Here is a 60948-nt window from a genome sequence, read left to right as displayed (position 1 = left end):
TTCATATGGCGAAAGATGTATTCATTTATTATTATCGAATTGTAGTCGAACCAAGTAAGGACCGATTAAAGGTGTGAACGATTAACAAACCGTACATGACTCGGCTAAAATTTGATTATAATAACGGAACCGCTGATAACAAGCATTGCGTGGTAAGGTTGAGGAAACGACGGAACGTGCAACCACAAAACTCGCACTGTGCAACTAATTCACTGTGTGTACCGAATTTGAAAAAAGATTGGGAGTTTTGCGATAAAACACGATCCGTGTGTTGGGATTGTTATCGGAATTCAAGTATGATTGTGCTAGTTATATAACCGGTTTTGCCCTTTGCCATAAGTAGTAGGTTTTTAATGTAGTTCGTGAAGCGAAGTTCTGCAGACGTCATGTCGGGGGATCGTCGAGCCCTGCTGATGATGGTAACATTACTATCTGGTTGTCTCGTTTTGGCTGACGATGGTTTTGAAATCGGAGGTGAGTGACAATAAACCGGCACTCGGAGGAAAAGTGATACGATAAATCTAAGTAAGCAAATGATGCTTTTATTCGAATTTTTACGTCGCGATTCTCGCATTATGGGCGTTGGTTTCATGCTTTATTCGAACATCCCAACAAGGATGAAAAATTCCCATCGAGCGATTTTCTGAAACATTCTAACAACCACGCTACAAACTTGTTGAATATGTTTATAAGAAGATAAGAAGTAATCCGAATTTTTGCACAAAGCAGAAAATTTTTCGAAAATAACACTTTTCACAACTATTGATAGGATCGGAACTGAATATTTCCTCAGGCAACCAGAAAAACACTTGTGTTAGAATGATCAATGGTTCGAGATTTTCTACAAGAATTCATCAGACATACATAATCAATATTAAGTACATAATTATGAAATACAAATTACAAATTTCAACCGTTGCGCATCAAACTTCACCTTCAAATAATTCACCGAGAGAAAAGATTTACAACGTTTCACCAGAATTCCGGAAAACATTACCATTCTGAAAGTTCCGAAACGCGGTAAACGTTGGCACACGCGAGTCCTGAACCCTCAGATAATGCTAATAGTGCGCTACTTTGTTTTGAAAATATGAGAAGTTACGGAAATTAATATTTGAGAATAGGCGAAACAGACATCGAGGTCTGAGAAATGTTCCTGGATTAAATCGTACGACTCTTACAATTAAATGGTCGACCGAACATCCAAATTATATTACGAATCTCGTTTTCGAGATTACATCGTAGTACCGTCTACTTCACGTTAGTGTCACGAATATTCAGAGCTTATAAAAAAAAAGAGAGCGCCTGGCCCCCTGGCGCTGCGGTTGTTCCTTCTCCAAGTCATAACGTTTTTCGTGCGTAAAAGTGTAGCACGTTTAGAGCATTGTTCCAGTTTATTAATCAAGAAAAATCATGGGAAAATCACACAAGAGGAAGAAGAATAAGGAGAATAAGAGCGAGAAGTTCTTTAAAAAGTTGAAGAAGATAGTTGATGCGATGCCTGATAGCTCTTCAGATACGACCTTGAGTAGCCCGAGACGCGAGGTTATGCACACGAGCGTGCCCACCTCGGGTAGAGCTGCAAAGAAAACAATTGCTGGCAATCAGGAGGCATCGACAAGTCGTCAAGGTATTTTCTTCTGTTTTTCTTTCGTTATTTCCGTAGACAGGGCGGCTTTGCCGTACGGAGACAAGTTCACAGAAATTGTCTCGGGTCGAACAAAACCTAAAAAGGTTTGAGCGGGTGTCGCTCGCGGAAATAGCGGGCCACAGACTCGGCGGTTTTGTCCGTACGAAGGCAGACTCTCAGAGTTCTGCCTTGAGTCGATTGTGAATGTAATTCGCAAAAATGAATGATTATTGCATATTCCGCATTTATCATGGCCACATGACTCGGCGGCCCAGGCCGTACGAAGGAAATCTCTCAGAGTATTTTCTTAGAGTCGAACTGTACGATTCCCCTGTATGGAGGAATCGGCAGATGGCCCAAGGTTACGGTCGCGTAACTCGACGGCATTAGCCGAACAAAGATAGAGTAATTTTGTCAATCACGAGGCTGTTGCGAAATGAGACTCGTTTGCGTAACAAATACGAGAGGCTGTCTTTATCGCAGGTTAATCCATTGCAGGCTTGTCACCAACGAACGACAACAATGGGGGAAATATTCTCCCCGTCGCATCGGTTGATCCATCGCGAGATACCGAAGGACAAACTCCAGCGGATGCTGAGAGTCAGGCTACAGAGGACGCAGCACAGGCTTTCGACGAAGAGACCCTGCGTATCCTGGGTGCCCTTGAAAAATCTGGTGCGCCAGAATTACAGCTAAACTCAACTTTGGCACAAAATTGGGAAAAATGGATAGCCGAAGGACTCAAGAAAGACGACCTAGAGGAGTTGTTGTCAAAGTATGCGCGAACAGGCAATTGTCGCTTGGAAGCGCCAGTGTCAAACGCAGAAGTAGCGTCATCGCTCTTCGAGTCGGCCACGAAACGAGACAAATACTTAAGAAATGCGCAAAATATTCGCGGTTCAGCTATGGCCGCATTGGGTGCTGGAATTTCGTTGCTGTTGACCCCCAAGGAAGACGGCATTGACGAGTATCAATTGTTGGAGTATCTTGCCGACGCGGGTCGACTGCTGGCACACGCTTCTCGTCTGGACTCGATTACACGAAGATCGTGCATTACGCCGTCTCTCGACAAGAAGATCAAGGGAATTCTGGACGAAACTAAGCCCGACGCTTTTTTATTCGGCGAGGATTTGCCCGGAAAAATAAAAACGGCAAAGTCGATCGAAAAGGTGGGCTTGGAGTTGAAGGCTCAACCATCGGTGCCCAAGGCGCCTCTTCGTAACTCGAATTCGGGAAACTGGAAAGGCCCGTCGTCCAACTCGTATCGAGAGGGATCTCGGGCGGGCGCGAACCAGAGAGGATCGAGGAAGACTGTCAAATTTGTCCCGAAGTCGAATCAGTCGTATCAACAGCGAGATCAACAACGAGCTTGGAGCCAGAGTCGCAAGCAGAGCTCGTACCAACGCTCGCGGGACAGGCCTTAGAGGTGAATAAAGCAGCGGGGCGGCTGCAAAAGTTTCTCCCCCAATGGGAAAAGATCACGCGGGATCGATTCATTTTAAACTGTGTAAGAGGGTACAAAATTGAATTTGACCAGTCAGTACACCAATCTCTTCCGCCTCCTCAGCAAAAATTCAATTCTGGGATTGATCTTGAACATATGAAACTGGCGATCGCCAAATTGTTAGATCTGGGCGCAGTCAGACCCTGCTTGCCATGCCCGGGACAATTTATTTCGTCGTATTTCTTAGTACCAAAATCAAACGGAAAAATGAGATTCGTGTTAAACTTGAAAAAGCTCAATAACTTTATAGTCACGCAGCATTTCAAGTTAGAGGACATTAGAACTGCGACGAAACTAATCTCGCGAGGTGATTTTATGTGTAACATAGATTTACAAGATGCGTATTTTTTGGTATCTATGCACGTGGAAAGCCGGAAATATTTGAGATTCATTTTCGGGGATATAATGTACGAATTTGTATGCCTCCCGTTCGGTCTATGCACAGCGCCGTATATTTTTACAAAAATCCTAAAACCGGTAGTGAATTATTTACGAGGGAAAGGATTCATCTCGACAATTTACTTAGACGATATCCTCTGCATCGGCTCGAATCTTAACGCGTGTCGCACAAACGTAGAAGTCACTATTAAAGAACTGCAGTCACTAGGGTTTATAGTGAATTATCAAAAAAGTAGCTTGATTCCCAAGAAAGATTGCACTTTTTTAGGATTCGTTATTAACTCTCGAAAAATGAGATTGGAGCTACCGGAAGTCAAGAGAAAGAAAATGGTAGCCGTGATCGACGACTTTAGCCATCGCAAGTTTTGTACAATTCGGGAATTCGCTCACCTCATGGGGAAGTTAGTCGACTGTTGTCGCGCAATTGAGTATGGATGGTTATACACCAAGAGATTCGAACGAGAAAAGTTCTTCGCCCTGTTAGTCAGCGGGGGGGATTACGATGCACAGCTCGAATTATCCGCAGGTTTGCAGATCGAATTCGATTGGTGGAAACAAAATATTACAACGTCATTTGGTCCGATAAGAAGTTTTCGATTTATTAAGGAGATTTACTCGGACGCGTCAAAAACGGGCTGGGGCGCGTATTGTTGTAATGAAGGCGCACACGGTTTTTGGAGTGACACCGAAAGGGGGCTGCACATTAACCAACTCGAACTAATTGCCGTCTTTATGGCCCTTAAATGTTTTGCAAGCGAATTGTACGATTGCGAAATTTTACTAAGAATCGATAATACGACAGCTATTGCATATGTGAATCGAATGGGAGGAGTTCAATATGCCGCACTTCACGGGATAGCAAAAGAGATTTGGCAATGGTGCGAGTGTAGGAAAATTTGGATTTTCGCATCTTACATAGCGTCCGAGGAAAACGTCGAGGCCGATAGGGAGTCGAGGATAAAGAATATAGACACGGAATGGGAACTGTCGAGTTGGGCATACGAGAAAGTAATTTCGGAATTTGGCAAACCAAAATTGGACCTGTTTGCATCCAGGATTAACGCGAAATGTCAAGCTTATTGTTCGTGGCACAGAGATCCTGATGCCTTAGCTATTGACGCGTTCACGATCAACTGGAAATCGGAGTATTTTTATGCATTTCCACCGTTCGCATTGGTACTCAGGTTCCTTCGAAAAGTTATCGCAGATCGCGCCTGTGGGATTGCGATAGTGCCGAATTGGCCTTCGCAACCATGGTTCCCTATATTTATGGACCTTCTCGTAGAGAAACCGATGATCTTCGCTCCCGCTAAATGGCTTTTATTGTCTCCTTGTAGGTCTCTCCAGCATCCATTACAGAAATCACTGGCTTTGATTGCCGGGAAATTGTCGGCGAATCTTACCGCCGCAAGAAATTCTCGGACTCAGTGATCGAGACGTTGTTGGCTTCTCTCGCCGAGAGTACATGGAAGCAGTACTCAGGACCTATTAAGCTATGGGCGAATTTCTGTCGAGAGACGGAAACAGACATTTACAAAGCGAGCGCGAACCGCATTCTCGAATTTCTGCAAATGAGATACGGTTCAGGAGCCTCCTATGGCACATTAAACGCGACGCGATCGGCGATCTCGTTAATATCGACGAACGACATGACTAACGATCGGATTATCAGTAGATTTTTTAAAGGGATTTTTCGGCTTAGACCAACGAAACCTCGATACGACGAAACATGGGACGTCGGCATCGTACTTACGTACATTGCGAACTTATATCCTCTCGAATCATTAAACAATCAACAATTGTCAGAGAGATTAGTTACGCTGTTAGCTTTAGGTACGGCTCATCGAGTGCAAACTTTCTCGCTCATGAGACTTGACAATATTTCTCACTCGGCACAGGGCTTCGAGATAAGGATCTCGGACATCATTAAAACGTCGAGACCAGGGGCTTTCCAGCCACTTTTGTTATTGCCGTACTTTCGCGAACAGCCTAGACTGTGCATAGCGAGCACGTTGAAGAGATATTTGGAAATAACAAAACCACTCAGAGGCGATTGCAGTAACGTACTGATCACTTCGAGAAAACCCTTCAAATCGGCGAGTACCCAGACAATAAGTCGTTGGATCCGGTTAGTGTTGGCAAAGAGCGGCATAGGACCTGAGTTCACGGCGCACAGTACAAGGCACGCGTCTACGTCGGCTGCCTTGGCAAAGGGGTTGGATATTAGCGCGATAAGAAATACCGCGGGCTGGTCAAAGGACTCGCAGGTATTTGCAAAGTATTATAATCGGCCGATTAAATCGGGCAGAAAAGACTTTGCAGCAACCGTGTTCTCATAATATTTATCAGTTATTGCATAAGATATCATTAATTACATTTTGTTAGAATCGAAGTAAGCGAATAAAAAACCGCTGATTCTTGTTCTCGAGAGACCACTGGTCTCGATAAAAGTTACGTTTTTTGTTGCCTGAGGCTGTTTAGAAAATAATAAAATAATTTTTTCTCTGAACATCTACGATGTAATCTCGAAAACGAGACTCGTAATATAATTAAACGATCAAACGAACTTACCTGTTGTGAAGTTCGATCGTAATTATATGTAGAGTCTCGTTTGAGATGATTACATCCCACCCATTGAACGTTTTATTTCCGTTCGTTTCTATCATTCCCTCCCCCTTTATTTATTGAAATGTGTTCGTTTTATTATTTTCAATCCTTATGGAGTACTTTAAACAATATGACTTGGAGAAGGAACAACCGCAGCGCCAGGGGGCCAGGCGCTCTCTTTTTTTTTATGAGCTCTGAATATTCGTGACACTAACGTGAAGTAGACGGTACTACGATGTAATCATCTCAAACGAGACTCCACATATAATTACGATCGAACTTCACAACAGGTAAGTTCGTTTGATCGTTTAATTAATCACGTGTTCTTGATCCCTTAGGACGAATCCCTGAGACAAATGACGAGGTGAATATCATCCTGCCCCACTAATTTAAGATTAGCGATACTGTGAGAATCCACAAGGATCCTGACCAGCAGATAATCATCTTTGACTGATGTTGAGTACGAAAACGACTTTTAGCCGTCTTTCAGGCGCTACGGGTCAGATATCAGCCAGAGATTAGCACGTAACAGAACGAACGGTAGTAACGATCACGCTTGTATTGCCCTGGCGCCAGATGCGCAGGATATTTCTCTCGAGTGAAATAATGTACAGTGGAGCCACAGAGCGCAATTGGCAGCGAAAGAGTAACAGGGATATTTCGCTTGAAATAAGTATTCATATCGACAACAATATAATACAGTTTGATGTGCGATAAGGGCGGAAAGTAGGCGATGCATGAACAAGTGGTGTTTGCGGCACGAGTCGAGGGCAAGTGATCCGAATGATCTTGAGAACTTCGTATTTTTAACGAGCATCTTCCGAATGTCGAACATCATTTTTTCATTCTTTGAGAGACATTTTCATTACTTCGGACGAATCGGAGAGCAAATAAATCAACGGATTAGACAGAAATTGTTCCTTGTACTTTATAACAGGAAAATAGAATCCTATTTATTTAACTCAACGTCGGAGTTAAAATCCTTATTGTTAGTCATGAGATTATTTACTGTTAAATTGTAGACTCTTGAGTCAATCTTCGTGTATTTTGTAAAGGTATATCGTATATCGTACATCCACTTTTGGGTCAACGTTTGTACGTGTTACACACGTTTATCGTGAATTTTTCATTACGTGAATCTTGTACATCGGCCACTTTCAAATCACAAATGATTCTCTTGCTGCTCTATCTTTGTTAAGTGTCACTGTGAATAATCGTCAACGACTAGCGTCGTTACACGCCAGACAAATATATAACAGTCGGATCTTGACAACAATTCGCAGGTACAATAAACTTGTATATTGCGTCCAATTCTTCTTTCTATACCCCTGGAAATTCAGATTCTCCCTTCTCTGGGTCCCCAAACGTACCTCCCTGTGATTATGGTCTAATTGTTATTCGTTTATTATTATTTATGAGCCGATTGAGCTTAATCATTATTTGGTTTTGTTAATTTCGATAATTAACTGGCGCCCTCTGCAATAATTTATTCTGAGCCTCGACGGGAACTGACCCAGGTTGCGTCGAGTGGAAGCGATTGAGAACTAAACAACGATTGACACAAGATTTATCGGATTAAGTTCGATAGTTAACACAAAAGCAAAGGGAGTAAGTCGCCTTTGTCTTGACTTATAACTCTGTGAGTTTGAATCAGTGAATACTTACTGTTGTGTATTTTCTGGTAGGGCCGGAATAAGGACGGGTTGAGAAATAAAATGTACACCGGACGTAATTGTTCAGTAAGTTTCATCTATTTATTCTAGAGGTAACCATGAACGTTCAGGGGGTTTGTACGGGTCCAGTGCCAAGGTTGAACTGACTGTTGATGTATTAATTTCTCCCTCGCCAGCTTATTACCAATATTAGTTTGACATGTACGCTTACATTGCTTTACAGTAGTGATCGCTTTTGAGTATATCATAACATTTACTGATTCCCGATTATGAGTATACCGCTGTCAAAGACCAATGCATATACGAGTACACCACTCGGTGACTTCTCACTAATTTTTTACTGATTTCCAGTCTATGTACACTGAATTCTTCGGTGGTGAATTTGTAATTGAGAATCTGTGAAATATCATTGATTTAAATTCAGTGTGTAGAAAAATGGTCAAGTTCTCATCCTATAGTTTTCTACGCCGCGTTTTTTTTCTTGTGGAAAACGATTCATAACGCAAAGAAGGCGTGCTCGTTTGCGATGATGTCTTTTTCAATCCAGAGTCGTGACCTATTGAAAATGAACAAGCGTGATATCTAATTTTACGTTTGGAAATTCATATCGAGAACATAGTCACGTGAATGTGAGATGAACATCAAAAATTTGATAATTAGGTCTTACCAACTAAAAACAAAGGTTTAAAGAAAAATCCAAAAAGTAAAAATTTCCGAGGGTCAGCCGCCAAAATATCAGTTAGTATGCGCAACCTTACAAAATCATTGTAATTTTTCCATATTTTTCGGCCAGGTCAAGTAATATGGGAAGCCAGAGATGTTTTGGCGAGTCCAGGGGAGCCAGCAGCTCTAACATGCGACCTGTCGGGATCTTTCGCTAACTTTGGGTGGCGAAAAATCGACGGGCCGCCGACTAGCGAAGAGAACTTGAGGAAACTCACCAAAACTTGGCGCTTCAACGAGACGTATTCAAGAATAGGTCTATATTTTAAAAACGTCTTGAAAGAAGACGACGGAATTTACGAATGCTGGGCAAAAAATCACAAATACTTGATTGAACATAGGCGTGGACTTTTTGTCGATCCCGTGGTATCATTATTCCAGACTTCTGCCGTTGCTTTGGATGCAAGTAGGATTTGTGTGAAATGGAATTTTCTAGGAGGTAGAATGAGTGGGTATTCGGCGCTTGGCGTACAAATCCAGAAAAACGGTTCACTCGAATGGCATCGAAAGTACAAAACGAGGACTAGCACCTCCAGTGGTGTCTTTGTTGCAACAGCGTGTGATCCAGACACAGCCTACTGGTTTCAATTTACTCTGACATCCGGACCAGGCATTGATATACATTATTTTTCGAGGTGGATAAAGACTTCTGAGAAAGGTATAAGTATAGCAGATTTTGTGTTATTGTAAACCTATACTCTGGGGTAAACTGCTCTCAGAAGCTGTGCTTATTTTTTGCATACGAAGTCGTATCAAAGATTTCCTATTGTTCCGTAAAAAAAAAGCAACGACTACAGCGAGTAAAAGTAATTGCTAGGCATGCGAAAAAAATATTGTGAGACCAGTGATTTTTTTGTATGAAAAAGTAGCACTTGATTCGGAAAATAACAGTGATCAGTTGAAAAAATTGCATTGTTGTATGAAACGCCGCATATTTCAAACAGCTAAGAAATACGCACGTCGAGTAGTTGATTTCTCCGAAGAGATGAATTTAGTGAATCTGGCATATTCTTTCTACGGGAATAATATAGAAGATGTCCATTAAATATGTATACAAATAAATGAAATATTCATTTCTTGTCACTTTATTTGTTTAAATATGTGCAAAACCCATTTTGTATTTATTTGAGGTGATTCGCTTAGAATGAGTCTTTTTGCAGATCCTATATACGTACCACTCGTCTGGGTTAAGGAAACGTCTGTCGATTCAATAACGATTGAATGGTCGAAGCCACCGAGGGAGTTTGAAAGTATTTTTAACTATTATCAAGTGACAATGTACGGAACAGGCATCAGTGGTGTAAAACAGTTTAAGAAGATATCATCGATGAGAGACAATTATTTGAAATTCGAGTATCTGACAACTTTGGTCTCTTACAAATTTCAGTTGGATGTGTGCTTCGGAAATGACTGTGATCCACAACTTTACCCCTCCATCTGGTTGGAAGATGTCGTGCCGAAAGACAGAGGTATTGATACTACATTAACGGATATGCATTTGTGAGGCAAGACATGATGAATCTTGGAATTTCCAGACCCGAAATTCATCCCGAATGTTTCGGTAATCGAAACGGGTGTCGCTTCAATAACGATTGCGTGGAATGCACCACCGACGGACTTGCAAGACCGCGTTTATTGCTATAAATTAGCGTGGAGCACTGAAAACTTGAGCAACAAATCACTATACGTGAACAAAACCGAGAATTCCCACAAATTCGAAGATCTTCTGCTGAACAAAACTCATCGATTCAAAGTAGCAGCCTGCAGCGATTACAAAACGCAATGCGGTAATTGGAGCGAGGAAAAAGAAGCTTTTACGTACATCACAAGTATGGGTAATGTGGAGAACTGATAGAATTTATATGGAAATATGAATAAGATTCGACCTCACTCGCTTCTTTTGATATTTGCCAATCACCGTGGTGTTTGTGTAACTAAACCTGCAAAATGAATAACATTTTTTCTATCTTTCGCTCATCCTAAGCTGCCAAGTTCCAATCGCAACTCGTTTACATCTGTGCGGAACGATAATTGCATTTTTCAGCGAATCCTATGCCCAAAGTTGGGGTGTATGAGAAAACTTATTCGCACGATGTGATACACGTATCATAGATTCAATAACGTTATCGCATTTCCAGATTCCAGAAGTGGGGTACAAGATGAAACATGGCTGATTACGGGAGCAATTGCTACTCTACTTGTCATCGTCGTTGTAACGATGGTGGCTTGGAACTTTCGCAAAAAGGTACTTATACCCTGATGAATTCAGTCTTGGCCTTCGTGCCACGGTGAACGGACTGATTAATCGACATGGGACATGTTGTTGCACAGGCGTTGAGACGAAAGTTGATCAAAGCAAGACTGGAGTACTTCAATTCCGGGGCCCCGATTCCTCTGGATCCAGAATTGGCTGTGAGCGATCAGGCCGAGTTACTGCCGTACAACAAGAAATGGGAATTCCCGCGGGATCTCTTGAAACTTGGTAACGCGCTACTTTATTTCTTCTCCGGTAGTGAATAGTAATAATCCGTTTCGACGAATCCTATCGAGATAGGCACCATTCAGCTTCCGATAATGAGATGAGCCGAATGAGCATGTCGAAAAGTATTTTTTGTATTGAATCCACATGACAAGGCCAATTATATTGTATCTGCCAGAAATCGTTTTATTCAGCGAATTACACTTTTTGCCAGAAGATTGGCGAACCGATTGCGGCCGCGAGTAAAATGTCTACTCTGTAAACTGCGCCGGGTCAAGGCGGTCGATGTTGCGAATTATATCATAAGCAAATTAGCATCTTGTCGTGAATATCTAGGATTTGACGAGTTGAATGAGTCAAAGAATAAGTGTTGAGAATCAGTAATCGCACCTCAAACTTTCCGCCTGTTGGATCCTCTCACATCACGTGTTCAATCGGCATTCGGGCACCTGGATTATCTTCAGTCCTCTCTGTTAATTGATAGAGTTTGATCCACTCTTACGATTAGCGGATCTTCAGATTTAGATTCATGTATTAACTTTTTGGATTTTGCCACCTCACCAGAACGTTTCTAAAGAACGGACCACCGTCGCAGGTTTATCTTGATTTCATTGCGAGTGACGGTAGCTCGTTGCTGCATGGTAAAAATGTTATTTAGGTATATGCCAATATTACAGACCAATGAACGTCATTAGTTTCTTGTGTCAAATCACGGGAAAAATGTAAAAGCGGAGTTAATATAATTTATCCGTTCTTATTTTTTGCGTACAAGCTTCCAATAGCGGAATCGCCACACTTGATCAACGCTTATTTCCTTGTGTACAATACCCGAGAACACTTGAAATTGGGCTCGATTCTCAACACCAAACACAATAAGTTTCGTCATCATGGGTGAGAATCGGTTTATAAGCTTCTCCAATTCCTGAGTGAATGAAGTAATATTTACCAATTATCGCACGTAAATTGCTTGCGATATTTACAAAACCTATGGATTACTCTCAGCGTCCTGGTGAGGAATTTTCATTGCTCTTCGCATTCCGTGTTACATTGATCACTGATATTGCTCAAAGAAATTGGCGCCCATCATTCATTGGTAAAACTCACAAGTGCACGATCGTTGCTGTGTCAGAATATGGCGCGTAGCCGTCTGTATTTTCATCTTCAGATTCACTGCACCACTAATTGAGTTGAACACTGTAAAAAAAATGGGGTGTCGACTTCCATAGAATGGTTTTGGCATCAACCTAACAATATCCGAGCTTCAAATCACAATCGTAATCAATCACAAAAATTGTTCTATAGTCGTCCACAGCGGACACTATTGGTCAACTTTAACATTGCTAATTTATTGCAGTGAATAAAATGCGGGATTATTCTTTTGACTTACACAAAAACGCGATTTAGTTGAAAAATCGAGGTTATATTACGTCCGGTTACGTCCTTTATCCATCTATTGCTTCACATTTCGTAGACGACTATATTCCAGAAGTCTTCAACTATTATGACATCGTCGATGCGTTGATAGATGTATCGATCAGTTTTCCAACGAAATGGAATAAAACTAATCAAAATCCGACCATTGACTGACTTGTAGTGAAAATCAAAACTTGGGTGGGGTGCCACGAACCCAGGCGTGGGAAGTTTAATGTCTCGACAAATCGAGTATGACCTCCGAGAATTACGTATGAATAGGCTCTACTGTTTCATTTAAAGGTTGGGGAAATTCTAGAAAATTACTGATTGGAAAACCTCCGGCAATGTTATTTACGCCAGCGATAGTGAATACAACCTTTTCGATATATAACAGAAACAAATCTGAGCAAATTCGAACATCCGATACTGGAATATAGGAAATTTCAGAAGAGATTTTTTGATTGCAGTGTTCCATACTAATAAAGTCTGTCTTTGATCCGATTCACACGTTCATATGCTAATATTGCTACCTGACTAGATCCCCGTAAGTTTTTTAAACAATAAAAAAATATTCAGTATTATAATATAATTAAAGCGTGTAAATGTAATTGTAGATGAACATCAGCTGTTACATCGTAGATAGAGAAATCTGTTTTCATCACATCTGAAAATCACTATAATTCGTAAAATTCTATCCATGTGATCTGAGGAGATCTCCGAGAGATCTTTACGGCTAACACAATAGACAGAAAAATATCAGTATTAAGTCAGGGGACACTTTTTTTCCTGACTTCAATTCATCGAGTTGATGTTTTTGCAAAAAAGTTTCATGTCATTTCGCCATGCTTATGCGATTCAGACTCTTTTTGCAAAACGCAACATGCTCCCTTGAAGTTTTTCCATGAATACCTAATCGGTGGATCGCATGCATGCTGTTAACCTTTCAGACGAAGTATTAGGAAGCGGTGCATTCGGCGTAGTGAGAAAGGCACAGGCAAAGACGATCTGCCCACGCGAAACAGTCACGACAGTTGCGGTCAAGACGGTCCGACCGACGGCCAACCTGAACTGCATGAAGGCCCTTCTTCGCGAACTCAGGATTCTCGTTTACTTGGGTCAACATCTGAACATTGTCAACCTTCTCGGCGCGTGCACAAAAAATATTGATTTGGGTGAGTCGATTTGCGTTATTTAAACTAAGTTCGTTCTCACACCATACGGCGTTATGGATATTGACACCCACGCATTCCGTTGGATGTCGATAGGCGAACTCTTGGTCATCGTCGAATACTGCCGGTACGGGAACTTACACGACTACTTGGTGCGACGCAGAGTCAACTTCATCGATCAATTGAACGAATTCGGAGAAAAACTATGCGATTCGGCTGCCCGTGAAGACGCGATCAAGGTCGATGACGTTGGGTAAGTCGCCCTGGCCTCCAATACTGACATGAATGTTGGTTACCTTCGGCCCATCTTTGTCACATCTCTGTGTGCTTTCTTATCCCATGTTATTATGGTGGTATTGGAATGAATCGTCGGATGATAGTCAAAACTAGAGTTTCAATTACTTGTGGTCGATTGATGTCACGAAAAGTATTGTAACTTGTCATAAGCTTATCAAGTTAGCACGCTGCAACCAATTCGCCGTTGATCTCTAAGAATTGGCCATCACCATCGAAACTACTACGCTCATGTGAATAGAATTTGCGAGAACAAGTGTATTAATTCTCGATCTAAGCTGTCCATTATTTTTATTGTGTTATGCTTGCAGTAAAAACACGGACAGCCGTTCCGATCGCAATTCGACAATAGTTAACTGCTCGAATAACGTTACTTCCAAGACTAGGGATGCGAGAGTGGACGACTGTTCCCCAAGTGTCAGTTTAATGGAACTCAACGCGCCGTTGAAGTATCCAGGTGATCGGACGAATTTCAACTCAAGGCCGACGTGCACGCACGACTTGGTGTGTTGGGCTTGGCAGGTTTCTTGTGGCATGCAGTATCTCGGCGCGAAAAAGGTAGGAAGATACTCACAAGTTTAATCTTCTTGCGTCAGTAATTCCCAATACTGACACAGCTTACTCGTGGTCTTTTTCGCTAGTCTTCTTCGGACACAAAATCAGTGATGTTAGTCGGCGTGTAGAATGGAGTTGAAACTGAATCGTGTTTCAGATCATACACGGTGACTTGGCAACGAGAAATATACTTCTCACCGATGACAACGTGGTAAAGATCTGTGACTTTGGTTTGTCAAAGTCTCTTCGGGAAGAAGAGAATCAGAAGAGCACGGAGAATGGTCCTCTCCCCGTCAAGTGGATGGCCATCGAGTCGCTCAGGGATCGAGTGTTTTCTACCAGATCGGACGTCTGGTCTTTCGGCGTCGTTTTGTGGGAACTGTTTTCTTTGGCGAGAACTCCTTATCCCCTGATAAGACCTGAGGATATGTGCCGAAAACTAGCCGAAGGTTATCGTATGGAGAAACCGCCGTACGCGCCGAGAAGCATGTGAGTGGCAAGCGTCGATTTCACCCGAATCGTCAACGAACGAACTCTTTAACACGTAGAGATGTTTTGAACCACCTTTTCTCACCTTCATTCTAGTTACCAAATGATGCTTCGTTGCTGGAAAGCGGAGCCGTCGGAACGACCGTCGTTCGAAAAGCTGACGATCAATATAGCCGTGCTGATTGAAGAGCACGTGAAAACGGTATGCTCAATATTTTGAAAAAGATTGATCATTCTCACGTATTCAAACGTGACTTAGACGCGGTCCATGAAATCACTGATTCAACTTCAGTCGCTCGTGAAATTTGCAAGTATATCATCCATCACCTGCATACATTGTAGAGATCAATATACATATATATGTATATATTAGGGTGTTTCTCATTCAAATAATATTTGATTAACCCAGGGACGCATGCAAAAAATGCTTGCTGCTGGTCTAAAGAGAAGCCGCAAAGAGGCTGAGCACCGTGGTTCCCGTTTTAGGGTGTCCAAATACAATTATTTTCAAAAAATGAAAAATGTAAGTTCCCAAATCTTTGACACGTATTGTACATTTCGAATTTTAGGAAGAAATGTCTTACCGCATTTTTTGCGAGCCTTGTATAACCACCATTTCTCACTTATGCGCTTCATATAATATTTTCGGGCTGTAATACACTTTTTTTGTGCAATAGAAAAAGTTAATACGTGTTAAAGGTTTGCTAATATCTGCTTTACACTTACTCTGAAAAATCATTTTCACATACCTCAATCAAAACTTGTGCTACTGTACTCATTTAAAGCTTCTTTTCGGATCAAAAGCAAGCATCATTTTTATGCGGCTCACAGTGGTCCGAAAGCCCGAATTCTTGGCCAAAACTAATAACTCAAATATTTCTCAGTGAAAATTGCTGGTATTACTATACCTATAGTTTTTTGGCCTGCTGGTTTCGAAAATGAATGCAAAAATGCGAAATTCAAAATGGCGGCCCCAAAATGGCGGATGTTTTTCGCGAAAAATGATACCAATTCGCTGAAATTCATACCAGTAATGTTTTTGGGGTCGCTGATTCCGAAAAAAAAAACAAAAATGCAAAATTCAAAATGGCGGCCCCAAAATGGCGGATGTTTTTCGCGAAAAATGATACCAATTCGCTGAAATTCATACTAGTAATGTTTTTGGGGTCGCTGATTCCGAAAAAAAAACAAAAATGCAAAATTCAAAATGGCGCCCCCAAAATGGCGGATTTTTTTCGCGAAAAATGATACCAATTCGCTGAAATTCATACTAGTAATGTTTTTGGGGTCGCTGATTCCGAAAAAAAAACAAAAATGCAAAATTCAAAATGGCGGCCCCAAAATGGCGGATGTTTTTCGCGAAAAATGATACCAATTCGCTGAAATTCATACTAGTAACGTTTTTGGGGTCGCTGATTCCGAAAACGAATGCAAAAATGCGAAATTAAAAATGGTGGACCGAAAATGGCGGGAATATTCCGTGAAAAATGATACAACTTTGTTAAAAGTGATATTTTGTAAATTAATTTCTTTAATTCTTACACATTTTTTTCGATGCGAAAAAAATGTGGTGCTTTATTGAGCAGTTATCAAACAGTTGCTGTCGTGTCCACTGCACAACCTCCATCTTGGATCCTATCATTGAAAATGCAAATATTTTACTTACTTTTAATAATTTATAAATTAGAATTATTCACTTTCGTGATAATATTCAGTAGTGCGAGTCCAATGAAATTCAAATTGGACACTATGTACATTACATCAGATACATTTGTAACAGTCCTCAGGTATATGTAAACAAAAGAAAAAGTCTGCATCGCCGCGCTACACTAATCCCACGAGGCGGGACACGAGGCTCCGACCGAGTCGACAAAACACTGCTTCAAAGAATGCTTATTTTTGACCAATGGAGCAAAAACGAGCAGGCGATGCCAACGGTTTCACATTCTCTATACTTTTTCACACTAGGAATCGTTGAGATCTCCGCAGGATCTCCGGGGATCATAACTAATTCTCTACAGATAGTAATGCAAATCAATGAAATAGGTTATTTTGCAGCACTCGTATTGCATCATTAATATCATCGCCATAAATTCCGAAACTTGGTTCTTTCACAAAATTTATCTAATTCACTTACCTTGAGGAATAATATCCATTTTGGTTGACTCAATTTTGATGCAAATTGAAAAAACTATAGCCTTTTTTATCCCGCGCTCGAAAGCGTGCACACACCACAGTCCCGCGCGAGTCTTGACAAAGGTCACTTTCGAGGGTTTACCACAGGCCATAGAATGAATATAAACATCTGTCCTTTTGGATTTCAAAGCTCTAATGCCATCTATTGACAAATATGTGAAGCTTTACCTCGGATGATAACTTTCGGTTTTGGGGGTTTTGGCCAGGAATTCGGGCTTTCGGACCACTGTGGCGGCTGTAGTAAAGTTGGAAATTTTTGAAATGTGAAACATCGCAACATGTGCATTAGGGTGATTCAAAAAAAAACAAAAATTTTTTTTTTTCTCGCAAACAGGCTTAAAAGTTTCCTTTTGGCTTAAAAAAGTGCCAGTTAAAATTTGAGCTCTTAATATTAATATTAAAGTTGTCCTCATCGCGCTTTTCTATTTCCCATAAGAATAACATGGGAAAATTTTTTTTTGCACCTTCTGATTTTTGGTGCTAGCCTATCGTGTGTCATAAAAAAAAAACCATCACTTAATCTTGTAGAAAATTGAACGCTCTACAAAAAAGGTCTCTTATGATTTGTTGCGGAAACTAATAGTTCAAAAGTTATTCGAGGTCAAAGTTCAAGTTATCGCAAATTTTACCGTTTTTAATGCATTACAGCGAATTTCATGGCTTGATTAAAAAAATTTATCAGAAAATTTGTGTTTATCTTGAACTTAGTCTTTAGGAGACATAAGTTTGTCAACAATTTTTTGCAATAATTTATAAGTACAAGTAAAATAAATAAATTTCTTTTCTTAACAAAACCAATCGTCACTAAATTTATACCTCATGTAAGTATTTTAAATGACTGAAAGAAAATTTATTGCACTTAGATTAAACAAAAAGGAAACAAACTATGATTTTAAGGCTCACTGACGCTAAAAATTTTCTTAACGAGTATCACTGGCCTCACTATACCAAAAAACTATTGACAAACTTATTTTTCCTTAAGACTAAGTTCAAGATAAACACAAATTTTCTGTTAAATTTTTTTAATCAAACCATGAAAATTGCTGTAATGCATTAAAAACGGTAAAATTTGCGATAACTTGGATTTTGACCTCGAATAACTTTTGAACTATTAGTTTCCGCAACAAATCATAAGAGACCTTTTTTGTAGAGCGTTCAATTTTCTACAAGATTAAGTGATGGTTTTTTTTTTATGACACACGATAGGCTAGCAACAAAAATCAGAAGGTGCAAAAAAAATTTTTCCCATGTTATTCTTATGGGAAATAGAAAAGCGCGATGAGGACAACTTTAATATTAATATTAAGGGCTCAAATTTTAACTGGCACTTTTTTACGCCAAAAGGAAACTTTTAAGCCTGTTTGCGAGAAAAAAAAAAATTTTTGTTTTTTTTTGAATCACCCTAATGTGCATATAAAACAGTAATATGTGCATTACAGAATGATTTTGTTTTTACGTTGCATGATATTTCGCCGCGACGTTGACATGAAAACACATTTCAGTTTTACCTGGAGTTGGGTAATCCGTACACCAAGATTTACGCTGATATCTGGAAACGCGAGAGAGAGACTGCGATAAGCGCGGAAGAATCGGGCACCATCGGAGAAGATTTACAATGAAATGAGTACGATCCACCTATCGGATGTCGATTTATGGTTACTTGCCCGGGCATATCACGATGCTCAGCGCGCAAAGATACAATTCTGTCGAAGCGACAGTTGCGCGTAACAATGAACTCGATACGCGGAGCTTACTTTTAATATTTGCAAACTGTTTTGATATCTCACTAACTCGTTTTTTTTCAAGCTGCAAGTTTCTTCTTTATTCAGTAGTTACCAAATGTAAGTCTAGTGTTTGGAAATACACCGTAAAAAAGCACATTAGTCAAATCACGTGATACATCGTGAATTACATGATTTTCATTAGGAGAGTTTACAAAAGTGAGCCACGAATTGGTATTGTGTACAATGAAAAACATTGGAACAATCACGATGACAAAGTTTGTTAGCAATGAAAAAAGACATACAAAAAGCAGACATCTCTTAATTATCATTTTGATCGAACGATCTTCGAATTGCAGTCGATTTACTTGAAATGAACGTGGATTTTCCTTCTCTTGGTGAAGCTTGTATTGACAGGAACTGAGCCTTTGTAGTAAAAGAGTGTCGCATTCAACTTTCGTTGATCTTGATGATTCGGGATGTGGAAGCGAATCGAACTACTTGCTAAAGTCTTTTCTGATAGAATGTCGTCAAAACAATGGACGATAATCAGGGGCTTGTTAATTAATTGGACTCGATTTTCAAATTAAATACAAGGTCAAAGGGTTTATTCAAAATAAATGGATCAGAACACAGTAACTAAAGTTAGTTCAGAATATATGATCAGAAACAAAAGTCAAAGGTAGTTATTTTGAAATGCATTAATTGACAAAAGACAAAGTTGGTAATTACCGGTATAAAATTATTTCATTTACGCACTTTGAGTTTCCAAGTGAGAAATGCTTCACTAAGAAGTCAAGATTTAGAACTTTTCTTGTAAGAAGATTCGAAATAAGGATTCATAGTATCTCGTAGAGTTGATCAACTGTTGCACAAGTAGATTTTTCCGAACTATTCTGGTAGATAGATCTCTTCGAAGAGACTCATTCTATTTGAGCACAATGTTCCTATTGGCGTTTGGTTTGTGATTTAAAGAATCTACCGACTCACTGATTGGCTCTGCTCAATTTCAAGGAAGTTGGGCCAACTAGGAAATTGCACAAGTGTAAAAGAAATATTTTGGTCCTCTGTATTCCTGCCTCGTGGGCCTGGGAATAGTGGATCAGTATCGCCCAACCCAACTCTGCGATGAAATCTGAGCTAACTTTGTTTCCCGGAGTTTTGACTCCTTCGCTCTTACGTTATAATAAATTTCTAACTAAATCCCAAATTAAGCCTATAAGCATATCCATGAACTAGAGTATCGATCAAGGATTTTATTCCTTCGACAAGGTTGCGCTTAACGTTCCGATCAGTTTGAAAAAATTGCATACCTTTCCCCAAGCTTCTTCTAAAGATTTTCTAATCACGTCTTTGTCACTAAGCAAATTCATGGATAATCCATGATCAGTTGAGATTTGAGCTGTAACTTCTCTTCCTATACCATTTAACATGGCTGGTCTCTCTACTGGAAACATTATATTTTCCGGATAACTTTGCTGAATCTTGATTTGAATAAATTTCACCTGCTGCGAGATTTTCTAGTATTACGCATCTCCACGACTTCTTAGTATTAGTTTATATTTCATCTGGTGCTATTGCTGGTACTAAAATCCGACATGTTCTGTACCAAGCGTTATTAAAATTAAACTTCGTTGATGGAAATACATTGCATTCGATTTGATTTCACGATTTCACTAAAATATGCGTTCTCGATAACATGAATACTGTTTCGTTGCCTCTATAAACTGGAAGTTCTTGAAAACATTCATTTATTTCCCTCGTACCGACATCTACCGGTACGCATTCCGCTGTACGTACTAATAAAACCTAGTTTTTCGCATAATAATTTAATTAATAATTCGCATTGTTGTAACATGGCATCGTTATATGAAGCAATGATTTGATTTTCAACCTGTCTTTCAACATACAATAATTTAGAATCAACGCACATGAAGATGTCCATATTTCTGACTGCCTTGGTAGAAAACTGAGTATTTGTCAAAATTACATTTGTCCGTTTGAATGACATTTCAATATCTATTTCCTCCTTCTACGTCAATACAGTTTCCTGTCGTATATTCACATCGTTTGTCAGATCTAACAATGATTCCGTTTTTCTGTAAGTTTACTATAGCTTCATAATCTTGTATTGTGATAAAAATTTGTCCGTATGCTACTAAGTTGTTATAGTTTCGAAAAGAAAACGCCTCAATGTCGTTGAATTTTGTTTTATTTGTGTAAACAATTTTCTGCAAGTTTGGAACGTAAGTGTATCGTGTAAATTTTTGCATTTGTCTTGGGATATTTCGTCTATGTATTATACAGATCTATGAATTTCTGTTTTGCATTGAATTACTTTTACACTTGAAAATTCTACTTCTCAAAGTAATTGTATACTTGACTGGAATATTGCATTTATTAATATTTATCAGCAAAAATGTTATTATATTCATCGATGGCTCTCCACAATGGTAAGCTATTAAGCTATTACCTGGGGGCGTGTGATTAGTATCAGAAGTACGTCGATGAAAACCGACAGCTTTATTTAAATTGTCGAATTCATCGTTGTCGAGCGATAAATATTGCGAATCTGCATTTCCTTTAATGGCAACTGACGGTTGATTCATTAATAACAGTTGTTATAATGACTTTTTCATTCATAAGAGATTTTATAATGTTTTCAGAAGAATCCGTCGATTTATCTGATCATGAGATTTCGCATTCAAAGTGATGCTTAATTGGATTGCAACGTCTAACACTTGACTTTTTGTTTTGTAAGGAGTTTTAATTTATCTTGTTTATCGGTTTTTTGAAGTTTTCTATTCATTCTTTTCTCTAACAAATTTCAGTCTGGTATGTAATAGGTTGTACTGACCTATCTTTATCAATCATAATCTTGTAGTATGATAACACTCGGGTTTATCATCACGTTTTGTAGAATCTATGTTTTCGTAATTCATATTGTTTTCCGTACTTTGAGAAACTAAGAAAGTCTTTATTGTCAATGCTCGTTGAAGTTGCTTGACTTTTTACTTACTTGGTAACGGGTTATAATATTTTTTTAAATGTAGTGAACACTCATGAATGGTGAAACTTTTCTTCCTTTTTTTAATGCTCTCATACAGGCCTTTCTCCGTTTCTCTAAATTTATAGACAAGATCAACAAGTGACTTACATTCATATTGCAAGTTCCAACGCCAAGGCTCTCACAATTATTTGTCAGTGAAATAATTTAAGCTATTTAATGTGGTTCTGAATTGAAGTTCAATTCAAATGGTCTCACCATTTTCCGTTAGGCCTTGAAGAATTTATACCGTAGATACAAAGACATACATCACAGGTGAATAATACAAACTCAATCTTTACTAACGTTGGTAAGAATTTATTCATAATACCTTACATGACGAAAAGCACCCGTCGTATAAAATTTCCAAGGATAATAAAAGTCATTGTGATTTTATTTTTGGTATTCATTAGGCCAAGTTTTTTGCCACAAGTTCGTTAGAACTACTATTTTATGAAGCGTTATTTTTCTCGATAAAAACTGACTATCGACACGTTCATTCAAGATCCTGTCAGCTATTAATACGGTTAGCTTACTCGGTCAGGTATTCATATATCAACAACTAATTCGTCGGTCTCAATTGCATGATTATGAATTATCTTCGCGATCTTGCGGAGTCGGGAAGATGCGTTTTTTGAGACTCGCTTGTTCATTCATTCATCGTTCGAACTATCGGTCTTCCTGAATATTATGCGTCATGGAGGCTTTGCAACTCCGGGGATATGTTTTCCGAAGCTCTGACATTCGAAGTCTTGCAACCGCCGGAAAAGATGGAATTCCAATCTTTCTTAATCATATCCGCGGCCTTTTCAGCGACCATAATAGTTGGTGCATTGGTATTACAGGATGGAATGTTTGGCATGATAGAAGCGTCCACAACCCGAAGACGATTTACACCGTAGACCTTCAGGCGTGAGTCTACTACAGCCATTTTGTCGTTGGCAGTACCCATTTTACAAGTAGACGTGTGGTGATAGAGACTCCATGGGAAAAATCTTGCGTAGCAACGCCAATAATCACGCGACGGAAAATTCAAGTGGGCACACTCTGGAATCACGTTGGAGTTGGGACGTACATTCAATTTCTTCATAGCCGAGGTTTGGCTGAGGTTGTAGGCAAAATAGACTCCTTCTACCTGTGGATCCGAAAATCGTTTATGAAATCTTTCCCAGCTCCAGTTATTTTGATGGTTTTCAATATAAAAATTATCAACGTACCAGAACCTCGAGATCATCCGGATGGTCTAAATAATTTGGAACCATGATTGGCTGGTGTGTGATATCATTGTCTCTCAGCTTAATGTAACCTCTACTCTTCGGGTGTATCAGCGATGCTACCACACTGTATGCTTCCTTGTCAATTACATCCGCGTATAAGGCTGCGTAAAAGTCGCCTCTCAGACCATAGGCACCCTTAACGAGTTCACCATTCTTGTTTAGAGCGGCTGATCCCATGAATGATTGGAGGTCTGGGTAATCGATGGAACTGTTGGCGTACCTGAGAAGAAATGAAAGGTTCAATCAGAAATATTTGTGTAATACGTAGTACAAGATTGTGTACCAAGAAAGTGAAGTAGGTCTTTTCACGCTGAGCGTAAGTTGCGAATACGCGGAGTAAGAAAGACTTTGCCTCCATGACGCACACGACACTTTATGTGATCATAATGTGGTCCACAAGTTTTTTATTTTTTATAGCGTAATACAAAAAAGCGCACTTTTAAGTACAAGGATGTGAAGGTGAACTTAGACGTACTCCGATGTTCTGTTCTGTAATGTTCTAACAACGATTACTTTACGGACGGAACATAGGCAAAAAATGATGCGTAGACCCTACTGGGTTAAATAATTATATTAATGCGTGATGAATCACGTGTTAATCCAGAAGAATATTCAACGAAACTTGGAATAACCCGTATAATGTCGGCCTTTCAAAGACACGAGTATCAACCATAATCCTTCCACGTAACTACCATAAACAGAACTAGAACTATAATGCTTGAGGTATGTGATCGGCAAGTTGAATCTCGACATGTTTTGTAAATATTGTACATAGATGCATCATTATGTTTGGACTATACAAGCAATTTTGCATTATAATCTGATTTTAGAGAAAATTTGAGTCGAGGGGCTAGTCACTCTCGTGTATATAAGTCGGTAACCTTATTCAACTTATATCGGTTATCTATCCAAAAACCTCGTCAATACTGGTCGACACTCGCCGATACTCGTCGACGTTTTTGAATAGATCAGCAAAATAAGTAAATTATGGTTAATACCTAAGTAAGAAGCGAGTTTACTCTAGAATTACTAGCCCCTCGATCTGACTCTCACCGCAGTAACTTCTGATAAGCACAAGATTAGAAACAAATCGTGCTACTCCTGTCTTCACCGCACGTGATAAATGTTAGTATAAATTATTAAATTTTCAGTAGTTATATGCAGAAAAATAAAAGGCCCTGCTTGTGTTTAAGTCCTGCAGATGTGTCGAAGAAAATCACATCGTTCAACAATTTCTGTGCGAATCCATTGCCGTAAAAACTTCCCAATTTCACATACTTAGTATGCAACATCTTGGATGTGCAAAAAACTGTTTCAGGTCCATTATTTTAAGTACATTGGACAGTTCGATTGAATTACCACGCATTTCTACAGTAGAACAAAAGATGTCTCGAGGTTTAGAAAAGCTATCTGCAAAGATGCGACAGTCACGTACACGGAATACTAACTTGGCTATTTTGTAGTTATGTTCATGAAAGATTTTTCGCAGGGCTCAAGATCCATGCTGTCAGGTGAGAAAAAAGGCTGATGATTTCGAATTCATAGGTGCATGTGATGACGTTATTTTGTTTCTATTTTTTTTTTCAATACGCAGAGATAATGCGTTACACGTCAGTGAGTTGTGGATTACTCTTGTTAGAGTTAACAAATTGCCTCGTAATGCTTATAAGAATATTCACCTGGTGTTGATAAAACCCAATACTTCGCAGACGCCTATACCGTATAGGTGACCCTCTCTTCTTACCAGAAAGTCCGTTACGTCCGCTAGAGTTGTCGTAGATGCATTGTACGGTGGATCGATCAAAAAAGTGAGTCCACCGATCGTAATATGATCCTGAAGATTTTGCCCGACTCCTGTCGTGAATAACCTTAATTCCAACCTCTTCCACGTGATCTTTGGGTCCTATTCCTGAGAGCATTAGCAGTTGAGGCGATTGAATCGCGCCCGCTGAGAGTATTACCTCTTTTTTGCACGAACAATGTGCCTCATGTTTTCTCGGAGAAATTCAACTCCGTAAGCTGTTTTTGTCGTTTTATCGATGAGAATCTTATGGACCAGAGAATTCGTACTAATGTGCAGGTTTCTCCTATCAGCTGCGGATCGCAGATAGGCTCTCTCCGTGCTGCATCGGAGGCCATTTTTTGTGGTGGTTTGCGGTCGATCAAATCCAATCTGCGTTTTGCCGTTCACATCCACCTGACGGTAGCCCATTTCAGATGTAGCATTCAGAAAGTATCATTTTATCGGGTGTTTATAACTTGGATTTTCAACTGTAAGAGGGCCGGAGGTACCGTGATAAGGCGATTCGCGGAGACCGGGAATCGTCATATTTTCTGCCTTTTCAAAATACGGTAAAACGTCATCGTATCCCCATCCAGGATTTCCCGCATCCCTCCAGTTGTCGTAATCTCTTCGATTTCCACGTACGTACAGTAAGGTATTGATGCTACTGGTTCCTCCAAGTACTTTCCCGGTGTACATGGGGCATTGATTGTTGACCATGCCTTTACAGTATGTTGACGAAGGTTCACTTTTGAATTGCCAGTCCAAACCAGTGTTCAATAGACCATAAGATAATGCAGGTACAGCAGAGATGATTGGTTCATCACCTCCGGCCTCCAGTAGCAAGATAGTCCAGTTCGTATTTTCTGTTAATCTGTTATCAAGTACAGCTTCTGCGGATCCTCCGCCAATTATTACAAAGTCGTACTGGCAAGGCAGTTCTTCCGTTGGAACGATGCGCACTCTGTTAACCTTGTCGACAATGTCAGGTCGCAAAAGCAATATCAGGAGTTCAAACAATGCAATAAACCCAACCGTTGCTCCGGTTGATAAAGTTAAGCCAATCCCGGTATATACCCACTGAACAATCAGTTGGGGTACAGGCGTATTTCTGTCGGGTACAATATTCATTCTAACTCTGTGACTTGATGTCGGTGTTGAAGATTTTTTGCTGTTTCAAGAACTGAACACGACACACTGATCAGGCCTCCGTCGAAATACTTGGTTTTTATATTCGTGAAAATATTTTTGCGCGTGTGCATATTTTATGTTGAACGTATGCGTATGTTTGCGAACATAACGGTACAAATCACATAATCATCATCGGTATTTCAGTATTTATACCTCTGATAATAATTTTACATGCATAATAAGGATTTTTCCAATTTATATGCGATTCAAACACGTACTCAGGTTCGAATGTTTGTTTTCGTGTCCCTGTTTGTAAGTGCACAGATGAAAAAAACATTTTCGGTCCCTAATTGTGAACTCGCATACCTTTTAAGGTGCTTCACGGAGCCTTCAAAGTCGATACGAGGTACCCAAGATTGCAAATGGAAACGAGATGGCTAATATATTCATTTGACAAGGTATGTAGAATACTAAGCTATGTGAATTTTATTCATAGTAAAAATGCAGAATATACATGATTCTCACAAGCTGTGGCATAAAATGTTTCCGAAGTTTCCATTACGTGATATCATCTCTACTGAGTAAATGTAGCAGTAATTGGAGATGGATTCCAACGGTGTGCTTGAAGTTACTGGAGGAAACAAGAATAACTTCATCGTTGATCTCGTGTCAGAATGTAATGGTGCGATTCCAACGTATATTTTTCAAACTTCTGTTTCATTGAAAATAGTCGCGCCTTTATTTCTCGCTCAAAGCGTGCATTTTACGTTTCGTTTCCACTTGAATGAATGAGGCTTCTTCTGAAAATCACGATCAATTGATTTTTCATGCCAGGGATATTCGATATTCATGACAAATAGAATCCAGCGGCAAGTAGTCGAACACTACGCAGAAACTAATCAATTAGCCTGTCTGGAATTGTTGAATTTTCCATTTACAACAACAATTTTAAATTCAACGTCGCAACTCTTGCGTTCCCATTAATATTTGAGCAGTGAAAACTCGAATCAGTTCGATCTTCTGACACCTGATGTCAAATTGCAGAAATTTCAAACTGCATGATTGTACTTCCAAAGACAATGTGTCTGTGAAATACAAAACAGGAAGTCTGGCACGTTTTTTATTTTTTATTTTATTCAACATGTACGTAAAATAGTCTCTTTTTCTCGCATATGACGTGGATGGAAAATTGCTCATTTCGAGCATAGACTTCATTAGTATTGTATTGCCTAACATTTATCGAAATTAATTTGTATTACTATTTTCATTTATCTGCCCTGAAAATTATGAATATTTTTCTTCCTGATTTTTATTCTCTCGTTTAGACCAATAGCTAACAGCATGTCAAATATGCACTCAACCCTCCATTCAGTCATTCACTCATTGTATACAAAATCAATTATAGGACCACATTTTGAGTATTGTGCTACGATATTAGCAAGTGGCAATATTAGCAAACTCACTCTGCGTTATTGCCAGTGTGTGTGAATCTCGAAATTTTGATGCTAGAACCCGACACCGTATACCATTTAAAACATCCACATCTCGCTCTTGGTGTAAGTCATGGCATATAAAAGGGACCTTTGTACCATTCAAATAAGCCCGCCTAACCCAAATACGATTTAACCAATTCAGTAAACGTAAAGCTCTTCGAGAAATAAAGTATTGTACCGACAAACAAGGTCAAAGCTATGAAAACGTGTAAACTAATTTGTCAAAATTGCGAAAGGTGATATGTGGAAAGCGAATGATGAAACGAGGCGAAACTTTTTTATATCCATACATTTCATTTATACACATAATATATACGTTTATACACATAATAATTTGAATGATTTGATAAAATTATTATACCTTTTCTTCTGTCATATTAAAATGGTGATGAAGAAAATTTCATCGACGAAATTATTTAATGTTTAATTTAAATTATTGTAATAGAAAACTCGCATTCTTTTACACCGCGTTGTCACACGACAATGATCCTGAAGCAAGCTTTGCCCCCATAGCTTTATTTCGTGCGCTTGAAAAAAGACGAAAAATGGAATCCAAGAAGTGTCTGAAATGGATCAAAATCATGGAAACGGTATTTAAACTTTTGACGAAGAGATCATCACTCGTGCAAATTCAAAAGTAGATTTGTTGCAAAAACCAAAATATCAGGCTTTTGAATAAATTATCACGAAACGACGTATCAACGATCGAACAGAAAATAAGAATTTTTACTACAATCGGAATTTTTAAGTCGGTGATGGACAATTTTCAACAGTTTCGAAACGCGGAGGATGGATTTCAGAAACAACGGAGAAGTGATCAAATGCGATGAGAAGAATCGGGTATAGCTTTCAAGAGTTAAATTAGAACCGGAGCCGTTATAAATTTGTGCAAAAAAAAAAAAAAAAACTCGAGCAGTTTGATGCAAGACACCTGGTTGTAACAAGACTGAAGAGAACGCTATAAAACGTGGAAAATTTAAAAACAAACTCTGCCTTGACTTGTAGATTCAGTGTAACGAAATTGTGGCGGAAACGAAATTTTTGAAAATACCAGAAATGAAGTCATGCTCCAATCGACGGACGTACCAGAGTGATTCCAAGAAAACGTGAAAGAAACAGTCTTTTCCGAAGTGGAATATTTCCAAGAGAAAGACTCTGGCTGGTCGTTGATCGAAATGATCAATCTGGCTGTAACTTCAACGACAAGTACATTCCACTATAAGGAGATGTGTTGCTGTACACAAAACTACTGAAGGATGTTCAAGATCAGAAGGCTATTGTCAACATCCGAAACAGCGACTCGTATTGCTTCCTCTGGTCGATTTCAAGCTGACGATAATCCGGTTCGTACCCATATTTTAGCTCACTGCTACGGAATGATGGTTTAAATTTTCTATTCACGTTCACGACATAAATAGCGACGAAAAACAAAAGCACAGTGAAGTTGTACCTGTTTATTTAGGCAAAATAAGTGTGACGTACCCGTTTCGTCTTTCAGTTTGAGAAACTAAAATTATTGTGGAAAATAATGATGATGATAAGAAAAATGACGAACATAATGTGAAAACTCTGTGAAGATCCAAACATTACTCTTCCTGTAACTGACAACGAACGTTCATTTGGAGATTGCCCCCGATGTCGCTCTAATTTTGCTACGTTGTGGGGCATTGAAAAATAGTTGTCAAATTTGTTATTACCCATTAATCAATCGTTACAGGAATATGATTGGCTGTAGATCTGCTTACTTAGGGACTCACTTCGTGTAAAATGTAACTTCGGTTGCTTATCTAGCGGCGGAATATCGTTTGCGTTGAGACCATTCGCCAAAAACTCCCGGCATCAAACCTAAGATCATTCAATATTTACCTATATTAATGAATATTTAGCTCTCACAAACAACAGCGCTCCACTTTTTACGGGAAAATATTTTCATCAGCTATCTTTATTTACGTATCAATGCTTTTGATGATCATTTGCTCGACTAGAGACCATTCCAATCTTCCTTAATAAGATCTGCTGCCTTTTCAGCGATCATAATAACTGGAGCATTGGTATTACCGGACACTATGTTTGGCATTATGGAAGCGTCCACAGCACGGAGACCATTTATACCGTGAACCTTGAGGCGTTGGTTCACCACAGCCATTTCGTCATTTTCAGAGCCCATTTTACAAGTGGAAGTAGCGTGATAAATCGTCAATGTATAGAATCGTGCGTAGCAGCGCCAATAGTCACGAGATGAAAATTCCAAGTGAGCACAATCCGGGATCAAGTTGGAGCTAACACTGGCATTCAATTCCTGCATAGTCGACGTGAGGCTGAAATTGTAAATGAAATCGGCTGCCTCCGCCTGTAAAAAACGAGATCCCGTGTGAAAGTTACACTTCGATAGAAATATCGGTATTATTTGACACCAAATTTATTAGCTTACCAGAATCTCCAAATCTTGAGGGTTATCAAAGTAATTCGGAACTATGAGTGGATGGTGTACGATATTATTATCTCTCAGCTTGATGTAGCCTCTGCTCTTCGGGTGTAATATAAATGGGATTATACTGTAGGCATCCTTGTTGATGATATTGGAATATAAGGTTTCGTAAAGATCATCTTTGAGACCAAACGCATTCTTGGTAAGTTCGCTGTTTCCATTGAAGCCGATGACCAGAGAAAATACTGGAGGTCAGGAAAATCGAGGGTACTGTTAGCATACCTGAAAGCATGTGAGATGTCACCATGACGTTTACTTGGAAGCAAATTTTCCTCGATAAATTGCGAATTTGAATAGACAAATCTTTTTCATTCAATTCCAAACCGAAGCATATCTTGATACAATCCATTTCTATTTCTACTCCTTTCAGGCCCACCTCCAAGCCAAAGAGACAGCATGATAGACAGCATTTTGAATCTTGAATTCTTGAAAAAGAATATGACTTTGCTATAAAAAAAATTAAATAATTTCCTTCACTCATGCTTTGATAAATCAAATTAAACCTTTTGTATTCGGTGACAAGTTTTAATTATAAAAAAACTATCGTCGACTGTTATTCCGAAGGTAAACAATTTTCATCCAATGTTCTCTATCATATAGTAGAATAAAAGATGTGACTAGTAAGAAATACGTGATTTAGAGTAAACGCATGTCGGATTTATTAATTGCTCTACTGTCGTGATTTCAACCATCCACCCCGTAACAACGGCAAAAAGTTTCAGTTGACTTATCAAGTCACGAGTAAAAGAAATATTCTTTTCTCTGTAGAAGAAGTTGCATTGGTTGATTTTTTTTCAAGTCGTTCGTATGTTTTGTCAAAAATTATTTGATTATACTTACAAATGACCAGGGTGCCGAAATGCAGTATTAAAATGAATGTTCAATATGACTTTTAAGGTGTTACTCCACGGTTGATCTAATAGGTAGAAACTGCGAATCTTGTACACCTACTAATTAATTACGGCAATTACATTACTAGAGACGAAATCTTTAGTTTGAACGACCTGAGTGTAAAAAGAGAATTCGCAGAAAAAGAAGCCATGACAATTAGTGTGTGCACAGAATCTAACGAAACTATTGTGTTCAGTGAAGCGATAACGAATATAAGAATTATTACAGAAGCACGGTTTAGAAGCTGTGACTACGTTGCATAGCCATGTGCGGAGTAACTTTTTATGGAGGATTACGTATTATACATACATAATTATACACTGTTAAAAATTTCTGTATAGAACTTCTTTCACTGTGCTAGAAGTTTTATCCGGATACGGAACAGTGAATTCACCATACATTTACTGTGTATTCAATTTACAAACACAATAAATTTACTATAAAACTTAGTGAAATCAGATTACTTTTGTGTGTTTTTCCTATAAATTTTAGTAAAATCAAAAATTTTCATTGTAAGTTTCAAACAAATGCATAGTAATTTACCTTGCTGCACTGAATTTGTAAATTTACACCTCTTTTGTACAATAAACGTGTAGTAAATTGACAATCATTTTCAACAGTGTAGGGGCAGAAGCACTAGTAATGAAAAGCATACTCGAATGTACATAATTGGATTACGGATAAGAGCAACAGCTAGTGGGAATCTACCTCTATCTACCGCGATGGACAATGAAACTATCAAACTGAAAATCATTGAGTAAAATTATTGATATTTACTGTACAGAGAAATATCAATAAACATTTTTATTATATCACTGATACCTGGAATTGGTGAAACCTATAACTTCGCCGAAGGATATGTCATATAACGAGCCGTTTCGCTCAGCCAGGAATTGTTCTACTTCCGAAAGAGTCGATGTTGATGAATCATGCGGCGGATCAATCAGATAGGTAAGTCCTCCAATCCCCACATGATCCTGAAGATTTTTCCCAACTCCTGGACTATCCAGAATAACCCGAATGCCGACCTCTTCTAAGTGTTCCTTAGGACCGATTCCTGAGAGCATTAGAAGTTGAGGCGATTGAATAGTGCCCGCTGAGAGTATCACCTCTTTTTTTGCACGAACGGTGTACTTCATGTTTTCTCGGACAAATTCAACACCGTAAGCTGTTTTTGTGGTTTCATTCACGAGAATCTTAGTGACCAAAGCACCCGTGCGTACATGGAGGTTTTCTCTTCCAGCTGTGGAACGCAGATAGGCTTTTGCCGAGCTGCATCTACGGCCATTTCTCACAGTGGCTTGCGGGTACATAAATCCCGTCTGCGTCTCTCCGTTTACATCCACCTCAGAGTAACCCATTTCAAAACTGGCATTGAGAAAATAGCTTGCAATCGGATGCTTGTATCTTGCTCGTTCAACAGTCAAATAGCCAGTGGTCCCATGATAAGGAGATGCGCGGAGATCAGGGATGGAGACGTTTTCCGCTTTTTTGAAGTGTGGTAAAACATCGTCGTATCCCCATCCGGAATTTCCCAACTCCTCCCATTGGTCGTAATCTTTTCGATTGCCACGAACGTATATCAGATAATTAATGACGCTGCTCCCTCCGAGTGCTTTACCTCTGGGCCAGTTGCATTGATTGTTGACCATGCCTTTACAATAGGTCGACGAATTTTCAATTTTGAATCCCCAGTCGACTTCGGTGTGCTGAAGATATGAAGCCAGTGAAGGTACGTCAGAGATAACTCCTTCATCGTTCCCACCCTCCAATAGCAGGATAGTCCAATTTGAATTTTCCGATAATCTGTTAGCGAGTACGGCTCCTGCAGATCCTCCTCCGATTATTACAAAGTCATAACTGCCAAGCATCTCTTCCACCGAAACGATACGTACTCTGTTGTCTTTGTCGACAATGTCAGGTCGCCGGAGGACTATCAAAAGTTCCAAAAATGTTAAAAATCCAATCATGGTCCCGTTGGACAAAGCAAAACGGATACCAGTGTATGCCCACTGAACAATCAGTTGGGATACAGATGTGTTTCTTTCGGGAACAATTTCCATGACAACTCCTTGATTCGGTATTGGCTGTCAAAACATTGTACAATTTCATCATTAGTAGGATGCAGACGTGTTTACTGGTATAAAATATTCGAGTGGGTATTCAATTGTTGAAATCGTAAACTAGTTGAGAAAGCAGTGACTTTAAAATTGCGTAGAATTATTAAAATCATTGCAGCCGCTTGTCACCCGATCTATAAGTGAATACCCCCTTGAAAATAGTATATGCATGATTTTCTTCGATTTTTTATCACTCACACAAAAAAAATTTTTATCCAGGGGTAAGTATCTCCTTATCCGGATGACTGGTGACTATGGCCAATACCAGCTCATCTGATCTAGCAACACGTCACTTAACGATCAATTTAGGAAAAAAGAAATGGTAATTTCGCACCTCCGTTCTTGGTACACAATATACTATTGCTACATGAGAGATTCGTTAAATTTCGACTTACGTACTGACGATTTACTGTAAAATCCACGTTAATACGTTCAACGTTTGTATGTTTTTCTCGTGGGCATTATTGACATTCTTTTGATCCCGTCAGCTTCTGCTTGTACAGACCATGTGAATTTGTTTCATTTCTGCGTTTCTTGCATTTATGCCCACGCCATTTATTCCAGTCTTTAGCAATATTTTCTCTTCATTCGCGTCATTCGACAGATTCTTAAATTCACGATAAACGGATCCCAGTATATGCTCATTGGACAGTCTGCAGTTGGGGTGCACAAGCGTATATCTATCGAGTACGATATCTATCACCACACTGTGATTTGGCGTTCACTGTGAAAAGTGTGTGCGATTCCTGTATCAAGAACTCAACACGGCACAAGAACTCAACACATTGATCGAGTCTCCGTCGAAATACTTGGTTTTTATAGTCCCAATAATATCTGTGCGTGTACGCGAATGACTTCAGGTCAAACGGATGCGTACGTTTGCGAACGTAGCGGTACAAATCACATAATTCTCATCGTACCAGTATTTGGACCTCAGCCAATCGTATCACAAGCATAGTAATAGTTTAGCTAATGTATATAACATTCAAATAAGCACTCGGGTTGAAATATTTGTTTCCTTTTTCCTGTTTTAATACTCCACCTATCCAGTCAAACAGTACTCAAGTTCAAATATTTGTTTCTTTGCCCCTACTTGTAAACATACATGCCTTGGGAGTCGTTTCACGGAGCCATCAAAGCCATGACCAGGCACTCAAGCTTGCAAGCAGGAACTAAATATCAAATATTTGAAGCTCGGCGTTTATTATACAAGGCATACAGAATATTAAACAATACGAGTTTCGGTCAGTGTTAGAATGCAGAACATGAATGATTCTCGAGAGCTCTAGTAAAAGATTCCCGTGGAGTTTCCATTACGTGATATCAACTCCATCAGCAAATGTGTTATTCATCGAGATTGGATTCCAACGCTGTGTTTAAAGTGCGCGAAGGAAAAGATAAATACTTTCATCGTTGACCTCCCATTAGAATTTAATGGTACGGTCCCAGACAGTGTTTCGATCGATCCGATCGTCCCATCTCAGCTTCACGAAAAACACGATAATCGATTTGTAACCGGAACACCACCGCGATGCATGCTACACAGTATATTGTAATTCAGCAACTAGCTCAATACCGATCCTATGACTACCCAATTTTGAGAATACATGACCTTGGTTGAAAAATTTTCAGCTTTTCAATGAAATTACTAGCTGCTACGTCTAGTTTTCAAGTCTACGCGCTTGTCCAACTTTCCCACATTCTTGCTGATACTCTACACCCTACATTGTCCTCTCACTCTCAAGTAGTCCTCCTGAAAATGATTGTGTGTTGAATTATAAAATTTACCTTGTGAATTCGATGAAACACATAAAAAATCACGTAATAAATTGCCAAAGCACGAATCACCAGGTATACCGGATCAAAAATCAAATAGTGAACTACACATAATTTTTGTACGATTTTTGATATAATGTTATTCAGTATACAAATTATCTACGTACCAAAACCGCCAGATCATTCATGCCGTCGAAATAATTTGGAACTATGATCGGCTGCTCTGTGATATTATTGTCTCTCAGTTTGACGTAATTTCTACACTTCGGGTGTATCAGTGCTGTTAGCACACTGTAAGCTTCCTTATCAATTATATTCGAAAATAAGGATGCGTAAAAGTCGTCTCTGAGACCAAAAACACTTTTAATAACTTGACCGTTTACATTTTGAGCGGCTGAACTAAGAAATAATTCAAGGTCCGGGTAATCGATAGAACTGTTGGCATACCTAAAAAGAAAACCGAAAGGTTTGATCAGAGATATTTGTATAATAGTACCTTATGTAACAAGGGAATAAAGTCGACTTTTATTCCTGTGTTACGTATAGGACTTTACTTCCGACTTAACTCTGGCTGTAAAAATTATTTGAAAGTTGGGACTTTTAAATTGGGCTCATATTTCTCGGTGATTTGGATTTAAGATCATATTTCCCGCAAATGTGTTTTAGGGAAAAACACGGGCCGCTTTCATCCCGCTTTTGAGGTCAATAAAGTTAACTTTATGGTTGAGTCGGGAATAAATTGTTGTACGTGTGATGTCATCTGTTAATCCAGTTCAAGTTTTCGCATATAGAGTGAAAAAAAAAAACGCCAAACATAAATTTTCAACTTATTTTGTATCAAATGTAAATTGAATTTCTTCTTCACTGGGTCATCAAGTTGTTATTGTGAAATTTCGAAATATTATTTTTCAGGAATTTGGACTCAGAACGGAGTCATCAACGCGGTTGTTTTTTGTTGGTGAAACATTCCAATTCCAAACCAACATCGATCGAAAATTCTCGGATTTCGTGAACCGGAAAATTTGGTGTCCTGAGACTTCCGAAACAGGGGCCGGTGAAGAATTCGAAAATCCGTGAAAGTACTCTCAGTAGTGTAACAAAACCTTCAAGGGAAAACAAAATCGAGTCACGTCGTATTATCCCGGAAATTCATGGCGTGTAATGGCAATGTTGAAAAATCGAATCGCCACTTCCCATTGGCTTCGGAACAACGTAACCACTTGATAACAGAACTTTAAAGACAGTAGATGATGACAGAAACTATTGTCAATGATTTTAAACTCCCGAATGTTGAAATCAGATAATGCTGAATTTTTGTTGTTGAATGCGTGTCCAAATTTTTTTTCTTGGTAGAATACGCGAGGAAAATTTCAGATGGCGTAAAAATGGTGATATTTCAAAAATATTCTATGAAACACGGTATGACGCATGTAATGTCAGTGTTTCTAAAAAACAAGAACTGCTACAACTGTTCTTCGACGCGAATATCATAAACGGAATTAGAACGATAATGCTTGAAGTACGTGATCCTTCAGTCAGATTTTAATATGGTTTGTAAATTTTGAGTATAGATGCCGTCGCTCTATAATTGGACCGTGCGTACAAAAAATTTCAAAATTTAATATACCGATCAGAGAAACTCCCGACAACCTCAAAATTGGAGAAGCAACGCGTTATCCATGTTTTTACTACACATGATAAATGCTACTATAATTCACCAAATTCTCATTCATTATCTGTATATAAACAGAGACCCTGTTTGCATTCAAGTCTTACAGATGCTTTGGAAAAATTGATACCATAATGCCGTTATGCTATTTCTATTCGCGACAATTTTATGACTTGAATAAAAGCTTAATTGCACCAAAAAACTACGGGATCTAAGTTGTTATTATTATTGTTGTTGCTGTTGTTTTTAGTATTATTTTGAACAATCTGCAAAAGTGTGACACAGATTTTGTGTATAGCTTACGAAACTGCGTACCTTACAATTCAACGTACTGCTCAAGACTTATACCAATAGACGAAAAAATTTTTAAATATCTAATTCAGAATAATGTAAATTTATGTTATTTGTTTTACATTGCAGAGAAAGCGCGTACGACTGTCAGGACTGGATTATTTTGGTACGAGTTGGCAACTGGTCGCCTAACGCTTGAAAATGTTCACCTGGTGTTGACGAAAGCCAATATTTCGCAGAAGCCTGTACCGTATAGGTGACCCTCTCTTTTTACCACAAAGTCCGTTACGTCCGCTAGAGTTGTCGTAGATGGATTGTACGGTGCATCAATCAAAAAAGTAAGCCCACCAATCATGATATGATCCTGAAGATTTTGCCCGACTCCTGGGCTGTCGTGAATAACCTTAATTCCAACCTCTTCCAGGTGATCTTTGGGTCCTATTCCTGAGAGCATTAGCAGTTTAGGCGATTCAATCGCGCCCGCTGAGAGTATTACCTCTTTTTTTGCACGAACAATGTGCCTCACGTTTTCTCGGACAAATTCAACTCCGTAAGCTGTTTTTGTCGTTTTATCGATGAGAATCTTATGGACCAGAGAATTCGTACTAATGTGCAGGTTTCTCCTATCAGCTGTGGATCGCAGATAGGCTTTCGACGTGCTGCATCGAAGGCCGTTTCTAGTAGTGGTTTGCGGCCGGTTAAATCCAGTTTGCGTCTTGCCGTTCACATCCACCTCATGGTAGCCCATTTCAGACATGGCATTCGAAAAGTATCCTTGCATCGGGTGTTCATACCTTGGATTTTCAACTGTAAGAGGGCCGGAGGTACCGTGATAAGGCGATTCGCGGAGACCGGGAATCGTCATATTTTCTGCCTTTTTAAAATACGGTAAAACGTCATCGTATCCCCATCCAGGATTCCCCGAATCCCTCCAGTTGTCGTAATCTCTTCGATTTCCACGTACGTATAGCATGTAATTAAGGCTGCTGGATCCTCCAAGTGATTTTCCTCTGGTCCAGTGGCATTGATTGTCGACCATGCCCTTACAATAGGCCGAAGAAGATTCAGTTTTGAATTTCCAGTCCATATCAGTGTTCACAAGATTATAAGTCATTACAGGTAGATCAGAAATGACTCTTTCATCACCTCCAGCCTCTAGTAGCAAGATCGTCCAGTTTTTATTTTCCGTTAATCTGTTGGCAAGTACAGCTCCTGCGGATCCTGCACCAATTACTACAAAGTCGTACTGGTCCAGCAGTTCTACCGTTGGAACGATGCGTGCTCTATTATCCTTGTCGACAATGTCAGGTCGCAGAAGCACTATTAGAACTTCGAAAAAAGTAACAAACCCGACTGTTACCCCGGCGCAGGACAAAGCTAAACGGATCCCTGTATATGCCCACTGAACAATCAGTTGGGGTACAGGCGTATTTCTGTCGGGTACAATGTCCATTGTAACTCTGTGATTTGGTCAAGTTTTTGCAACTGCTGTATCAAGAACTGAAGACGACACGAACATTGATCAAGCCTCCGCCGAAATGTCTGGTTTTTATATTCGTAAAAATATTTTTGCGCATGCGCATACTTCAGGTCAAACGGGTACTTCATCCAATCAATTTACACGTATAATAATGGTTTTGTTGACACACGAAAGGTTCAAATAACTGCTCAGGATTGAATATTTGTTTGCTTAATTCTATTTCTTAATTACATTTACTTACTTGTTAGGAAAATGATGCTCAGAACAAATATTTGTTTTCTTGTCCCTGTTTCTATGTTCCACTTACTTAGTAAAATAAGAAGTGATCGAACGTTAGTTTTCTTGAACCTACTTGAAAATTTTCATGCCTTATGAATCGCGTCACGGAGATTTAACGCCATCACAGGGACCCAAATTTTCAAGTGGAAATAAGATAACGGTTATTCGAAACTCAGCATTTATTTGATAAGGCGTGTAGAATATTAAGCAAAATAAATTTTGTTTATTGTCAGCACGCAGAATATGAATGATTCTCAAGAGCTGTGGCATAAAATTTCCACGGACTTTTCATTACGTCATATCAACTCTTTTAGCAAACATATGATATTTAGCCCACTCATTTTAGGTTTTAACCTCAAATTAAGTCCCAGCAAGCTGTAATTTGATGTATACCTTCATTTAGCGGTAAAATATAAGCCTTCATAAGTTCCAACGATTTCATTATACGCAAAACAATTGGGCAACAACGAACAAGGCGAGAAATGACTTTTCGTATTTATCTCCGTATCCGTTTGTCCTACGTCAGAAATAGCATTTATCAAAAATAAAGATGAAACACTTATCTACAAAAAATGTTGCACACTTTTTCCCATAAAGATTGTGATTTCACCAAAATACGACGTATAAACTCTGCACCCATGCTTCCCTTTCCCTCAGGCTTAAAAACTCCATGTCTTCAAAAAGGAGCTTTGGATTAAAAATCCCGAGTCCCCGCAAACTGCAGTTCTGGTTTCACAAACCCGAGTTTGTGAAACTTCTGGTTAAGAGCACAGGATCTTTTGGGTGTACGAGTTCCGTCCTGACTCGCGCTCAATTAAAAGCAGACCGTATTTTTATAATTGATTCCTAATTTCTAATTTTATCAGTCACGGTAAAATCACCCAGAACAACGGACGATTGTTCATACGAGCAAAGAGGTGCTCTTGAAAATCGTACACGTTACAATGTATGTGAAGAATAGTTGTGAAATGGTTAAGTGGCCTAATTGAAAGATGTAGGAAGATTCTTACTAGACGAATATTTAGGTTCTTGAAAGATGAGCAAGGCGTTGAGCCCAGTCACGTCTTTCTGAAAAACCTCACGATCCTAATTTTATCAAGTTTAGTTGTGCATCAGTGAAAAAAATTTCAACGCAAATATAGGTTGCGTAGTTTTCGAAAACTCTCTCGCGAACAAAGAGTCAGTGGTCTAATAGAACCATACCGGGGGAATTCCTTTGTATATAAATCCCTTTGCAATATACGAAGATTTATAACATTTCCAGCTAACTGTATTAAATGCACTCCGAGTTTATTTTTCTTACGCTTTTGTCTTTGCTATTGGGTGAAAACTGAGGAAACCGCACTCATTGTCAATGAGAGTGAGAGATAGATAGATAAATAAATAGATAGATAGACAGATAGATTTTCATTCTCATCAGCAGCAGCGACTTGAGCGACAACATTAGACATGGTATCCGACCGAGGGAAATTTCAGCCAGTTAAAACTATAAAATGACGCAAGAGAAGCTCCTTCGTAATATCGTAAAAGAGATACTTTTATTTTACTCGTTGAAATTATATTGATGGTTCTAATACACAGCTTTTATATTTACGCCGTTACCATAATTACATTTCATCTTCGTTTACACATTTTATTTTTATTCCACTCGCATTTGTTGCTTTTAAACTAGTTCGAATATTGCCATTGTTAAAAGTCTTAGATAAAGATTTATCTATTATATCTACGTCGATGTATTCGTCATTTGCACCGCGATAATTGCCTGTGCAATGGTTTTGAATATATTTTCCTTAAGTGAGAACCCAACTTGATTTATTAAAACAAGACAGTATGTTCATTATAAAAACAATTAACGAAACAAAAACGAAATGATGATTATTTCAATGTATTTTCGATGTAACAATAAACAAATAAAAGGTCGTCAATATTATGGTTCTCAAAAAATGTATTCTGAGAATCACAGGGTGATAAATATATTGAAACTGTGTTGAGAGATATAATTTTTGTCTGAACTATTATATTGTATTTTTCATGATTTCTAACAACAAACCACTATGTGAAATGCTGATTACGAGTTCTTAATCGTATGCTGCATATAGGTATTCCATGCCAACTGAGGACATTTTCCCTGACCCCCGCCAATTTTTTTCATTATTTTTTATATAATTCTACAACCTAAAAAAAGCAATCACCGTTTTTTTCAGATTTTTCGTCCCAACCATTCTTTTTTAAAAAATGTTACAAACCCTTTTATGGTCCTAAAACAAAACACTATTTTTTATTTGTTTACAAAAATTCACATAACTTCTGGGTCCCAAAATAAAAATTTGGAGCCATAGTTCAGAGTGGAGAATTGATTTTTTGTATTCTTCGAATATTTTTTTAGAGGAATAATTTTTCTCATTTTGTATGTATACAAATCGTGAATTTGCTTCATTATGTTTTATATGATTCTAACACCTAAAAAAAGCACTCACCATTTTTTTCAGATTTTTTGTCCCAACCATTCTTTTTTAAAAAATGTTACAAACATAACATATTTTTTATACATATACGTACAAAATAAGAAAAATTATTCGTATGAAAAAATATTTAAGAAATACAAAAAATCAATTCTCCACTCTGAACTATGCCTCCAAATTTTTGTTTTGGGACCTGGAAATTATGTTACTTTTGTAAAATAATTAAAAATGGCGGTTTTTTTTTTGACCATAATAGGGTTTGTAACATTTTTTTAAAAAAGGATGATTGGGACGAAAAATCTAAAAAAAAATGGTGAGTGCTTTTTTAGGTTGTAGAATCATACAAAAAATGATGAAGCAAATTGGCAGGGGTCAGGGAAAATGTCCTCTTAGTAGGCATGGAATACCTCATACACATATATATACTCATAACCTTGCGTAGAGCCGAGGATAGCGTATACTTACATTTTCATTGATTCTGCAAATATCTGTATACAGCTTAGACGTTGACATAGCCCTCACGTTCCACACATTTATGGTTGCTTCTTACAGTAACCTCAGCGATGACAGGATTTTCAGAATCGTCTTTTTAATCACTTAATGCCGCACTACGAAAATTTATACAAAATATTCTGACCACGTGGCTTGAAACTCTTCGCAACACCGGTTCTTGCTTCTTGCAAGGACAATGGCTCGGGTGAGGCGCATGCGCACTATCGATAGAACCTTCGCGTCAGTGTTCAAATCCTACAGTTTCGTCTGTGCGCCTAAGCTGTGCGCATGCGCCTCATGAAACTAGCATTCCGCCACACTCGCCGTTCCCGGCTTCCGGCTTCCTCATGCATCCACATGGCGAAAGGCACACGTGCGGACGGGCAACGGTTGGACGTCGATAGGCCGTTGACTCGCACAATGGCATCTACGCGTCAAATAACTCACGCTCTCGTATATTATACTAGTAATCGTGTCAAAAAAATCGTGCCCGTAAAGTCAGTGGTGGACTTTCATCCGAAAAGTGAAACAGATTTCGAGAAAAAATTGAGATACAAAGTATGGTTTGACGGGCAGGGGCCTGGAGTGCACAACCTGTTGCTAAAAGCATACGTGCTATTGCTGGGCGGTAAGTACTACGACATAATTATAACTTGCACAATTTTCGGACCCAAAACATCATTTGCAATGAAGAAAAATTATAAGTACTATAGTATACAGCAAATAATAATAACGATAAAACAAATATATATATATATATATATATATATGTCAGATACGATAATACGTTCAGGGAACGAATAGGTTTACTTGTCAGGATCTAATGACCTGAACGTATGTCACGCGTCTGGTATATAAAAAAATGACAAATAATAGAAAAACGATGTACTTCACTGGCTGCCACATTGACACAGCTTACATGCCTTTTATTAAGCTTCGATACAAGAATAATAAAATATAAAATCGAACCACTCGGTAGCAATGCTAGTAGAGTGTATCACGGAGAGCCTGTTCTAATTAAAAACGTCTTGTCGTAACCAATACCAAGAAAGTATAACCCGGAGAGCTGTCCCCCACTCCACATATCTTGGCCTCTCCGTGACACAACCCACTCGTGGTCCATGCACCACGCATTACCACCGTGGTAGGTTCTTCTAAGAACCCTTATTGATTCCTAGCCGGCGATCATATAAACAGGGCGTGGTGCGCGACTCCATCACATGGCACCTGATAATTGAGTCTTAGTAAACATCGGCGAGCGAGAAATCGAGAACGCTGTTTTAAAACCTTAATTTCCACGGCGATGCGACATATACATATATAATATATATAATAAAATGTCTTGACGAGCAGGGCACATCATTATCGAATCCGCTCAATTCGCGGTATGGGAAATCTTGAGCCCCGGGGTATTGGCGGATCCGTTAAATTGATGAATCAGAGCCTCGCGATTCACCCAAGTTGATAATTTCTAAATACAAATAACAACTGCCCGGTTGCCGAGTTTACGCGTCCTAGTTCGAATCACCTCGTGGCGTCTTTTGAAAACAACTTATGAACATAATTAATAAATAATCAAAACATGTGCCAACAAAAAAAAAAATTAATCAGAGTACATTGGCACACATCACCTTTTGGTGATTATAGCCATTAATTCAATATAATAATAATATACGGAATCTTGGACCCTGTTGGTCTTCTAAGCCAAATACTGATATATATAGAGCCAAATGATCTTTTGCATTTTCTCGCTACCTCGTGGTATATTACACACGTGCCAACGGGTTGCATATATGTATGTAATTCTATGCTTGTGTGGAATGTAACAGAGAAAGGGAATCTCCGCGGTGTAACGCCGGGCTAGCGAGCGGCGGGGAGTGGGAGGGGGGCATACACACGTCCGTTGCGATGAAGAATATTGTACTATGGGTGCGTTCGGGGAGTCGCTCTCCGCGCTATCTAGCGCTAAAATTTGTTCACGGAGCCCGATGGTGGTGCTATCAAACGTGTTCGTGACGTCATCAATAATGGCGTGTGACGTCATAACAATTCACTGTCAATTCTATTTCTTCCGAGGTGGTGTAATGACAACGTTAGTGTTTGCGAACTCTGTGAACTCGAACGCTATCAGTACTCATCGTGATCCTAACCTCCTTCGTTCATCGAGCAACCAGGATTCCGACAGCAAAATGAACAATTCCGTCGAAGTCGTTTTCCAAGATCTTGATGCTAAGGAAGAGTACACGTTGCAACTGTCACCGAACACTGCTCTAAGAGCACATAACGGTAAGTTTTATCTTGATTGAAAGCTTAGGTATGGATCTAATTCTGTTTTCGTAAGCATGTCTTTTATTTCTCAAAACTGAAGTGGTTTCCCCAGTCAACAAATTTCGTAACTCCTGTGCTTTTTTTCCATTAATAATTACGACATATTTTATATCTTTTGATATCCAATGCGCAATATTTCCACAGGAAGAACTTTTAATAAACAAATATTGCACGTTCAAACTGCTCGGCATAAAAATGTCATTAAATATACGACGGTGCGCTACATTTCTATTGTGAACGTTTTTTTCTCAATTGCTTGTTTTCTACATGTATTGCACACAGATTTGGATTTTGCAACTAACCTCTTGAACGTTGCCCGACAAGAGTGCAATCTTAGTATTGCGGGCGGAGGTGAGATTTTCGGTTTTCTATGTGATCATAATAATTTCTACCCTAGTTACTCAACGCATATTTGAAACAATCAAACGATTTTAGCATTCATTAATATGGTGATTAAATTTCAGAGGCTTCTCAAGCTGCTTCAAATGATGGAATGCTCGGTATGTAATTGTTCAAATTGATTATGTGGCTTTTCCTGATGTCCGATAACTAATTGAATTTTTTTATTCTACAGAATATGCTCAGGATGCACTGGACGAAGACGAGGAAATGAATGAGAATTCTGCCGCTGCAAACAAGGAAAGTAAGTACACAATCTATAAAATAATCTATTTCTGTATTTTTACATTTATGTTTTACGTATTGTAGTGCTCAATTTATATTACAGACTTCAGATGGTCTGAACCAGCTATAATGTTGCTCCTGGAAGAGTATCGGCTCCGAGAACCTTCGATGTCTTCTGGCAAGACGAGTCACGTCAAAGCCTGGAAGGAAATCGCAGCGGTAATGAAGCTGAAAGGCCATAACGTGTCAGGCAGACAATGCATGACAAGATTGAATACAATGAAGCGGACGTACAAGGCCATCAAAGATCACAACGGCAAATCAGGCAATAACAGGCGCACATGGAAGTATTATGACGTAAGTAGTATGACAATTGATATTACTTTGTTTTTAAGATAGCAGTCTCGCCGCGAATTGTTTGAATGAAATTTAGATTTTCGCAAATCACTGTCTTGCCGGTATCGAATATACAGAGTTGATCGGAGAGATTGCGTGAGAAAACTGATTACGTGAAATCAATAACGAATCGCCTAAAAAAGCCGTCATTTCATTAAACGAAAAAATCTCTTCGAGTTCTCCATTTCCGTTACTTTTGCAGCAAGATTACGAATATTTTTTAGGCAATGGAAAGTCTGATTGGGCAAAAACCGTTCATGGCTCCGCTGGCGACTATTTCCTCAACCGCACCTCAGAATGATGTCGAGAGTAGTAGCTCATCAGTTGCCAGTGCAACTAACCAAGTTACTCGTGAGTAAAAATAAAAAATTATCTATTCAATAATTATTACAATGATTTTTACCGCGTTGAAAATACCGATGAATCTTCTAGGCAAACGTAAAGCATCCGACGCAGTGGACAAACTTCTAGAAGCTCGCGAAGCAGCTGAAGAAGGAAAAGAGAGGAGACACAAAGAAAGGATGGAAATGCAAACAAAAATGATACATTTTCTCAGTCAACTTGTAAGGAAGGAATAATTCATCAATTACTTTGTGACAATGGATCTCAAATGCTGTGATAAAATATAAACTCTAAATTTGTTTTTGTATCCACTCTTAATATATTTCAGTTCATTTGTTTTTCACACGAATACTTCAAACAATTTTCATACTTTTCATCACTTTCAGTTGTACAAGTCATCAATGTCGTTGAAATATATGCTTTGTTTTGGTGAAAATGTGTTAGGAAATTAAAACGCGCCACACATTTCTCACACGTAGTTGCCCTGCTATTGCATTTCTTTTAATCAGTCTTGCATCGTCAGCATGACGTACTCGTTCATTTTCGGCGATGTTACAGTCCAATGCTTCTTCTTCCTCCACTTCAATGTTCAGATCATTATCTCTTTTTAAGCATATATTGTGCAAGATGCAACAAGCAAGAATATGTTTCGGTATCCTCTCGACTCGATCGATTGCAAGTACCGTTAGCAGACTTCGGAAACGACCTTTCAGGAGACCGAAGGCTCTTTATGATATATCATATTATATTGTTGGCGAAAGATAAATCCGCAGCCCAAGGATGTCGCGTTGCGTGAAGTACACTTGGACATAATAAACAAATACAAGAAGTTCGTGCATACCAGGCCGGACTTCGCGGAAACCTCCGAAGGGGATGAAAACGCTGACGGTAAGAATCTGCAAACCATATTTTTTGTATAGCATGAAATCATGTGATTGATTGGCTATCACAGAATATTACTGTACCTACTGCAATGTATATATGTGATACGTGTTCTTTATGCCTACCAGGTCCACCTTCGATTCGTCTATTTGATTCTGAGGAGACAGTGGTCCTTGCAAAAACTTGTGATGCCGAAAGAGAATTGCCTATTGCCAGAAGACGATTGTTCGACGACTGTAACGAGAAAGATCAGGGAAACATGGCGAAAGATCGAAGTTTATCTGGGAACGGCTTATCAAGTGATAGCTCACAACGTGCGCAAACTGCCGAAGCACCGCGGCAAGGATCAGCATCGCACCGGTTGACTCGCAGTATCACAATACCTAACCTAGATTCATCCGAAGGACAGGCATCTTTCACCGGATGTGGCCTTCCGACATCTTGGTGCGATACGTCATCGCGAAGCACCAAGTGTCGTACACCTGTGTACGACAAGTCTCGGCTGAGACTTCAGTCCAGGCGCGAATCTCCGTCGATGCCGGATGCCAGTCCGTCACTGCCAGTCACCCGGCATTGTCGACCAAGTTCCGGCGATGACAGTTTTTGTTTAAGCGATACAAGATGCAGAATACGAGCCAGTGAGGGTACATCACAATCCAGAAACCGTACTCCGCGCATGCGGGAATCAAGCCGCAATTCGTCGCTGACGCCTGGAAATCAGTCGTCCGACGTTGTCATCCGTCGCCGTCCCGTGGCCGCACTTATGCCTCGGATGGTTGCTCGTGGTGTGCAACAACAGCGTGCTTTTGAACCAGTCGTATCGAACTCAATCCGTAAGCGTGCTGACATTCCACAGGAAATGGTAAGTAACATGTTTCAAGATCGGGTAACTTTAACATCACATTTTACAGTAATGTTCAATTATGGATTCCCAGTGGCTGACTTCTTTTTATCAACTTTTTGGAAGACGAGTTTCCTTCATACGTGTATCTGATGGGTCATGGCTGACGGAGCAGGTGTCAGGAAGAGCCGGATAAACCATGTCTATGTTCACTCACAGCTACCATCCTCCAACCTCGAATTTTGCATAACATGACTGTTTATCAAATTATAATATCCCTAAAATTGATAATCGGAATGTTGATGATTTTTATAGGTTCAGCGCATCGTACAAATTACAAAAACCAAAGTGTAGAAAAGAAAATTATTTCCAAAAAAGTCAAGAAAAAGATGTTAGTCATCCATACTTAATTGAACATTACTATATGTATACCTGCCTGCGTAAAATCAATACTGACCGCACTGCATGCTAAATACTTGATAGATGCATATCATCGACTCGGCAGGTACAGATTAGCGAAGGCATCACAATTAGTCGCGACGCGTGGGAAGTTATGTTGCATCAACCGGACTCTAGGTTCGTAAAGGACGTCGCTGTGCTCATGTGGGGGGAAGATATGCTTGCACGACGTTGCATAGACGTTCGGTGAGCCAATCGTTATTTAGTAGACGGTGAACCACAGCGTACCGAGTTAACGCCCGAAAAGTATGAAACAGTCAAAGGTTAGATGGGGCCTGTAAACTTCATATTATGTTCTGTGCACTTGAATTGTCGCAATACCCAGGAAAAAATTTTAAAAAAAAAATGTGACCTGTGATCATGTGCAAAACAAATGTCAAAATCGGTCCACACCGACCAATTTGTAATGCGATAATTATGTAGCCGAGACCTATATTATTTCGAACGTTGACGCACGTGACTTGTCGGTCGAAGTCGTGTTTTAAACGCAGCGTCATGAAACATGTTTGTTCGATATTTTGTTATTAACTCGAGTGGCGGATACTGACATATGTACGCTTAATTGATTCGCCTGAGTACGATGCATCGAGCCGTAAGCTGCGCTGCATTCTCACCATAGAAATATATGATACCATTTTCTTGTTTGCAGCTGCCTCTTTCACAAACTAACCGAAGCACGGTTGAGAGGGAGACAGCGAGCTGCCCGAATGTCGAAGGTCTGGAGGTACATATCTAGCAAGATATACGATGTACGAAAGAGCAGGCACCTTCGACAGAGATTCGTACGTGCTCACGAATAATGCTGGTATACACTACAGTTGTATTTTTACTTTTGAAGAGTTATTCGTACTTATAATATGTATCCTAGTCTGACATTTATACGTGCAGAGTATTTATATGTCTGAATCGCGAGATTATATCATTTTTAAGTTTTATTTTTTATACTTACGGAGTTTCGTCGATTAATTATTGTATTCGTTGACGAAAAAGAATTATGTACGCTCCACTTTTTTTCTGTTATTTTCAGTATTATGTACGTCTAGTACTAAGCAAAGTGTATCTGACAACTGCGGCCGACTTGCAAAAAAAAAAAAAAAAAAAAAAATAGCGAACCAGACACTGGATACGTAAACATCTCTTCTTTTTTATTTTCTAAGTTTTTGGTTGTGTACCTGAACAGTGGGTGGAAGAGGGATTCATACCTACTGGCAACGAAAATTTGTATGAGCTAAGTTTTTGTTGCTTCGTAAAAAGTATTACGTACTACAAGTATGTCGCATGACAATACTGATGTGAAAAATTTCATAAATTATCTAAAAACTCGGGAGATTTTTTGTTCGACAGCTTTTTTTTTTCAGTCCTCACTGGAAATTTTGTTGGATATGTCAAAGAGAAAATTCCTCAAAAGTTACAGCCGTTAATGTTAATTTTAAGTACTTTCCTAAAGCGTGAAAAGATTTTACATCGAAAATACAAGCAAATCGATTTTTTTTTTCAAAGTTCGATAACTGCCGCGTTTTATGCTATCAAATTGTTATTGGTTTCGATTTACTTAGGATGAAACAATCTACAAAAGTGCCTATTGCATCAAATGTGTAACTTATACTGATGAGTTTATAAGTTGGGTAAAAAACTACTTCAGTGACCTGTATCAACTATAACTATAAGATGTTTAAAAAATGTGTTACTAGATATAAGTACATTTGTGCATGTAATATTCTTCCATATTATTACAAAGGCCGTCCAACAGTAATTCGTGTCATTTTTTTTATATCAACTGTTCAATTTATTTATATTTTAAGAAGACCCCATTACGACGTAGTCGATTAGTCAGGAATTCCTAGAATCTTCTGACAATAAGCGTAGTCATAGTGACGTACGTAGTTGCGTTGTAAATAACGTCGGAGTATGTCGTAAATGACGTCGAAGCGCGGCGTAATTTGCGTAGTAAGTGACGCAATATATTATCCCAAATTCAGTATACTCTATGATAATCGTCTGGTGGGTGCCTTCGGGCTTGCTTTCCGCCGTCGAAGTTGACGTTATTGCGACGTGAGCACGACTCCATGTCCGCTGTCGATATTTTCAATAGGGATTGAATCTGATTGTTCTTCTGTCATGTGTAAGTACTTCATTTATGAAGTCATGATTCATTTGGGCAGCAATTCAAGCATATGAAGCTGAAGCTTATCTTGAATTGCTGCCCTAATTTCATACTGTAAGCTTGTTCTACGATTCGCTTACGAGACTATTACATATCCTGAATCATGGTCGCGTAGCGTACAATCTGTCAGCCTTCAGCTTCTCACTTGGTAGAGTATCGTTGATAGCTATTAACTAATATATAAGTGCCAAGTATAGTTCCTAGTCATAATTAACAAGGTGGATCTCCGTTGTGTTCCATTTGGAATAATCTTAATTGACCATTGGATTTAAAACCATGTAGAATAATTATAGAAGGTCAATGATGGTTCAAAATTCAAGCAAGTTGCCCATGACATGAACCAGTTACTGAAAAGTAGATAGGTGATGGCTATTCACAACATCTCCACAACTAACGAACTATATAATGTCAGACGTCATTAATCATTCTCTAGCTAAATGGAATTATATCCCACAGCTGCAGTTGCAGGCAATGGTTCAGACAGAAGTACCAAGAAAAGTTCTGTACGGCAGTCGAGAAACCGACTTTGGGAGAAAAAGGCACATTCTCCAAGTGTCTCACAAGATTCTTCCGATTGCAACGATTGCAATGTACGTGCCTCATCACAAGCCAATAATGCTTTGCCCAAAAGTGTGAAGCCAAAACCGGATCCTAAGAAAGACTTCCCAAGAAACAAAAGAGATATGAAGGGTAAAAAAAAGGGGCATTCCCTAAGTCCTTGCTCTGACTCCCCCGACTCTAACGATAGCAATGTACGTGCCTTATCATATGCAATCGATACTTCGCCCAAAAGTCACTACCCAAAATCAGCACCAAAGACTTTCCGCGAAAAAAAATTAGACATGACAGGTAATTCGTAGATTGTGGAAATTTTGATAAGACAATCAAAACAACTCGCTATCTTTCTAGGTACGCAGAATAAATTGAAGTTTGTTCAATTCAAGATCCCCTCAATTGATGCAACTTCCACCAGTAAATATCAAAGTTCACATACAGCTGAAAATGTGTTACCAAAAAAATTACACTCGACAAGTGGTAAAAGTCATTTGCAATCATCAATTAATCAGAATTAGATAATGTAATATTATGAATCAGAGTTTATAACCATTTCAGTGGCCAAAAACTGTCACAAGTCAGCTGTGTTGCAAGGGGTCGATGATGATACTGGCTCACAAGGTTCTAGTTCGTATTCGCCAACTCGTTCACAGAATTCCAAAAATCTGCCAACACATCTGATAAGTGGACCACAATTGGCAAAAGGTCTCAGACACCACGTACTCATTATTACGGCTTAATCTCCCAAATTTGTGACTTGAATTTTATTCATGGTAATATAATTTGCAATCCTATTTACTTTTCGATGAAAATATTGTAAGAATGTTCAAGTCTCTCAGCGTTGATGTACAGGATTTGGTAAAAGAAGTGCGATCCTTGCGCAATATCATTGAAGTCACCAATGGGCCCAAAATATTCAATTACCAGAAAAGATTGAAGACATGGAAATACTTATATCAGACATGGCAAAATTCGTAATTTTGACGAAAAATTAAATAAAAAGAATTCTGGATTCCGCAACAGAGTGTTAAGTTTTAGTGGTCGATGGTGGTTAATAAACTCATTATTGTACTTAGACTCAAACTGTGACATTTGATTTCGATACATTTTCCAGACATGCTCTTTACACTTGCATATCGCCCGGTATGGGGTATTGTCAAAAAACCTCAAGTCGATGCTTAAACACTATCTATCAAGAACACTACTATTGTTGTTCACTGGTGTAAAGAAGACAGAAGGCAAGGAAGTCTTCAGTGAGAAAAATTTCTGTGAAATCATAATGGGTAACGATGTTGACCTTTTATTTGATAAGTATGTAGCTTAAAAGGCTTTACAGGATTTATTTGTGAAGGCTCGACTAGTTCAGTAGTTCACCTCTTGTAGTGTAGTCTGGTAATAGTTATAATTTTCGAGCAGTCAAGTCTCATACATACATTGCTAGATGAAGTGAAAGTAGAACCTGTTGACTTTGATTGAGTATTTGAAGATGAGGGTTTGTCCAATTATGCAAAAAATAACCTCTAGCAGAATAAAATATACATTTTTGAAACTTCAATCACTACTCTCGAGTGAACAATTCTTTGCATATAAATCAAATAATTGATGAAATTCTGCTTATTTTTGAGGCATATATACAATTAACAGTGAAGACGAATATTAGTTTCACTTCCATAATTATTCCTTTTTCAGGTGTACTAAACGCACAGCACGCTAAAAACGGGAAATCAACTATAAAAAAAAGTGTATTTTACGATCAGTTTGGAAATGTAATCAGCAACGCAATCGATTGGGATGGAAATCTCTCTATCTAATAAAAAAGTTTGAAACAAATGTACGTAGAAAAAGATTATAATGACAATAGTATACGCATGAAGTTGGCGGTGGAATGAGATCCCGAAAACAAAACAAAAAGCATCTAGCAAACCTTTTGACAGCTGTCATCGGTTGTTTATGACAGTCTTTGACAAATATCTTTATAAGTATCTGTTTCTGACGCGCAAAAAATGAACATGCAAACGAAAATTATCAAGATGATTCCCGACGGGAATTGTCTTTTTCGCGCGTTGGCGTATTGTGTATCGACACGCAGAGGTGAGACTGAGTATCGTTTCAAATATAGTGGATAATTGGTCTACATTTGCGGGTTTTATTACAGGTAATGAGTCAAACGGTGCTGTGATTAGGTCACCTGGTGATTACAAATCACATATGAATAAAAATGGAATATACGGGGGAGAAGCAGAATTAGCTACAGCTGCGGAAAATTTTAAGATATGTTTAATCGTGTATCGCGAAGAACAAATTTATCCACATCGGATCGGATCACAAAATGAAACACAATGCTCGCTACTCTTCACGGGCAACGGAGACAGTGGACACTTTGATGTCTTGCACAACCAAAATAAAATTCAGATAGTGAGTAATAAGTATGAAAAGTAACAATCAAATAATAGTAAATCTAAATATATCACCAAAAAGTCAAGAGGACAGCCAGGATTTACGATGACAATGGAGAAAGGAGGAGTTTCAAGCAGCAGACAAGGCGATGAAGATAGTGGATGGTCGGAAGTATCACAAAAGAAAGAGGAAAATAAAATTGTAAGTGCGAAGAACCAAATAAGCCATAGAATAATATCCATCAAACATTCGTATAACCAGGTAAGAGGACGACCAGGATCGATGTTGACCTCAAGAGAAAGAGAAAAAAATAATATAAAGAAGGTGATTTTGGAGAATAACTGGCAGAGCGGTAGCAAAAATAATTCAGCAAGTCAAGGAGATGGATCGATATCAACAGAGAAGGAACACCAATTTTTAATCAACGAATGGAAGCTTAGATTGATGAAAAAAAGAAAAGTAAGCACAGAAGGAATTGAAGTGGACAGCAAGTGCAGACCTGTCATCAAATCAACATGAAGGAATTCGTCTGTCTAGGCAAGACTTGCCAACAATCACTACTTCAGCTTCAGTTTTAAACGCATGTATTACGGTATAAACCCGCAACTTCTATGTTCAATTTGTAACCTACAAGAAAACGAGAACCTGGCGCACATCTTTTCAAGGTGTCCAGTCTACAGACCCTACAGAGAACACTTCATCGCTCCATTATACCCTACTCACGCTACTGATGATGTCTCCCTGCTCCTCAACATCCTAAATGACCTTAGACCCGTGACAGTAAAAGCCATTTACTTATTTCTAGCACGCTCGATGAAGCTCAGAGCGTTTTGCTTAAATGACTAAAGGGAATATCAGCGCTCCCTGTGCAATATTCTACTCGTTTTAACATAATACTATCCTCAGCTTACCGCCTAATGAACCAAAGTCATTATATAAATTATACTATATCAAGGAAAATTATTATTATAATTATTATTTTCTTATATCGTTAACTGATTACGGTTTATTTAGTTTAGCTAGTTATATTATATAATTCATACGTTTTACTTGCACAAGACTGTTTTATCCCATGTATTAGTGAAATTCATGTATATCACCTGCTGTAAGTTTAGCTTCATAAGCAGTTAAATAAATAAATAAATAAAATAATTCGTCTGTCTACTAGACAATGCGTAAGGAAATAGTGAGGCGCGAAGCGCCGAGATGGGGTTGGCGCGCGAAGCGCGCAGGGGCGAAGCCCCTAGTCGTAAAAAAAAGGGAAGGTCGAGAGACTAACCTGAGAAAAAAAAAAAATGCTATACCAGAGAATGAAAATTCCCAGCAATTGCAGAAGAATTTTGAAATTTACAACATTGTAAAAATCGATGACCGCCATTGAAGATTTCGCTCAAATTTTTTACTGGAGTACCTCTAACCAATCTCAAAAGATCCTGAAATTTCTGAGATGGGGTTTGTTTTCTTTCAAAAGATATAAATTTTTGAATTTTGAAAAAAAAATTATTTTATTTCTTTGGCACTGACTGAATAAAACAATCATGAATTCACTTGTAATTTTCAATTTTAAGGCACAAAAATTTATTTTAAGGCAATAGAATACATGAAAAAATAATTAATATGTCGTTTAAATTCATTTGGTAATTAAATATACATTTGTATCAGTTAAGAAGTGACACACTCTGCCATCTACATGTTTACTACTAAAATTTTTCTAATTGAAGGTTTTTAATTACCTATCATTATTTATTATTGTTGTGGGAGGGTGAAAATAATATTTTTTGACACTTATTTAGTGTTGAAAAGTAATTTTTATTATTGGACGAGTTAGCATTGAAGTACTTTATTTGTCGGCTAGTGTGCCTGAAACGGTCGTGGTGGCGCGACCGCGTGGCACATTTCCATTAATGCATTGCAGGATTGAAATATCTGCTTATATATTATCTTATGGTGGCCGTACTTCTAAGATTCACGCGGTTTGTTGTTCATACATGGAATAGTTTACTGTGTATTCTTGAGATTAAAATTCTTTATTTATTGAAACTTCTACATTTGATGGAAGATTCGTAAAATCAATCGTAAAAACAATAAATATTCAATCGGAATACTTACAAGTGAAGAATGCTCTGAGGGACAATTGATTAATTGTAGTGACTTTTCTGACGACGATCGTATAACTTTGAATGCACGGAAGTAGCATAGCAAGGCGGGTTCTACTTACAGATTCCTGTTACCGACATTTACCGACATTCTCCCCAGACTCAAACCCTTTTCCGCGATGACGTCACGGTCTGCCATACCGACTGGAGGTCAAAACCATGCAACCTTACCGACAGTTGTATCGGTCGACGGTGAAAATCGCACTGCTTTACCAACAATTCTTATCGGTTGAAGTTCAAAATCGTGCTGTTTTACCGACAATCTTACGGACCGAAGTCAAAGTCTTTATGTAGTGCTCGTCTGCCAACGGTGGAGGGTGCAGCGAAGGCGAGAACTTTTTTACCGTCCCGCATTCTTTTCCCACGATAGGACTGCTGATGTGTAACATTGACCACTCTGAATTCCTTTCCCACGGTAGGACTACTGATGTGTAACATCAACCACCCCCACATTCCTTTCCCACGTTATCAACCACGTGACATTACAAGATTAATAGTTCCGAGAATTGTTTTTTATCCACTCGGATATCGCTGATGTGTAACATCAACCACCTAACATTCCTTTCCCACGTTATCAACCACGCGACATTCCAAAATTAATGGTTCTGAAAATTGTTTTCAACTTACTCGGTTGTCGGTTTGATATCAACCACGTGACATTTTTTTGGATTGTAACTGTCATGTGAACTCAACGATGAATTTGGAATGGGTTCAGTTAAGACCAGAGTGAAAGGTCGACCGATAGCCGCGGTACATTCAGAGCCATGGATCTGCGGTGTTGGGTTACTATCGCTCTAAGAATGCTAAAAGGTGCGCTTCATCGATTTGAGAAAAAATTAGAATTATCACAACGATCGGACTCTTGAAAGCGCTAGCGGAAAAATTCAAACGTCTTCAGCAGAAGCGTTGAGGTACGCGGAAAGTAAGAAGGAGCGATCGAGTTCACTGGGAAGATTTAAAATCAGCTTTCGAGGGGAGAATTCGAACTGGATCCATCGTCAATTTGAAGCATAAAGATGCGGAGAGATTTCTAGAAGACACAAAGGTACTAGCTGTGACGAGACTAAAAAACGCTTTGAAGAAAGACAGGTGCTTGAAAGCCAACGTTATCCTGGCTTGCAAATTTGGAGTTAAAAAAAATGATCACACGGTGGAAGAGATCGAATATTTTAACACGAGAAATGAAATCATCCTCCAGACAACGGATATCAACGAATGGTTCATCGAAAACGCGACGAAGCGTTTGTTGAAAAAGGTGAAAGATTTACAGGAAAAGGATTCGGGCTGGTCGCTGACTGAAATAATCAATTTGACTGTGAATATCAACAAGTACGTGCCGCTACGAGGTGGTGTGTTTACAAACACCCCGTTACCTAAGCATGTCAGTGATAAGAAGGCTGTGGTAAAGATCAGAAACAACGACTCTTACTGCTTTCTTTGGTCGGTCACCGCAGCTCTGTTCCCAGCCGATAACAAAAATCCCAACGCGACCAGCTCGTACCCGCATTTCAGCTTAGTGCTACGGTATGATGGTATAAAGTTTCCTATGTCTCTGGAAAAAAACACCATTTCAAAATTTGAAAAGCTTAACGGTCTTTCAATTAACGTTTATGGTATAGACCAAGGTGATCGGAAAAAAAGTGAAACAGTACCGATTCACCTGAGTCAGAATGAGTCTGATGAACCTGTAATTCATCTTTTAGCGATAGAAACTGAAATCACTGACGATGACGATGATGAAGTTGATATGGAAAATTATGAGAAAAATAGAATCTTTCATTTAACTTGTGTTCGAAATCTGTCTCGATCAACAAGTTCTCAAATTTCTAAACATAAACGTTGTACTTGGTTATGTGATAGGTGTTTAACTCACTTTTATTCTGAACAGTGTTTGACAAAGCATAATGTAGTTTGCATGAATTTGAACAAAATCAAAGTTATTCTACCTACAGATGAGGAAAAAATACTGAAACTTGAAAATTTCAAGCACAAAGAAACCGTTTCATTCTGCATTTACGCGGATCTCGAATGTTTACTCGAACCTACGATCAAAAAGATGGGTACAAGAACAATTTATCAGAAGCATCTTTCGTATAGTATAGCTTACTATCTACATTGTGCGTTTGACGATTCGCTTTCAAAATTCAAAATTAATCGTGGAGAGACTTGCATTCAATGGTTAGTGAATAAGTTAGCGGAATTAGCACATTCGTTAGAAGTTTATTTCAAAACTGATGGACCGATGGAAACGCTCAATTTCAATCAGATCAACGAATTTCATTCAACAACAGTGTGTCACATTTGTGAAAAAACCGTTTACACTCACAGACATGAAACATCGTGATCACTGCCATTTCACGGAAAAGTACCGTGGTGCTGCTCATCGAGGTTGCAATCTGAATTACCAAAATTCGCACACTATCCCAGTGATATTCCACAATCTGTCGGGTTACGATCCACATTTTCTGATCAACACACTGGCTACATCGTTCGAGGGCATAATTGAGCTTCTACCCGTCATTAAAGAGAAGTACATTTCGTTTACAAAATATGTCAAGGGGACAGACATAACGTTTAGATTCGTAGATTCGTACCGTTTCATGCCCAGTAGTCTTGAGAAATTAGCAACGTATCTCGGTGATAATCAGAAATCAATCACACAAAAATTTCATCGTAGCTCAGCTAAATTTCAGTTATTGACCAGAAAAGGAGTGTTCCCGTAAGAATACATGGACAGTTGGGAGAAGCTCGAGGACACACGGCTACCATCCAAACAAAATTTTTACTCAAAATTAAATGATCGGGATATATCAGACGACGACTATGCACATGCATGTAAAGTTTGGCAAACTTTTGCAAAACGACGGACGTGTTTTGACTAGCCGACGTTTTGCAAAATTTTCGACAGAATTGTTGGACGACGTACAAACTGGACCCATTACATTACTACACAGCGTCCGGTCTGTCGTTTGATGCAATGTTAAAATGTACAGGCATCGAACTCGAGCTTTTCACCGACATAGACATGGCTATGTTTATCGAAAAAGGTATTCGAGGTGATGTGTCACAGTGTTCGAATAGATACGGAAAGGCCAACGATAGATATATGAGATAGAAATTCGATCCTGAGGTCAAAGAATCTTATCTCATGTACTTTGACGTTAATAATTTGTACGGTGCTGCTATGAGCTTTGCTCTGCCATATAGTTCCTTCAAATGGGTATCAGACTTCAGACAATGCGACGTTCTTACCATCTCGGACGATGCGGAGTTTGATTCCATGCTGGAGGTAGATTTGGAATATCCTGCGGAACTGCATGAAATTCATAAAGATTCACCATTGTGTCCGGAGCACTATGTACCTCAAATTTCGAACAATAAACAGCGAAAATTGACGCCCACGCTATTTTCCAAGAAAAACTACGTTGTTCACTACAGCGTTTTGAAACAATGCTTACAATTAGGCTTAAAATTACTCAAAATTTACAGAGTTCTCAAATTCAGGCAAACCCCGTGGCTCAAAAAATACATAGATTTGAACACCGATTCGCTAGAAAAATCTCACAACTAATTCGAGAAAAATTTTTACGAACTGATGAACAACGCAGTTTTTGGCAAAACAATGTAAAACGTGCGAAAGTACAGATATGTTCGATTGATTACCGAATGGGATGGACGGTACGGTGCTAGAGCTACGATAGCCAAGCCTAATTTTCACAGCTGCACCGTTTTCGACAGAGAGATGATTATCGTCGAAATGAGTAAGACGAAAGTCAAATTGAATAAACCATTGTATGCAGGTTTCTCCATCCTGGATCTATCTAAAACATATATCTATGATTTTCATTATGATTATATTAGGCAGAAATATGGCAACCGAGCAAAATTTATGTATACGGATACCGACAGTTTGATTTACAATTTTACCGTCCCCGACATATACGAACATATGAAACAAAAAAGTTCTCGGCTTGATGAAAGACGAGAGTAACGGGAAAATAATGTTGGAATTTGTAGGATTACGAGCTAAGTTGTACGCATTCCGAGTCTTGGGAGATCAAAAAGACAATAAACGTGCCAAAGGTGTTAGAGGATCAGCATTAAGAAAAATAACTTTCAATGATTATTTGGAATGTGCGTTGAAACGTGAAAATTTGTCCTTAAATCAGCATTTGATACTGAGTCGAAAGCATGAGGTGTATACCGTAGAACAGCAGAAAGTGGCACTGAGCTGGAATGACGACAAGCGGATCGTGTTTCAAAACACAACCGACACGCTTCCGTGTGGCTACAAGCCTGCACCTCAGCTTTGTAATTACCGTATCGTGATCTATGTAGGACTTCATTTATAACTGTACCATGATGTATACAATATTATTATGTAGGATGGTGAATAAGAACTCTCCGAAATATAAAAAATTGTGCAACGATGCATACGTCTGTCGATTATATAAAAAATGAAGATGCATACTTGTTATGTGTCGGATATAAAATAAAGAGACACGTACGTTTCTTTCAAAAAAATTCATTTATTAAAATGTTACATTTCCGATTCGTTCATCCAACTGTTGTGTGTACTGTTAAAATCTAACCATTTAACATATATTTTTCTTCCACGCTTCTTTGGCACCTTTTCCACTAGATAGATATCCGGATGTTCAACCTTGAGGAACTCTTGTTCGTAGAAACCATAAGCGATGGGTTGATCTCGGTAGTCTTTGAGCTTGTACGTCACAGGATGAGTACTTTCCACTCGATTTACCGTGAATATTTCAGTCGTCCAATTAAGAGTGTAACCTTTCTCAAAGACATTTTTGAATTTGCTGATTCAAACTTTGCCGCCTGATTTGAATTTGGCCGATATGGTAGGTATCGCTCGAAGCCCTGCGTACGCCTGACGTAATAACAGCCTCTCGTTTGCAACGGTGGCATCCGACGGTTTAATTCCTATGGTTCGGTGTTTAGCGTTGTTGTAAGCCGAAACCAAATGAGATAACATGTCGAGCCACTTGTAGCTTCCTTGCATGCTGAACCGTGTCCACATTTTACCTTTCAGCGTATGATTGAAACGTTCACAGATCGAAGCCTTTAAATTACTGTACGTGGAGTAAAGTTTGATTCCGTAACGTTTCATAAGCGATTCAAATTTTGAGTTGTGAAATTCCGTTCCTTTGTCGACGTGTGAATTTTTTGGTACCCATCCTTGGACAAGCACAGATTCCATTGCCTTCGTAACACTATCTCCAGACTTGCTCTTTATCGGAATAGCCCACGCATACTCTGAAAAAATATCAATGACTGTGAGCATGTACTTGTAGCCTTTGTTTTGTCCAGCATCCGACGTCATATTAACAAAATCCGCCTGCCAGGTCTCGTCGATGCCGCGCACGTCTACACGTCGACGCGGGTAATTTCGGCGTGCAGGCTTATGCAGTTCCGTCACCAGTGCTTGCTTTTTCTCGGTCATATTCCAACGCTCTGAGTCTGACGTCCAATTTAGAAATGATTTCTGCGTTTCGAATCAACAGGTCTCTGTCGGCTTTAAAGTCTGTGTAAAAGGTAACCAAGGCTTTCTCCGTGGCGAGCTCCGAAGATTTGATCATTTGATCGAGGTTGTCGATTTGTTTTTGGAGCACGTTGAATTTTCGTCTTAAGATTTTTAAAGTTACAGCATTGTTCGGCTCTGTGGGATCTGCGACATTGCACAGTCTCCTGTTCCGTATATTGTAATGCCCGTCCGCTGTTATTTGAAACCCGACACCCGGAGAACCGCGAGTGCTCGCAGCTGTGTTTTTATTCAGCTGACGTCCAAACACGTCGACGCTCATCTCGTAAATGATTGCAGAGTCGACGAGAATTGGCTAATAAATGATTCCGGCTTCCCGCAATTCTTCCAGAATCGACATAATTTCATTGTTGTGACTTGTATTCCCAGCCGCTTGAGATGCCATAAGCAAACGAAGACGTTCCACCAGGTCGTTAGCGTCGTCCCAGAAAATATAATTTGTTTCAACACCTTGTCGAGTAACTCAAGCCTGAGGTAACAGAACATCATTGCCCGTACGCTTTGACATCTGTGACGATGGTGATACGCCTTTGCCTGACGTAGAAATATTGAGCAGCTCAGCAATTAAATGCTTGGATTTGGAGCTCTGAGCGTTTCGGATAGGCTCGGTGGCGCTATAGTGCTTTCTGTGAGCATTTGTTGCGAGAAGGATATTTCTGTAATTCTCCTTGTCGTCGCGGGTAACGTGAGCGCTGTTGGGCATATTTC

General features: G+C 39.0%; 5 protein-coding genes and 1 pseudogene across 5 annotated transcripts; 3 read left to right on the top strand and 3 right to left on the bottom strand.

Annotated features, from left to right (window-relative positions):
• Window positions 1-372: 372 nt before the first annotated feature.
• Window positions 373-8984, top strand: LOC124294797. The gene is made up of 3 exons (XM_046741977.1): window positions 373-474; window positions 8607-8926; window positions 8973-8984. Exons 1-3 carry the CDS (start codon window positions 387-389, stop codon window positions 8982-8984), a joined length of 420 nt encoding a protein of 139 aa, XP_046597933.1. The 5' UTR covers window positions 373-386.
• Window positions 8985-9952: 968 nt separating this feature from the next.
• Window positions 9953-18948, top strand: LOC124294613 (platelet-derived growth factor receptor alpha-like). The gene is made up of 10 exons (XM_046740620.1): window positions 9953-10005; window positions 10072-10371; window positions 10675-10781; window positions 10868-11018; window positions 13376-13600; window positions 13694-13850; window positions 14203-14449; window positions 14604-14935; window positions 15032-15137; window positions 18634-18948. Exons 2-10 carry the CDS (start codon window positions 10368-10370, stop codon window positions 18748-18750), a joined length of 1446 nt encoding a protein of 481 aa, XP_046596576.1. The 5' UTR covers window positions 9953-10005; window positions 10072-10367; the 3' UTR covers window positions 18751-18948.
• A 3638-nt stretch (window positions 18949-22586) lies between these two features.
• On the bottom strand, window positions 22587-26141 carry LOC107221469 (annotated as a pseudogene).
• A 5632-nt stretch (window positions 26142-31773) lies between these two features.
• Window positions 31774-33024, bottom strand: LOC124294796 (glucose dehydrogenase [FAD, quinone]-like). Its single transcript, XM_046741975.1, has one exon. It carries the CDS (start codon window positions 33022-33024, stop codon window positions 31774-31776), a length of 1251 nt encoding a protein of 416 aa, XP_046597931.1.
• A 3998-nt stretch (window positions 33025-37022) lies between these two features.
• LOC107227457 (glucose dehydrogenase [FAD, quinone]-like) lies at window positions 37023-38270 on the bottom strand. The gene has a single exon (XM_015668604.2). The coding sequence runs from the start codon at window positions 38268-38270 to the stop codon at window positions 37023-37025; it is 1248 nt and encodes a 415-aa protein (XP_015524090.2).
• Window positions 38271-43614: 5344 nt separating this feature from the next.
• On the top strand, window positions 43615-45456 carry LOC124294794. The gene is made up of 6 exons (XM_046741970.1): window positions 43615-43816; window positions 44323-44358; window positions 44433-44501; window positions 44586-44839; window positions 45103-45229; window positions 45311-45456. Exons 1-6 carry the CDS (start codon window positions 43615-43617, stop codon window positions 45454-45456), a joined length of 834 nt encoding a protein of 277 aa, XP_046597926.1.
• The last annotated feature ends 15492 nt before the right edge of the window (window positions 45457-60948 follow it).

This window comes from Neodiprion lecontei, chromosome 5 (genome assembly GCF_021901455.1).
Source record: "Neodiprion lecontei isolate iyNeoLeco1 chromosome 5, iyNeoLeco1.1, whole genome shotgun sequence".
In the NCBI taxonomy this organism is placed as follows: domain Eukaryota; kingdom Metazoa; phylum Arthropoda; class Insecta; order Hymenoptera; family Diprionidae; genus Neodiprion; species Neodiprion lecontei.
Note: the sequence above shows the minus strand (reverse complement) of the source record. Positions and strands in the feature narration are given on the sequence as shown.

Bases quoted from the DNA above. Each gene is read 5' to 3' on its own strand.
- LOC124294797 (XM_046741977.1), top strand. From the start codon at position 387: ATGTCGGGGGATCGTCGAGCCCTGCTGATGATGGTAACATTACTATCT. The intron at 475-8,606 runs GTGAGTGACAAT...TTTTTCGGCCAG, and splicing joins CGATGGTTTTGAAATCGGAG to GTCAAGTAATATGGGAAGCC.
- LOC124294613 (XM_046740620.1), top strand. The intron at 13,601-13,693 runs GTGAGTCGATTT...GGATGTCGATAG, and splicing joins CACAAAAAATATTGATTTGG to GCGAACTCTTGGTCATCGTC. The intron at 14,450-14,603 runs GTAGGAAGATAC...ATCGTGTTTCAG, and splicing joins AGTATCTCGGCGCGAAAAAG to ATCATACACGGTGACTTGGC.
- LOC124294796 (XM_046741975.1), bottom strand. From the start codon at position 33,024: ATGGAAATTGTTCCCGAAAGAAACACATCTGTATCCCAACTGATTGTT.
- LOC107227457 (XM_015668604.2), bottom strand. From the start codon at position 38,270: ATGGACATTGTACCCGACAGAAATACGCCTGTACCCCAACTGATTGTT.
- LOC124294794 (XM_046741970.1), top strand. From the start codon at position 43,615: ATGACAACGTTAGTGTTTGCGAACTCTGTGAACTCGAACGCTATCAGT. The intron at 43,817-44,322 runs GTAAGTTTTATC...ATTAAATTTCAG, and splicing joins TGCTCTAAGAGCACATAACG to AGGCTTCTCAAGCTGCTTCA. The intron at 44,502-44,585 runs GTAAGTACACAA...TTTATATTACAG, and splicing joins TGCCGCTGCAAACAAGGAAA to ACTTCAGATGGTCTGAACCA.